Source organism: Pinus tabuliformis, chromosome 3_2, assembly GCF_031772625.1.
Source record: "Pinus tabuliformis cultivar Carrire ecotype Pingquan chromosome 3_2, CPIR1, whole genome shotgun sequence".
NCBI classification, from domain to species: domain Eukaryota; kingdom Viridiplantae; phylum Streptophyta; class Pinopsida; order Pinales; family Pinaceae; genus Pinus; species Pinus tabuliformis.
The window spans coordinates 1120754065-1120826153 of NC_142302.1; the positions used below are offsets into that span (position 1 = coordinate 1120754065).

A 72089-nucleotide genomic window follows, 5' to 3' on the forward strand; every position below is an offset into this window, starting at 1 on the left:
GGTGGATCACTACCAAGGGATCACTGGGGCTCATGTACCGTACCTTTATGACGCTTGAAATGGCTCGTATAGGTTTGGATTGGTGGAACAATCCATCGTGGACACGTATACCATGCCCAAGTGAAGTGCACCAGGGAGTGTGAGTTCCTCCTGCACGGATGAGAGTCTTGTGGATCGACGGTGGTTGTCTCTCTCCGATAACCCTAACGGCCAATTCCTCCTTGCCAGTTTCAATTTTATTCATCTTTTTCATGGATGGTCCGGCCATTTCGCTTGAAACCATGGCACAAGTTTCCCGAAGAATGGCAGTTGAGCCATGGTCTGAGCCATGGCAACCAAATCAATCCCACCACCGCCACGTATGTTCGTTCCCAGGTGGTTAGTAATGTTATGGTCAACCCTTATTTCACTAATGGAGCGTTAACTACCTTTCTCATTCTTTTAATTTTTGTTCTCATTCTGAAACTCAATTAAGGGTTTTTAATTTCTATGGTTCACTGCTAGAGTGCATCGTTGCAATTTTAAGGGTCTCTGGTGCACCCCTCTTTGTTCCTCTGGGTGCGCCATAATTGTTCCAACGACTACATCAGTTCACAAGTAGTATGATTGTTCCAGGTATGTTTTAGGGCAGTTCTAACGTAGTCGAATGTGACCCCTAGCAAATTCATGTTGTCTTTCTTTTGTTCCCGGTTCTAAAATTTTTTGCCTAATTGTCATATGTTTTCTGTTATAGTCCTAGGTTTTCATCACCATTCTCTATAAACTTAGGCCCATTTCGATGTACGAGGGATTTTGACATTCATATGCTAGGGTTTACAGTTATACTTCTCCCTTCAACACGTGAGGCTATGAAATTCTTCCAAATTAAATTTACTTTCCTTGTACATAATCTTTTATGCGTTTTTACCTGTATCAACATATCGTGGTTTGTTGACTTCCTAACACTTCCTCCTTGGTGTTCTAGTGTTCCAATGGTCAAGGAAGCCTACTTTCTTTTTTCTCAAATTGTCTCAAATACAAGTAAACTCTTCTTACCTTTAACATTGGGTTATTACAATTTGTCCAGTGTCTTCTCTTAGGTATCCTCCTTACCTAATATTTGTGGTTGACTTGTCCTATATGTATTTTCACTCTTTATTCCTGTGTACAAACATTTCTACTTCGCGTTCGCTACAGGAAGTCGGTTCCCTCTTTCCTAGTTGCCATATAATTTGCTGCCTACCACGGGATATGGGGTCTCGATACCAAGCCTAACTCACCAAATCGTTGTGTAGTGTGGTGACTCAAGAAATCTCCTTCTGAAAATGTAGAGTTTGAACATAACTTATTTTTCTCTGTGGATGAGTGATATCAATTCACCATTGACTTGTAGCATTGATTAAGGAGGATCTTGGAGGATTGATCCAGGTGGATCTTCAGAAAAGTACCAGTGGCATGGTAAAAGACTGAAAACTCAAAGTGGAAGAATCTGAATAAACTTAGCATTGGATCGAAGTCCCTATTACTCTGATTCCAATAGTGTGAACGACACTCAAATCCGAGTTCATATGAAGAAGTTAGATAAAGTCAAAGTTCAAGTTTGACTTGTCCAGGTGGCAGGAGGAGATGATGTGACAAAAGTCTCATGGAATGGGGGAGCGCCAATTGGCAGGCTGCCATTAGCCCCACATATCGCATATCGCAGCAAGGAGATGAAGCGGCCTAAGGGAAAATCAGCCCTAGGTAAATTGCGATGTGATAATTGCATATCGCACTCGCAAAAAAATAAAGTGGTTAAGAATCGGCCCCGATAGGATCCCGGTTGTGATTTCAACATCTCACATCACGGATCAGAGGAACAGGTGTTAAGGATCAGCGCTCGACAGAGCCTATTTGCGATGCGATATATCGCATATCGCAATCGCATAAGGGCAAGTGGATGCAAAGCAGCCTAGTCAGTGCTCGTCGATTGCGATAGGACTGCACAATGCGATGTTTTATACATTGAGATTTATAATCCCGACGGGTCCGTGTTATTGCAGAACGTAAGTTGGGTTGATATGTCGATGGTTTAAGCGCCGATTGCGATTACGATGGTGTCCCCGGATGCGATATGTTATATATTATGTTGTATAAGCTTGACGGGTCCGCTGTATCGCAGGTCGCGTGATATAACGGCTAGTCTGTACGCCGATGGAACGCCGATTGCGAAGAACCACTGATAGCATCAACCGCCGAGTTCAACATGCAATCAAAGAGGTTTCATGCCATATTTAAAAAGGGTTTCAACATACTTGTAAAGGTTTGTTGCATGTATCATTCAGGGCCGAGATCCCTGGTCTTAAGACAATCTCGCATGCCTAACTTGGCCTATGGTTAGAACTGTCCGGGAGGTTAGGAATTGCGTCATGTTTGTATAAAAGACCTTTTTGTGTCGGAAGAAGGCGAGGAGGACTGATCGATTAATTTAGAATCCATTGTACAACAGACCCTAACCCTCGCAGCAAGTCGGGACCTCGTCTTGAGTAGTAGGGAGGTTCCGAGAAGTTGCAAAAAGCCCGATTATCCAAATTAGGAGCTTGGATAGGTGTTTTTGCATGATTTTTCGCTAGGAGTTCAGTGGTACTGTCTGTTTATGAAGCTGGGCTCTCTATTATTTGTCCATCTTCCAGCTTGAAGGTATAAGGATTGCAAAGACTCTTTCTTGTACTTTTATCTCTTTTTTTATGTCACTTAATGAATGAAGGCCTCCCCACCATTGAGCAAGGCTCGGAGACGTAGTCCAAATTGGATGAACTTCGTAATCAAATCTTTGTGTCATGGTTTTCATGTTCTTCTAGTTATTTTTGCATTGTTTATGTGTTTTTAAGTTCTATGGTTAAGAAGCTTTGTTTTATGTAATTCTGATGCATCTGTAAGTACAAGTTCTTGGATCAAGTTTGGTATTAGAGTAGGTCTTTGTAGATGTGAATTGCAGGATTTTATGCTAACCTGAAACAATCTGTGAAAAGGAGAAGGAACACTTCAATCCTTTGATCCTGAAGCAGGATGTACATAACGAAGAAGAAACATGGCCAATGAAGAATCTCGTTGGGAAGAGGAGCAAAATTCCCACAAGGTATTCTACAATATGGCAGGAAAAGTGGACAAGCTATTCGCAGAGTATGAGGAGGCCAGTGCAATTATCGATGGTCTCTGTTAAACAAAGGAGATGATCGAGGCAAGGAAGCGAGATTATTTTCTAGGTTTAATTATCTACCTGGGCTAAGAAAAGGAGGAAGATTGCAGGAAGCCAACAATCTAACACAAGAAATGCTTGTTAATTGATGCCTAATCGATTTTGTTATGGCTCGATTACTAATGGATATTGTAAGCAAGAAAAAACATGTCGCCATCAACGTTACAAAATGATTTAGAATTTTGGGCCTTACTCTAGAATCCTTATTTATCATGGCAGAGCTTTTGGTATTTTGGATAAAACACCATTTGATGGAGTACCTCTTAGATCATTTCAAATTCAAGTCCACTTATTAGGAATAATCAGGGGTTGCAATACATTATGTCCAAGGAAATGACTCTATAAATATGAGAACAAGATCCTTCCCAATGTGATTTGCAAACGCTGGTTGAGGATGCTTAAATTGAAATGAAAACACTGCCATTAATGTTTGAACAAAGGTAGATGTTGGTAGTTCTTTCAGGATTTTTTGTGAACATTTTGAAGCTTGGGAAAAACCCTGAAGAGGCCACATGCTTTAACAACACTATGGGAAAAAAAAAAGACTGTAAAGGGGTCCAAATTCATATCTTTCTTTTAGTCAATTTATTTTGTTTTAATATCATATTTTTAGTCAATTTATTTTGTTTTAATATCATTCTTTGTTTGTAAATATGTATGACCGATGTGTGTTTCTTGCCTGTAGAAGGAAGGGAGTGAGAAATTTGACCATATGGAGGGAGCTAGGGTTTCTCGAAGAAGTTGCAAGATGGAAAGATGGTTCCATGCAAGTTTTAGGAACTAGTTAGCGATATCAAAGGAACAACATCAAAAGGTTGATGGATGCAATTAAAGCGCAATATCTCATGTAAAAACCCCATTGTGTGTGTAGGAACTAGTTAGCCATATCAAAGGAACAACATCGAAAGGTTGATGGATGCAAGTAAAGTGCAATATCTCCTCTAAGAGCCCCATCCTGTATGTAGGCGCGACTACCATCATGTTGGTTTTTACTCTTCATTTTCAAATGAGGAGATGTCATGTTGGTTTTCGCTCCTTGTTGTCAAACGAGGAGATGTCATGTTGGTTTTCACTCCTAGTTGTTAAATGAGGAGATGTTAAAGTCACGCTTACATATAGGATGGGGCTCTTATCCCTATCAATGTGAGCTCTAATTGGGACTTCACATCGGGGAGACCCCCTAATTGTTGGTGGCATCTAATGCCATCAACATAATGGTAATATTTTTATTCAATTTTATAGATTTAAAGATCAACTAAGATATATCTTCACCAAACAATTGAGAGTAATTATTTTATAGTTTCAAAAACAATGTTTAGACATTGTCAATACTAAAGAATATAAAATTTAAATAAAGTTATTAAACCATATAACCTGGGGTGTTAAAAAAAAATTAATTAATTAATTATTTTACTGTTAGTAAATAGTTAATATTAATATTAATAATTAACCTATCAAAAATTTGTTATTATCATTTATCTTTATTTAATACATAGCGAAAAAAATTAAACCCTAATATTAATAATTAACCTATCAAAAATTTGTTATTATTATTTATCTTTATTTAAGAGATGGAAAAAAAATTAAACCCTCATACAAAATTAAAAGAGCAAACTAAACCCACATTTAATTACCATTCTCTCTTTTAATTTATATAGTCAAACATTAAACTAGCTCAAATCCTTTTAATTTCCACCATCCAACATTAAACTCTCACAAACTCCGCCATCAAACATTAAACTCCCACACGCTGTATCGCTTGAAGAGTTGCGGATATTGCTTACAGAAAAAGGGAAACAAACAGGAACCTACGATTGCTTCCGAGTGCTTCATAAAGTTTGGTGGGTTTTGTTTATCATTGGGAATATCAAAAACTTTTAAATTACTCTAAATTTTATAATTTAATAATTATAATTTGAATTTTTAAATTAGAAATAAAATTAACATCATCAAAAATTTCTAAAACATTACAAATGGAATTATTTTTAGTGTGATTTTTTGGAAGCTTTTCAGGTGGATTTCCGGTATATTTTTCAAGTTTAATTTCTCTAAAATCTGGCTGGAATTCATTGAAATCACAAGATTGATGGGTAAACCCTGGACAATAGAAGTGTCCTAGCCGTTTTTAATGTTGTCTTTAGTGTGACTTTTTGGAATCTTTTCCGGTGGATTTTTGGTTTAATTGCTCTAAAATCCAACTGGAATTCATTGAAATCACGAGATTGATGGTTTAATTGCTCTAAAATCCAACTGGAATTCATTGAAATCAGGGGATTGATGGGTAAATCCTGCACAAGAGAAGTACCCTAGGGTTTTTAATGTCACTGAATCCATATACAGTGAAAAATTATTTTAAATAATACAAATCAAGATTTCACCTCAAATTTTTCCATCTAATTCCAACACCAAAAACTCTAAAAAAATCATTATAAACAACCCATTACAAATTCCATAACTTAATAACTATAACCTAATTTTTTTTCAAAATTCCACTAAAAACCAACATTTTCTCACCAAAATTATCCACTGTTAAATTATCCACTGTTAAATTACTGAATTTATTTTGATTACTAATTTCAAAAGTATCCCAGAAATTGATGGAGATACTTTCCCCACCGAAAATCCTACTTTGCTTTGGAAGGCATAACTTTGGAAACGTCTAAACGATGGAAGAACCATCTGATGGGGTAAGAGGACGCCCTTTCAACTCCGCCAAATCAAGCCGAGATTGCATATATTCTTCCCTCACTTGTCTATTGCCTTCGTTAACCAATTTCACGGTGTAAGGCGACGGGCGGTCAGTGAGATCCCGGGCTGTTGTCTTAGCGTAGACAGAATCAAGTGCAGTGCCATGGTAGCGGAATTTTTTTTTTTTTTATTTTTTTTAAGTCATGGTGAATTGGTAATTGTCAGTTTTAATTTGCTCTTTTATCTAACACCATAGCAGGTCAGTGTACTTAATGAGATTTAAATTTCGGTCTCTTGAGTTTAGACTTTGGTCCAAGTGTACTTATCATCAAACCACGCATCACTGTTCTTGAAATCTTTTATTATGAGCATTTAACAAGAAAATTTAAGATCAATTCTTGTTCCACGGGAATATTTAGAACCTTTGTTCCCGATTCCTGCGAATGGGTTAGAAACCCTGATCCCTTCTACCTCTCTTTTCAACACTCCAGATTCTCTTGAACCAGAGCATAATCTTTTCAACCCCATTTCTCCTCAGTGGGCATTGTTCTTTCTTGATATTTATCTTCAAAGTGATAGTAATCACATTGATATTTATATAAATGTAAATATTTACCATATGCATGATGAGTAAAAATAAAATATTATTGTTATAGTCATATAAATTAAATATTAGTAAATAGTTATATTAAAATACTTAATCTTTTGAAGCCCATTTCTCCTGGTGCATCAGTGGGCATTGTTTTTTCTTGATATTTATCTTTAAAGTTATAGTAAGTATATTGATATTTGTATAAATATAAATATTTACAATAATGTAGGATGAATAAAAATAAAATATAATTGTTATACTTATATAAATTAAATATTTAGTAAATAGTTATATTAAAATAATTACTACACGATATAAACATTAAAATATTTATTATATAATACATGTTATATTAGTAAAATTAGAAAAAAAAATTTAGAACAAATAACTAAATTATAATTTAATTTAAATTATTATTATTAAAAGGAATTATTATATAGTTAAAATTAAGGAACAATATTCTTAATTATTTTATTTTGTAAATAGATTTTATTAGAATATGGCTTATTAATACTACATGTCTAAACAACCATAATTTAATCTATCAATTTAATTAAAACAATGAATAACTATATAATTAAAATTATGGAGCAAGATTCTTAACCATTTTAGTGGAGATTTTTAATTTGTAAATAGATTTTATTAGAATATCATGACTTATTAATACCACACCTCTAAAAAAACCATAATTCAGTTTATCAATTTAATTAAAAAAAAAAAAAAAAAAAAGATACTTAACTACTTTGAAAATAAATGTCAACTTTTCATATAAATACTATTACTAAATTAAATATCTACAATCATAATTAAATTAAAATTCTGAAAAATTTATTTCATAATAAACATACCTATAAACATAAAAATAATAATCATATTATTAACCCCACAATAAAATAAAAAATTAATAAAAAAATTTACTAAAAAAATTTAATAAAATAATCATGGAAATCAATTTACCATTATCTAAGGAAAATATTTATTCTTCCAAAAACTACAATCAAATATGTTGAATCTCGTTACTTACCATCATCCATAAATATTATATATGTGATTTCAGAATTTTGTAAATTGTTTGTCTAGTATTTAAATTTAGTATTTAAATTTAATCATTTAAATATGGTGTTTTATGTATTTTATTAAATTTTTAATGGTAAATATAACGATATGGGTATATTTTTTATTAAATATGAAAGAAATTAATGATTAAAAATTTGGTTACAAATTCAATTTCAAAATAACAAAATAAATATAATTTTTCAAACTTTAAAATAATTTCATATTTATTCTTATCCTTCTTCTCTTTTTTCTATTATATCTCTTATTTTAATGGCCAATCCCAACAAATCCTACTCCATTCATATCTCACATGCCGGGAACGACAGAAAGATGCATTACCAATTCCAACAAAACCCTATAAATTCAAAGGTGTTTAAAAATTTAAACTCCATTTATCATCTCACATGCATCGCTGTCAGGCATCAAATCATTTATTGAAATTAGTGAAGGGATCAAATATCAAACAATGTCAGCGACCACAATTTTATTATCAATGCTCCATGTATCAAACTTCAATGAAGTTATTAAATATTTTCGTTTAAAAAATAATGGAAACTTTGACATTATTTTAATAAAGTAGAGTGGAAATTTTTGAGATTTGAATTACCATTATTAATTTTGAAGATTTCGTATTTCCTAAGTTTTTATCGTATTAATCTATTTCCATAGTTTAAAAATAAATAAATTATTCAAATATTTTTAATTTTTTATTCTAACTAAAATTCATTCAAATACTCATAAAATAAAATAAACTAAATTCCAACGAAAACCCAAATTAAAATATCAGACAATGTTAATGACAACATTTTTGAAGACATTCTGTACTTCACCATCATAAGTATACGAGTGTCATGAAGAAAACAACTAGGATCCGGCCGCATTTAAACTCCATTGATCATGTGATATGCTGTGATCAGCAAAATGTGAACATTTGTCAGTAAGGTGTTGTGTAAGAGTTTTTTAACAAGTTGTTTTTACTGTAAGTTTTTTTTTAATATTTTTAAAATTAGTTAGAAATTTATTGAAATCACTAGTTTGATAGTAGTCTCTCTACAATTGAAGTATTTTAGGGTTTTTCAGAGTACTGAATCTATACATAAAATCAAAAAATTAGTTTAAATAACACAAATCAAAATTTCACCTCAATTTTTTTTACACTAAAAAATCCGAAAAATCACACAAAAAATAACTTAGTTTTTAAAAATCATCCTATATAAAATATATTTTAATTATATCATAAAAGTCACCCGCATGAAACACCTAAAAGAATAACTGCTTAATAAAAATAAGAAAAATCTAAAAGAATAACAGCTTATAAAAATAATTTTTTATTATTAAAAATATACCCAAAAAAAACCGCAAAACGGAGGATAGTTAGAGTACTGCCAACCCTCCAATAACTCTTGAAGTTATAAATGCTCGACTTCAATGAGATAGGTGAGGGAATTAAATGTACATTTTTATTGCTACAACGAAAACCCACCGTAAGGAAAACCGATAGGATTCTCCTCTGTATGTGTTATAGCGGAGTTTCAACATGACAACGCTGGGCTCTGCACCGTTCTCGAATGAAGTAAAGTCCTTCACAAGGACCTCTTTTTCGCAATATGAAGGCTTGGGAGGGATAGAACCCGTGGAGCGTTATCGACGATATTTTCATAAGCTGAGAGGTGGAACGTTAATTATACTTGCAATTTGTTATGATTTCGTTTGTGGGCGATCAATACAATGGAATTGGAATTGTGGGTTCTCGTCTGGAGGTGGTAGAAATGGCAAAACAAGGGCCATAATGGTGTCGGCTCCCAAACGAGAAAATGATCCGAAGAAGCGGATCGTTATAACGGGAATGGGACTGTTGATGTATATGCACTTAGACTAGTTGTGTTTGTGTACATGCACCTAGATTAGCTCCAGTTAACTTATTGCTTGCATGTGGCACATATACACATTAACATAAGATAAAACACACTTAACTTTAGCTAGCTTTAGTTATTGCATGTACAACTAAGCTTAACTTAGTTGCTTTTATGTATTTATTCTAAAACTAATATTGAAGAATCAATTTTTATTCTTTTCTCAATTCTTGCTCGCTTCCTTCCTTCTCTTGCAAGCTTGTTTATTGTTTTGCAGATCTAGATCTGTGTATCTCAAAAATCTTACATGGTATCAGAGCACAGGGATTTGTAATCAGTGCACAAGCAATTTTATTTGCAGGTTCAGAAGATTGAAGCAACAACAAAGAATGGAGTCTAAATTGGAGTTTCCACAATCGGCAATTCTCACTCCATATAATTATTTCGAATGGAAGCCAAAGATTCAACTTCATCTCAGAAGTAGAGGCTTATTTCGAATAACCATGGAAACGGAAGTTGAACCAACATCGGCAATGGAGAAAACAAGATATTTCAATCGCATGGACGAGGCCTTCGGCATCCTATGTTTATCTATTTCTCCGGAACTGCTATTTCATGTTGAATCATGTTCAACTCCAAATGAAGTATGGAAAATTTTGGAAGGATTGTTTGGAAAACAGGATGAAATACAAGGTCACATTCTCGAAAATGAGTTAAACTCATTAGATCCGAGAAACTTTGAGAACATTCAAAATTTTTTCACAAGGTATAAAGCCTTGTTGGTTCAGCTGAAAGGATGCGGGATCGACAAATCCAAGCAAGAAAATCAGTTGATTCTTTCCATTTTATCAAAACTTGGTCCAGAGTATGCAGTATTCGTCTCTACATTCCACACAGTCAGATCTGCAACTGGTGCAGCTTGGAAGATGCCCTCACTGGATTCTTTTATTCAGTCTTTGATGCATGAGCAAGATAAGCTCATCAAAATGGGCACACTTAAAAATTCCAAAGCGCATGCACTTACTGTGCATGCAAAAGGAAAGGCAAATTCCAAAGACCATCAGAAAGGAAAAGGGAAGAAGGATCCTGATCCAAGAAAGAGAGGACATCCCAAACCCCCTGATGGATCATCTGGCTCAAAGGAAAGGAAAGGAACGAAAGGGCAATCAATGTGCAATTATTGCCACCGTGGTTTTCATCCTGAATCTGCATGCATGAAGAAGACTATAGATCTTATGGCGCAGACACTCCAGCAACACAATCTTGGAGACCACATTCCTGAGAATGCTAAGAAGAAGTCTGGAGAAAAAGCACCAGATCCAAGAGGTAACGAGCATGCTTTGATTGCTCTTCATTCTGCACCACAAGAATGGATCATCGATTCAGGAGCTTCACATCATATGGCTTCTTCAAAGGAATCCTTTTCTTCTCTACATGCATACTCAGGTCCTCCCATTCTCATGGGGGATAATTCTGCAGTTGCAGCAACTGGACAAAGAAGAGTGCAATTCGAAGATGGAAGTTTTGAAAATGTCTTGCATATTCCAAGGCTTTCTGTGAATCTTCTCTCAGTGTATCAGATGACACACACAGGCAGCGGAAGGAAAGTGGAATTTACCCCAGATTCCGTGAGCATTTATGACATGCAAACCAATTTGAAGATTGCATCTGGCAAGGTAAATGATCAATCTCGTCTGTATACATTTTCTGATTTTGTTCCTCAATCCGATTCTATTTTGCTACTTACGCATGCAAATGAAGAAAGTAGGATTTGGCACGAGAGATTTGGGCACTTGAATTTCAGATATATGCAACAGCTTAGTAAGCAAGGGATGGTCAAAGGATTGCCAACCATTGAATTTTCAGATGGTGTTTGTAATGGATGTGCTCTTGGAAAGCATCCACAAGAAAAATTTGAGAAGGGGCATGCATGGAGAGCCTCTTCACCTTTGGAACTTGTACACAGTGATCTCATGGGTCCATTTCCGGTGCTTTCAATGAGCAAAGCAAGATCTGTGTTGTCATTTATAGATGATTACACGAGATTCACTTGGGTCTACTTCTTGAAACTCAAGTCTGAAGTTTTTCAACATCTAAAGATTTTCAAAACGCATGCGGAAAATCAGTCTGGAAAATGCATCAAAATATTCCGCACAGATAATGGGACGGAATATGTCAACAAAGATATCAAGAATCTTTGTGATGAAGCACGCATACAATTGCAGCATACAGTTCCTTACACTCCACAACAAAATGGCGTGGCTGAAAGGAAAAATTGATCTTTGAAAGAGATGGCTAATTGCATGTTGCATGCAAGATCTCTTCCGTTGAAATTGTGGGCCGAAGCTATTAATTGTGCCTCATACATCCAGAACAGATCTCCTCATAAATCTGTTACTGGAAAAACACCTTTTGAGGCTTGGACTGGCATGCAACCTGAAGTTAGTCATTTCCGCATTTTTGGATCTCGAGCATGGGCCCGCATTCCTCCAGAGAATAGAAAGGCTTTCGAGCCTCAAAGCAAAGCATGCATGTTTGTTGGATATTCTGATGAATTCAAACTTGGGATTTGGTTCCGCTACCTTCAAATCGCAAACTTGTGAGATGCAAGTGGGTTTACCGGACCAAGAAAGCATCAAATGGCCAAGTTAGTCGATATAAGGCACGATTGGTAGCAAAAGGTTTTCAGAAAGTACATGGTGTTGACTATGATGAGACTTTTGCTCCAGTGGCAAAAATGGATTCCATTCGGCTAGCTCTCTCCATTGCAGCAGCAAGAGGATGGGAGGTGCATCATATGGATGTGAAGAATGCCTTTCTTCATGGTGATCTCGAGGAGGAAATCTACATGGAGCAGCCACCGGGATACATGCAGAATTCATCTCTGGTATGCAAACTAAAGAAGTCTCTTTATGGCCTCAAGCAGGCACCTAGAGCATGGTATGCAAAGATGGATTCTTATTTGTTATCTCAAAATTTTGTACGCTGCAAATCTGATTCCAATGTTTATTTTCTGAAGAAAATTGACTCCTTGTTGATCATAGTACTCTACGTAGATGATCTTTTGATAACGGGTAATTCAGCTTCTGTCATTACTAGCATCAAAACTGCATTGCATAAGCGGTTTTCTATGACAGACATGGGCTTGCTAAATTTCTTCCTTGGACTAGAGATCCATCAGCGTGATTCTAGCATTACCATTTCTCAACCAAAATATGCAGAGATCTTTTGGCACGATTTCACATGAGTGACTGCAAGCCAGCAGCCACACCTTTCTTATTAGGGATAAAGCTTGAGAATGGCAAAGACACACCATTGATTGATTGCACATTGTATTGCCAGCTTGTGGGAAGTCTTCTTTATCTCACTCACTCCCGTCCTGATCTCTCTTATGCTGTCGGAGCAGTTTCCAGATACATGCAGGAGCCACATGAGTTACACTGGAATGCTGCAAAGCGCATCCTTCGATATGTCCAGGGGACAATCACCTATGGGATTCATTATGCAGCCAATTGTTCTTTGAATCTCATCGGGTTCACAGATTCAGACTGGGCTGGCGACACCATTGATCGCAAGTCTACTTCCGGTTATGTACTTAGTTTGGGATCCGACCCAATTTGTTGGTCAAGTAAGAAGCAGGCTGCCATTGCTTTATCATCAGCCGAGGCCGAGTATAGAGGAGCAGTCAATGCCACTATTCAGGCAATTCGGCTACAACATTTCCTATCTGAGCTTGGGATTAATGTCCATCATCCAACTGTCATCTGGTGCGATAATCAAAGTACGCTAAAGTTTTGCAGAGATCCAATGCAGCGGCAGCGTACCAAACACATCGAGATCCACATGCACTTCATTAGAGAACTCATTCATGATGGGATCATCGATCTTCAGTACTGTCCTAGTTCCGAGCAGATTGCTGACATCTTCACCAAGACTTTCACTGAGCAGAAGTTTCGATTCCTGCGAGATCGTCTCGGGGTGAAGGACACGACTACCTAGCAGTTGTCTTTTCTCTACTTTTGCATTATATTTTGAGGGGGGGTTTTCTTCCCACTGGGTTTTCCCTCTTTCCTCATTTTTATGCATTGTATATGGGTACCTAAAATGGCCGTGTTGCCGGGACTCATTCATTTTGCATCACACTCACCTAAGTTATGCTTAAGGGGGGGTGTTGGTGTACATGCACTTAGACTAGCTGTGTTGGTGTACATGCACCTAGATTAGCTCCAGTTAACTTATTGCTTGCATGTGGCACATGTACACATTAACATAAGATAAAGCACACTTAGCTTTAGTTAGCTTTAGTTATTGCATGTACAACTAAGCTTAACTTAGTTGCTTTTATGTATTTATTCTAAAACTAATATTGAAGAATCAATTTTTATTCTTTTCTCAATTCTTGCTCGCTTCCTTTCTTCTCTTGCAAGCTTGTTTATTGTTTTGCAGATCTAGATCTGTGTATCTCAAAAATCTTACAGGGACTCGTCTCTGTTTTTGGAAGCGACGTCGATATGTTTTATGATAAGCTTTTGGAGGGAGAGAGCGGTATTGGGTTCATCGATCGATTCGATGCCTCGAGTTGTAATGTTAGATTTGCAGGCCAAATACGTGGGTTTTCTGCAAATGGGTACATTGATGGGAAGAACGACCGCCAGCTTGACGATTGCTGGAGATACAGTTTGGTCAGTGGGAAGATGGCTCTTGAAAACACTCATCTAGGTCCGCAACAGTTGGAGAAGGTATTTATTTATTTTTCACAAATCTTTACATCCTGAAAATTTCTTATTAATACTGAATAGTGATTTCTTCACTCTATTCACAATATTTATTCTCTTAATCCGAGTAAATTAAATCATAGATTTAGATTCCAAGAAAAATTCTCCCATAAACTCAACACTGATATTTCTCCACTGAATGTACTGATCTATATATATAAACTTAGTGTCATATTCTAAGTTTATCATAAATGTCAGAGCTATCAGGGATAGAGAGATCAACCATTTTGAAGTCATATTCTAGGTTTATCATAAATGTCAGAGCTATCAGGGATAGAGAGATCAACCGTTTTGAAGTCATATTCTAGGTTTATCATAAATGTCAGAGCTATGAGTCATAGAGAGATCAACCATTTTGAAGTTAATTTTGCTAGTGTAAAATTTAATGAAAGGTTTGTGTTTTTTTAGATGTTCAATTTTAAAATTTATTTGTTGGAATATTTTTTTTTTAAGAATTTTTTATTTTTTTAAGAGCTAGAGTGAGGCTGTCACTGTTAGCACTAGGCCAATTTATAAATATAACATTAGAAACTAGTACAATAATATTTAGATATTATAGTTTAATATGTTATTAACTGAGATTGAGATTAAAACTTGGATAACACCAATTCACAAGTATTTTTCAGGTATATAAATATTTTAAGTGAATTTAATTTATTTTTAAATTGATTAAATATTAGATATAATTTAAAAAGTATTATTTAAAAAATCATTGTAAAAATTATATAAATAAAAAAATGAATAATTATAAAGTAGTAATGTTTAATAATAAACAATATGGATGGTAATTAAAGTAATAATATGTATATTATAACTAATAAATAATTACACTAAGAAATTTTTAATTTGTTTTTTATTGATTTTCATTATAGTAGTACATGTTAATTTTTTCATTACAACATGCATTTATATATAATAAAGGATATTAGTGTCTAGATCTTAAAAAATTGAGAGTGGCCAGCATAACGAATGCATATATAAAAATTAAGGAAATTTCAGACAATAACAACTCTAGTAACCAATTCTTGTACATTTATATATAATAAAGGATATTAGTGTCTCACTCATAAAATCAATTGAGAGTGGCCAACATAAGGAATGCATATATAAAAATTAAGGAAATTTTAAACAATAACAACTCTAGTAACCAAAGCTTGGGATTCTGGGACATTGCCTTTGCCATTGGATTTTGACTTCATTAATTTAGAATTTCAACTTCACCTTTTGCTAAGGATTGTTATGCACCCAATCTGATGAAAGAAAAATGGGATTTATATGAATTTTTGGTTTGAATTCTTACCATCTAGCGTCGAAACTATCATGTGAAATTTCAATTTGATATTCCAATTCTATTAAACCATGATTTTGATCTCATATGATCCTTTATTTTTAATTTTTTTTTTATATAATTATGATTTTAGAAAATCTAATTCATTAGTTATTGGTTGTCTCAAAACTAAATTCGTTTACTATGTAATGACTTCTCGTAATTCTATTAGTCAATCATTTCAAAGTAATGAGAAAATATTTTTCATGTATCCTTTATCCTCAATTGTAAATCCTTTTTGGTGATTCACATTAATGTTGGTGAATGCTTTATTCATTGTTCAAATATTGAAATCAATGAAATATAGTAATAGCATCAATGCAATGTTCCCACAACAATTATGGATGGACCCAACACCATATCGTCCATAGCATATACATTTAGTATAATAGATATGCAACATAAGACACTAATTTTAACATCCCTAAATATCACATTCCTAGTATTTTTGGAATTATATTAATTACATTTCTATGATTGGGTGGATATATTATTTTTTATTTTTATTATTGGATGGATATATTATCTTTTAATATAGTTCAGTCTTATTGATATATAGTTTCCTTGTCCTCATTTGATAAATATGTAGATTTATATTCATCTTAATGTGTCATATTATCCATCATATTTTATTTCTTTTTATCTCCTCTAGCCAAAAGAAATTATAACAATCACCATGACATGTGACAATACAATCCACATGAGATCTCTTCTCTTCGATGCAAATATTCCATGTCATAAATGTTATGCACAATATAGAATAGTGAAATTTATCTATTGTACAATGGATAGTTGTAGTTATATGTTTGACAACTTCCACATAAGATAGAGAGTATAAATCTGCACAAAGAAAAGACCTTTGGCTTTGAAATGTCCATATTGTGCTTTAGAAAAATCATATGAGGTAGTTACATAAATATAACTATGTGCCATCAAGTATTGCAATGTTGGCTCCATGGTAAAATGGGAAAATTATAAAAATCTATGAAAATGAAATTTCTCTTCAATTGATAGAAGTTACAATTGATAAATATTGCGCATAGAATTCATTAAGGGTTTAATTTTTGGAGGCTGAATTGAAAATTGACAAATTTAGATCAACAATGGAGATCATCACTAGATTTGAGTTTGTCAAGGATTTGAAATTTTGGTGATGTTGTGAATCAACAAGGATTAATCATATGGGTGAGATCAACAATTGATACATTCACACATGATTCAAGTTCTATGTGGACTCACATTTTTGAAAATGTCATAAATGGTGGATTTTCTTTCACTAGATGAGATCAATAATCATGGTTTTACCATAAGTTTAGAGTTTATTGGGGATTTAAGAATTCGAAATGTCGTGAACAATTAAGATATTTTTGAATAGATCAATATACAATGGATATATTTTCAGGGGGTTTGTAAAGTGTTGGTTGATGGACATAAATTTGTTGGGAAATTCTCGATCATTTTAATGGTCCACATCTCATTATAGCGTTGGGAGACGTTAGAAAATGAATAAAATAAAATGGCACAAATAGATATCTAATTGGAGAGTTCCATGAACAACCTAAATCTCATCATGACTAATGGGAAAAATGTATATAGGAGATAAAATCAAGTGTTGTAAGTGGCCACGATTACAATAGGAAATGAGATCCATATTACAAAACATATCACAAAAAATGGGAAGAGCCATATATGCAAGAGAATGACATGGTAGAATCAATGGGTATGTTGATTCAACTCCATAATTCCAAAAAAGGCAATTAGTGGTTTTTGAAGAGAGGGTAATCACTGATAGGAGCTCAATCGGTTAAGAAATTTGAACAATGAAGAATAGAAGAAGACACAAAGAAGCCTAGTTGGATTTTTGGTTAGATTCCAAGGGGCTTGAAGTGCAAGTGGAAAAATATGTCAAATTCCATTATTCTAAGAGTGAATGGAGTATTAGATCACTAAGAAGAAGCTATTTGAGTGTTCATAATAAGAATTACTATCTGCAGTGATACAATTTTTTTCTTAGTTCTTGCTAAATTTTCTTTTATAGATGGAATAAGTAGCTCTTACAACTTAATTGCATTAGTGAGAAAAATGTGGAAAATGGCCAAAATGATAATTTTTTAGAGTTATAATTTTTAGCTTAGAGCTTGGAATTTATCATGTTTATAGTCATTAGATAAGTAATATATAGGAGAATGTAATAAAGGGTTACGATCTCCAAAACATGTTTCTAATTATTTCAAAAAGTTAGCAAAATAAAGCATTTGGGCTTGAGTGGACATTATAATTATAAATATGCATAATTTCCAAGGTACCCTAAATATTGAGAAACAGTTATATAGTGCTATAGTAGTGTCCTAGAGATGAAGTTGACTAAGAGATGGTTGCTTATAATTCATGATGGTGCTTTCACAATAGAGTGGAGGAACAACTAGATGATTAAAACATGGTAGAGGTGCATATTGCCAATTAGGGTGAATTATTAGGCCTATATAGTTGTATTTATGAATAACAATGCATCTCATGAAATTATTATGATCCATGTGTGTAATTTGAATTGCAAAGAAGAGCCATGGAAATTCTTGGTTATTGGAGTTGGTTATTGTTTTCCATAAAAATATTTAGTGAAGGCATGGAAGACAACAACATAATGTTGTGAGGTTTCAATTGTTGAAGCTAGTTATTATATATAGCCAAGAAAAAATTATAGGTATAGGGAATATGGAATAGACTAGCTAATGAGGATGACACCAATATGCATGAAAACAGAAATGAAATTATTATCCTAGTGGAGATATTGTAAACCATCAATGTGATGGAGGTTATAGTGCTTGCATGATAAAGGAGAATTTCCAAGGAAAGAGAATATGTGTATGAAGTAATGTATGAACTATGTAATATGTGGACCATCTCTATGGGAAGGATTTGTGAATGCCTAGAAGAGTTGCAAGATATGAACCAATGATCTATGTGTGATGAGAAGAAAAATGGTGAACTTCAAGTCATTGGAAGGATGTTGACAGTGGAATAAAGAACTCCATGTCTCGATTGGTATTGGTGGATGGACTTAGACCCCACAAATAATTGTTCAATTAAAATAGGAAATTTTAGAGCCTTACGAAGTCTAAAGATGACTCGATATTAGGGCATCAAATGTCATACAATGAATGTTAAGGTTGTTCAAAAACATTACAAAATCGAGGAAATGACCCCAATAGTAAATGCCAATTGGTGGATGAGATAAGGATGAGAAATGTTGAGTGCATCCTAAGTGTATAAAGGGTAGCAAATCAAAGCATGATATGGTAGTTTTAACTATAAAATTTCAGATGAGAAGGATAAGGATGCATATAGAGTATAAAACTGTATTTAAACTTGGATGGTTTGTGAAAGAAAATGGACTTTCAAAGGAGTACATATGAAGATGAAACAATGATTGCAACACTATGAAGTGTTATAAGGTCCATTTAACATTAAAGTTGGAGAAAGAAGTGTTAAATTACAATGCGATGGAACTACTCAAGAAAATTCAACAAGTCGTATAGAGGTGAATAGAATGAAGAGGAAACACTAAAGAGAATAACAAGATGATTTCTCTAATCAAATGGAACTTGAAGGCAACTTAGGACAAAAATGAAGCTACAACAATGTTAAGAAAGGCTACAAATTTCTAAGGAATTTGTTGTAATAGAAAAAGTAGAAAAAGACAACAACATAGGCTATGAGTTAAATCAATTATGCTTTGGGAACCCATGCAATATAGAGTAGAAAAGTATAATTCCTTGACACTTATATATTGTTTTTGTACCATTTAACAGCTAAGAATGAGAGTGAATAAGTATTTATACTCATATCCTATAATGAATACCATATGAGATAGCCATATGTTAGACCATAATTTTGTTGGTTATGGGCAATTTATAGCATGGTAAATGTGTCCAGTGGTCTTCATACTAGTGTTGGTGTCCTAGATAGTAACCTTTGTCCAAACATATAGACAACACTAAAGGGAAAGGTTTCTTGGGGCCACCGAGTCTCCACTTATTTGACCAATGTCATAACAATACTTTCACGGGATACTAAAGAATACTTCTACTCTCACTAGATATTGATAAAAGACTCCCAAAATATTTTTTTGAACCCCTCTCCGAATACATATTTTTAATAAAAATAATCGCTATATTTTTGTAGATACCCCTTGTTTTAACGAAATGCCCTTTTTTTATATCCGAAATTGTAAATACAAATAAAAATCTCCTACCCCAAGTTGCCCCCCACCAAATAATTACAATATATTGATTCTATTTTTCACAATTTTAAAACCCCATTTATAAATGAATGTGATAAGATATTGGTCAACAAGGTGAAACCCCTTGTGCTTGGGGTACTACTAGGAAAACAAAGAAAATACCTTCTAGTGTGCTTCAAGAGATTGTCTAACATAGAAAGGTTATATTCTTGGTGTTGTGTTGGGATAAAAATTAAAGTATTTGAATAAAATTGAGCAAAATTGAGGAAGAAGTTGGATAATATGTCAAGTTGTTTACTAGAGCTTTCAACTCATCATGGTGAGATGCATGATATGAAGCTATGATATTCTTGAATCAATGCAATGATGTGTTATGTGAATGAACACAATAATATTATGTAAATATGAAAGTTGTGGTTATCCACATGTTTTTCGATGCATTGTGTGAATGCATGCATGTTCTACTTTTCATTACAATTAATATGTTAATTATTGAAATGATGGAACTACTAGTAATTCGTAATTATGAAATCATTTCATAAGGTCTTTGTGGATGTAGTGGAAAGAATTATATGAAAAAACAATCATGTTTTGATCGAATACAAGAAAGATGATTGGGAAAACTGAGTCGGAGAAGGATATGACGGTAAAATTAAGCCATATAATGAAGTGAATGACTATCACCTACAAAATTGAAAACTAAGTATATGTGAAACTTCCTAAGTTCATATAAATCCAAATTTATTAATATTTTTTTCAAAATTGGTTCAAAGAGAGAGATAATTCGTAATATTTGTATATCAATGTTTATGATATAGGTGATTGGTGAATTTACCTCGTAAATGAAAATAATAACTAATGTAAGATAGAAAGCTCGAGAAGAAGGCCAATATGACAACACCAAAATCCTATGATTTTTGTAAGTTATTGATTTAGTAGAGGCTACTAGTGGGATTTCTAACAATGGCACATCACACGCTAACACTCTTCCTACACGAAAGCCTTGTTAAGATGAATCCCCCAAAGAATTATTGAGTAGAGAAGGGGATGTGTGAGCCTAACAGGCCGAGTGTGGAAGGAAAGAGACAACTTAAATGAATCTATGATGAAATAGTCATGTGGAATCTTTGCCAGGATCAAGGATGGGTGTGTTAGAAAACATGATAAGACGAACTTTTGCCCTTGACAAAATTGTGAAGTAGATAAATATACATTCATATAAGTATTAGATTAGTATTGCATATTTATTTTTATGTTATGAATATACGTGTATACATTATGTATTAAAAAATTGTTGTGACTGGGTTCATAGATACATAAAAATGGATATAGCATGCATATTTAAAATTGGAGTTATATTTCCCTAGGAGCAAGCCAATGAGAGAGGAAATAGGGATGAGTTCAATAAGTTTCTTTATTTGAATTGACAAGTGTTTAATTTGGTAACCCTTCCCTTTATTATGTATTATATGCCTATATGTTTTATTTCTCAAATTTATATATGAACATATGTCATATATTTTCCTTGCAAATTTAAAGTGCATGCAAGTCTTAGAGAGGGTATTTTTCTAGTCTTAATAAAAAGAAAAATATAATAAAGCAACACTAAATAATAAGAAAAATTGATTTTCATAATAAAACTCAAAAAAATGAAAACAAAAAATACATAACCACTTTTAAAAAATCTCATTCTTATATTCTTTACTACTGCTATAAATATTTAGTAAATTAAATTCCCACCTTCCACTTGATAATTAAAATAAAATTATAAAAATATTATTCCAACAAAACTATATATATATTAACACCACCCTATCCTATATTAAATTAACATGCAAATTAACATTTACTTAACAGCATCCATATTGTAGATAAATTATAAATCCTTTTGTCAAAACACTAAACCATTGATATGTGCTTATGGAGAGATCTCATTACGATGTATCATTTAAATTCAAATTATATACAATTTATAAATCATCTCTCAATGTTTATCCATCCTCACAATATTAATGTTGGTGGAAAGTGCGCATTTCAATGCATCATTTAATTTCTGGGAAAATTAAACGCACAAGATGAATCATTCATTGCGCACTTTGACCCAGATTGTAAAACCTGAGCTGGGATAAAACTAAATATCAACTTTCTGAATTAACCTGAGCACGCTTCCACTCTGCACAGGTAGACAAGAGCCGTGTAGGGGTGCTGTTGGGAAGCGGGATTGGGGGTGTTACAACCTACTCTGCTGGAATTGAAGCTGTTTTGCGGAAGGGCTACCAGAGGATCACGCCATTTTTCATTCCTTATATAATTCCAAACATGGGATCTGCATTGTTGGCAATTGATACGGGATTTATGGGTCCAACCTACTCAATTTCGACAGCGTGTGCAACGGGAAATTACTGCTTATATGCCGCTGCAAACCATATTCGCAGAGGTGAAGCAGACATCATGCTTGCAGGTGGCGCAGATGCTGGTATTGTGCCGGCAATAGTTGGTGGATTTATTTCCCTTAGGGCTCTTTCACAGAGGAATGATGACCCACAGACAGCATCAAGACCGTGGGACAAAGATCGTGATGGATTTGTCATGGGTGAAGGTGCTGGCGTGCTGGTGAGCTTAACCTGAATTTAACAGCTATGTATTTTTCTTCTATGCTACTGATTGCAAAAAAATATAACATAAACAATACTAATCACAGTGGAGCCTCAGATTTACAATGAACTGCTACCCTGATCATTGATCCCATTGACTAATCTGAATGATTTAGCCTGTTGGGTTAAAATTGTTAGCTTGATTTCAGTTTCAAGTGACTGTGTATCTGAATTGCATTGCCTATTTTATGAAATAACTTTTTCAAATATCATTTCTTGTGGCGAATTTGAGTTTGATTTAGATACAAATGATATTTAAAATATCGTTTCAGACTTTGAACAGTTTAGATAATAAGAACATTGGCTTTTCTCCAAAAGCAGGTTATGGAAAGTCTTGAACATGCAATAAAGCGAGGGGCTCCCATAGTAGCCGAGTACCTTGGTGGGGCTGTCACTTGTGATGCTTATCACATGACCGATCCACGCTCTGATGGGCTTGGAGTTTCAATGTGCATTCGGAAAGCTCTGGAAGATGCAGGAATTTCACCAGAGGAGGTAAGTGGTTTTGATTTTTTATTCAAGGTTTATCAATGGTGTAGAATTACTACAGTTTCAATATTGGCTTAAATACCAATTATACAGTTTCAATATTGGCTTAATTACCAATTATCGTATGCTCAATAACAATGCAGGTCAACTATATCAATGCTCATGCAACCTCAACTCGGGTAGGAGATCTGGCAGAGATTAATGCTATCAAGAAGGTTTTCAAGGATACTTCTAGCATCAAAATAAATGGAACAAAGGTGAAGAATTCATTGGAGATTAGATCCTTGGGTTCACTGTTATGTTTCGTTTGTCATCTGTACATATAATGTGTGCTGATTAGTGTTGATTAGTTATTAAGAATTAAAACATGTTACCTTGTTGGTGTACATGCACTTAGACTAGCTGTGTTGGTGTACATGCACCTAGATTAGCTCCAGTTGGTGTACATGCACTTAGACTAGCTGTGTTGGTGTACAGGCACCTAGATTAGCTCCAGTTAACTTATTGCTTGCATGTGGCACATGTACACATTAACATAAGATAAAGCACACTTAGCTTTAGTTAGCTTTAGTTATTGCATGTACAACTAAGCTTAACTTAGTTGCTTTTATGTATTTATTCTAAAACTAATATTGTAGAATCAATTTCATTCTTTTCTCAATTCTTGCTCGCTTCCTTCCTTCTCTTGCAAGCTTGTTATTGTTTTGCAGATCTAGATCTATCTGTGTATCTCAAAAATCTTACATGGTATCAGAGCACAGGGATTTGTAATCAGTGCACAAGCAATTTTATTTGCAGGTTCAGAAGATTGAAGCAACAACAAAGAATGGAGTCTAAATTGGAGTTTCCACAATCGGCAATTCTCACTCCATATAATTATTTCGAATGGAAGCCAAAGATTCAACTTCATCTCAGAAGTAGAGGCTTATTTCGAATAACCATGGAAACAGAAGTTGAACCAACATCGGCAATGGAGAAAACAAGATATTTCAATCGCATGGACGAGGCCTTCGGCATCCTATGTTTATCTATTTCTCCGGAACTGCTATTTCATGTTGAATCATGTTCAACTCCAAATGAAGTATGGAAAATTTTGGAAGAATTGTTTGGAAAACAGGATGAAATGCTTAGAATGATAGACGATTCGATCGCAACCTATAGAAATCGTCGTGAAAGCTTTAGCTTAGAACCGGCCGTGTACGACGACGACGAACCTCTGGATTCGATTTCGAACTTGCGAGAGATTGAAAGGCAAACAAGCTTACAACCCGATGATGACCAAGAGTTCGAATTCAAGGGTTTCGTCGTCGATCCTGAAAGAACAAGCGATCGAGCTGCCGCAAATGTACGGAAATTGAGAATAGCATTGCATCCCGAGGTCGAAGCCGTTGCGGCCACTGAAGCTTCGGAGAATTTTACAGTGCTGGTGCATGTTAAGGCTCCACCGGCCAGCGAAGCTTCCAAGAAACAGAATTACGAAAACTGCGAGAGAAATACGGTTATAGATCCAGGTTGCCGTGCGCCGATAGATCTTGTTACGGTGCTCGATGTTAGCGGAAGCATGACGGGAATGAAGCTGTCGCTCTTGAAACGGGCCATGGCTTTTGTGATATCAAATCTGAGCCCAATGGACCGGTTATCCGTCGTCGTATTCTCTTCGACGGCAAAGCGAGTTTTTCCCTTGAAGCGCATGTCTTCAGACGACCAGCTAGAAGCGAACCTCCTAGTCGAGAGACTGTTCTGCACGGGGGGTACGAATATCGCCGAGGGTTTGAAGAAAGGCGCGAAGGTGCTCGAAGATCGTCGCAAACGAAATCCTGTGGCGAGCATCATGTTGCTCTCGGATGGCCAGGACACTTACAGTCTCAGTTCTCGCGGGACTATTTTGTTTCCCGGCGATGAAAGGAGTGCAAGACAAAGCATACGTCATGGCCACGCTCAAATTCCTGTCCATGCCTTCGGCTTCGGAGTCGACCACGATGCAGCCACGATGCACAACATTTCTGAAGAGTCCGGGGGCACGTTTTCATTCATTCAGACCGAAAGTCTCGTGCAAGACGCCTTCGCTCAGTGTATTGGTGGCCTGCTCAACGTCGTTGTGCAGGACGTCAGGATAACAGTTTCGGCTTGCGAAGGAACGAAGCTGAAAAGCTTCCATGCCGGAAGCTACGAAACCTGTGTTGCTGAGGACGGAAGCCACGGGACGGTAGATCTCGGTGATCTCTACGCCGAAGAAGATAGATATATTCTAGTGGATCTCAAATTGCCCGGCGTAAAATCTGCATCAAACCTTGTGAATTTAATCTCGGTCTGTTGCTTCCATAAAGAACCTGTTTCTCAGCAAGTTTTCAATTCAAGAGAACAGTATCTTTCAATTTTGCGTCCGGAGAGCACAGATGGAGCTCCAGTTGCTCTAAATTTGCAAGTGGAGAAGCAAAGGATCCGTCTCAGAACGACTCAAGCCATAGCTGAAGCCAGAGCGCTTGCCGATCAGGGCGAAATGTCGTCTGCACAGAGGGTGCTCCAGAATGCCAAAATGGAATTGAAACAGATTCGAACCGGCCACCACTCGCTTTCCCTTGCACTGGAAGCGGAAATTACAAAAATTCTAGCGAGGATGATGAGCAGCACAACCAAGATGTCAATTCTCTGGGCCTCATCTCAGCCCGCAAATCAGCCGAGGCAATCGACATACTCAATCTCATGGTCTCCACGTATTTGCTCGCGCTCTGTCAGGCCACGGATTTGCGACCCCTGGAAGAAAACATGCTGAGCAGAAGTTTCACTTCCTGCGAGATCGTCCCGGGGTGAAGGACACGACTGCCTAGCCGTTGTCTTTTCTCTACTTTTGCATTATATTTTGAGGGGGGGTTTTCTTCCCACTGGGTTTTCCCTCTTTCCTCCTTTTTATGCATTGTATATGGGTACCTAAAATGGCCGTGTTGCCGGGACTCATTCATTTTGCATCACACTCACCTAAGTTATGCTTAAGGGGGGTGTTGGTGTACATGCACTTAGACTAGCTGTGTTGGTGTACATGCACCTAGATTAGCTCCAGTTGGTGTACATGCACTTAGACTAGCTGTGTTGGTGTACATGCACCTAGATTAGCTCCAATTAACTTATTGCTTGCATGTGGCACATGTACACATTAACATAAGGTAAAGCACACTTAGCTTTAGTTATTGCATGTACAACTAAGCTTAACTTAGTTGCTTTTATGTATTTATTCTAAAACTAATATTGTAGAATCAATTTCATTCTTTTGTCAATTCTTGCTCGCTTCCTTCCTTCTCTTGCAAGCTTGTTATTGTTTTGCAAATCTAGATCTATCTTTGTATCTCAAAAATCTTGCATACCTCCAACCAAGATTTTACGATGCTGTTCAATCTGCAAGTATCTTGAATTCACCAAAATGATTCTCAACCAGTGCTTTCTGATCTTAGCCGAATGCATTTAGCCTATAGTTCAATAATTTGCTGCGCTTCAGAATGTTCTTGTGCCATTCTTCGATTGCAAACACCATCTCTGTTTCTGACATTAAATATGACTTACTTTTCCAGTCTATGATTGGGCATACTTTTGCTGCTGCCGGTGCACTGGAAGCAATTGCCACCATAAAGGCTATCACTACCGGGTGGCTTCACCCCACAATAAATCAGTTTGTAAGTTGTTTACATGCATTGCAGTTGTTTTTGTTAATAACTAGATGGAAATGACCAACTCGTTGCCCTTTGATGTACAAATAACATTTTAGCTATCGTTTTATCAAAAAACAAATTACATGTGGAGACTCTTGGCAGGATACTGAGCCTGATGTTACTATCGACACAGTGCCAAATATAAAGAAGCAGCATGAAGTACACGTTGGTAAGTAAATTTGATTAAATTTAGGGTACAGCATCAATTCTCCTGAAGAATTTATTGAACAACGATCTTGGTTCCCTTGATAACATAGCTTGTGGTTAATCTCAGTGAATTCCTTGTCATAATCGAACACTGCAATGCTTATATGTGATATAAATGCTGGTTTCTCTTACCTAGTGTTTAACATGTGTTCACCTGTCGTTATTAAAGCCAGCGTTGTTATTTGGAATTTATTGTTCCCTCTTAGGCATTACATTACTATCTGACCATTTGCATAAATGTGGCACGATGTTGATCTATGAGGTGTATCTAGGACACCAAGCACTTTTCATTAATTGGCTATTGCTAGCATATCATTAATGATATCTAGATAATTTGGATAGCTTTTTGGATATATTATTTTTATGTTGTAAGATCCTAACATTATTTATGATGCAGGTTGAGAATGTAAAGTTTTATTGATCAAAGAAAGTTACAATTATCTGTCTTTTCCATTTATTTGCCATCACTGTTTTGGTAAATGTCTTTTCCATCTTCTTTGCCATCACTATGTGGGTACTGAGTTATATCATTTTATTAGGTTTGGTTTTGTAATATTTTCTTGTTTATTATATCATTTTATTAAGTTTGGTTTTGTAATATTTTTGTGTTTACACTATTTAGATTAAGTTTAGTCTATGCATTGAGTTTAAAGTGAGAAGGAAAACTATTAAAATACCAATACTTAATTTGTCTAACAATTATTCTTAAATTATTATTCATAAAATTTATTTATTTTTAATCTAAAATTTACGCAAAAAAATCTAAAATAAACTAAATAATAAAGATGCACCAAACTCATAACAGACTCTCAAATATTTTAATTAAGTGGTCATTATGAATCACGATGAATTAGGCTTTGCATCTTTAATTTCATAACAGGAGTATAAGGGACTAGGGACTAATTTAATTGGGTAGGAAATAGATTTCATTTAACTAGCCAAAAGTAGAAGGTTAATTTGATATTTAATTGATAATTTGTCTAAATCAAATTTTTATGTATTATAAAACTATGAAATTTTTTGAATATACTAAATATTAAAATTTATTAATAAATAAGAAATTAATTAATAAATTATTAAATTTTATATTAATAAATTTTAAATTTACAAATTATATTATTATTATTTTTTAAATCTAAAAATTATATTTATATGTATGTGAAATTATGTTTATTTATTTGTGAATTTGTAAATAAGTCCAATTAATTATATATTTAAGATTAACTTTTAGTTATTTATGAATTTTGTAAATTCATATTTATAATTAATATTTGAGATTTTAAATTTTTAATAATTAATAACACAAAATTATGTTGATAGATAGGTTTCTTCTGGAATAAGGATTTTAGAATTTTTATTTAATTATAAATAATTCTTAAATGAATGGTAGGGATTTAATCTTTAGAATATTTTCAAATAATTTTATTAGTAATTTTAATTTCAAATAAAATTTTGAGATTTATCTCAAAAGTAGTTATTCTCTTTTAGTTTTTATAATTAAATTGATTAATTAAAAAAAAATCGTGTATATGAGTTATGGTTTTTAGGCATGTGTTATTAGTAAGCCATGGTATTGCAACAAAACTTATTTATAAGTTAAGAATCTATTAAATTGATTAATTAAAAAAAGTCATGTGCATACTAGTTATGGTTTTTTGGCATGTGTTATTAGTAAGCCATGGTATTGCAACAAAACTTTTTTATAAGTTAAGAATCTTCATGGTAAAGTGAGAGTGAATCTTCACAATTGAGAATCTTGTTGCATGTTTTGTGATTTTTTAATCTTGGAAATGTGGGATGTGTTATGAGGAAACTCTTTGACGAATGGTTTTACATGTTTTATGATTTTTTTAATTATTGAAAATATGAGATATATTATGAAGTAAGTATTTTGAGACCTACATATGTTTACCACCATTTAATTTTATACAAATTTTATTTTATTTTAATTGTTTAACTTGTATTAACTTGTTTAACAAATCTTGTTACATGTTTTGTGATTTTTTTTTTTTTTTTTTAAATATAAAATATATTATGAAGTATTTTGAGAACTATATATATTTACCGCCATTTAATTTTATACAAATTTATTTTATTTTAATTACTTAACTTATATTAAGTCATGTCTATTGAAAACTACAAAAAAAAAAATTGAAACATTTGATAATAAAATAAGCACTTGGAAGTTTTCAGAATATGAAAAGAAAAATAAAACTAATTAAATTTGTAAAGAAAGTTTCCAACTCCTCTTCCCATGAAGTTTGATAACTTTGTGAAAAATAGATAATAGAGATTAGATAAATTTTATTTTTTAATTAAATAAAACATTTAATTAAAAAAAATATTAATAATTCATTAATCACAATTTTTACCATTTAAAATAAATTATTTTATTAAATAAATAATAATTAATCATGCATTAATTATAATATTTATAATTAAAATATTTTTTAATAAATAAAATAATATATTAGAGTAACTACAATATAATTATAATTAAGTTGTTAATTAACCACAATATTATAATATGAAATTTCCATTTTTCCTATTTAAAATATGAATTTTCCATTACTTATAGAAGATATTCTAAGTATCTTTAAGCTTAATCATGTGATAAACCTTATTGTTAAATAAATCTATCTCTAACACTCTAATTCCAAAAAAAAAAAAAAAAACCTTGTAAATATAAATAACTTTTGTGAATTCAATTTTGTAACTTTATTTTCCGGTTAATGAGTTTTATAAATTTGTAATTGTTAGATAATTTCAATTATGTTGATAGGAGTGTCTATTTTGAAATAAAGATTTTTTTTGTAAGTTTGGGAAGGCTACATCTTCAATATGTCCAATATATCATCCTCATGAGCTGGGAATTGAACGAGTGACTTCACATCAAGGAGTGCAAGGAGTGCACCATCTATCCAAGTCCTCGCAGACTTTGAAATAGGTCTTTTATTAAAGAGAAGCTAAACTTATTTTTGGCTTAGTGAGTTTTGAAAGGGAGTTATCTTTAGTGTGATTTTTTGGACTTTCTAGTTCTGGAATCCACCGGAAATATTTGAGGTGAAACCTTGATTTGTCTCACTTAAATTGGTTTTTTTTACTGTATCCATGGGAATTTTTTAGGCGAAACCTTGATTTGTGTCACTTAAACTGGTTTTTTGACTGTATGTATGGATGGATTCAACACCCTAAAAACCCCTAGGGCACTTCTATTATAGAGGGGTTACTCGTCAAGTTTGTGATTTCAATAAATTACTGTAGTATTTTAGAGAAATTAGTTCAGCACCCTGAAAAAACCCCTAGGATACTTTGATTGTGCAGGGGTTACCCCTCAAGCTTGTGCTTTCAATAAATTCCTTTCGTATTTTAGAGAAATTAGACCGGAAAAACCCACTCGAAAAGCTTCCAAAAAGTCTCACTAAAGACAACTAGGTTTTGAAAGTATGTAACTGAAAGCTTATCTATCTATTTTGAAATAAGGCTGGATTGAACCTGTATGAAATATTTTCATGAAATATTCTGGAATATTTTTAATAATATTCACAAATCAAAGGTTCATATTTATTTCAAAGTAATAATGTCATTTATATCTTTTGAATTAAATTGATTAATTAAGAGAGAAATGGCATATGGACAAGTCATGTATGAAATAAATGCATGTAACACTCATAAACTATAATATTGGTGTATAATATTTTAACAAAACTAATTCACGCATTAATTAAGTTGAGAGTATATATATGTTTTAATTAATATATTGATTTTTTATAATTAATAATAAGAATAATAATTTAAAATAAATTTATAATTTGTCCGCATGGGGTAGCTCAAGTGGCAATGGTCGTGGAAATGAAGTCTCACTGAACGGGAGATATTGGGTTCAATTCTCGTGTTACCCTCCCCGAAAGTGGGGTGAATAACGGACATGTAAAAACTCGAAAATGAGAAGGTCCTACCAAGCTTACAAAAAAAAATCATAATTTAAATTATATATATATATATATATATATATATATTTTAATTTTAATAATGTAAAATATCCCATAAATATTTAAATATTTATTAATATTTAATATAATTTATTACTCATTTACTTTATATAAATATAATAGTTATTATATAAATATAATAGTTATTAAATAGATAAATTCTAAAACTCCTGTACATACAATTATGACCTAAAAATATTAATTTTAACTCCATTATAAATTAATAATTTATAATGAGTGTAATCTAAATTATCATGCATAAAGATGTATATTATGTAAAAATTAAAACGTTTAGCTGAGTGATTTCTGTTTGGGAAGGACTGCTCGTGGTGTTGCAGTTCCGCACCACGTTCTGGCAACACAGGTAGGAAAGTTTCTGAAGGTTTTTGTTTATAATGACGATAGGAGACCGCAGGTTCAGACCCTTAGTAATTTGGATGTTATTTCATTTTATAAATCTGTAATATGGTATGCGTGTTTTCGAGATATTAAATTTTTATTTTATTTTATTTTATTAATTATTAATAAATATTTTAATAAAAAATTATTAGTATAGACCATTAAAAAAATGTAATTAGAGGATATGCATGCTTAGATTTATTTGTATTTTCTTTGATATCTAGTATATTTTAACTAAACCTTGCATAGGTTTGCAGTGCATTCAATGGTCAGAAAATACTTATCTTTCTCCATGTTTGATTTTATTGTTTTTTGATTTAACAAATAGTATGGACATAATAATTTTATTTGGTTTTGCTAGTCTTTGAACGATATATTTTTTCATTTATCTAATAAAATAATCTTATAAATATTTTGGTTAACAAAATAAAACCCATTAATAAACGAATTCAAATCCATTATCACTGTTCTTTAATTTCTATTATTCCATTTCATATTTCTTTTTATTGTCTTAAACTTTCACATGTTGAGTTTGGATTTTGTTACCCTATTATAAATATAAGCTATATTATTTTTGTAGGTATTTCAAAGTTCTGACTTGTTATCTTAAAGCTAAGCTTCACATATTGGCCACTGCCAGAGTTTGGTTGTGTTACTTTTCCAACTTATTCCATGAATTATACTTGATTTTTGTAATTATTTTCAGAGCTCTGATTCTATGGCCATTTGTCTACCATAAAAATCAAGATAAACACTTGTGACTATTGTGGTCTAGGATTAAATGTTCAAGTTCTAAAAGATCAAGCATTGGGGATGTATTTCTGTTGTAAAAGATAAGTGAAAATTCTTTTAAAGATTCTGATACTAAGTTTACACCGTCAATGGCAGGTATCTCAAACTCTTTTGGATTTGGTGGACACAACTCAGTGGTGGCTTTTGCTCCATTCAATCCTTAAGACAGGCTATCTATTTCATTATTTTAAATCATTGGTGTTTTTCATTGAGTTACCATGAATTGATGCATTGCAGAAAATTCTGATCATGTTAAATTTGGTTCAAAGAATAAGAACTGCTTTCAGCAGTGTCATTTTATCCAATATTAATCACTTGCAGAAGAAATGCTTTGAATCGGATTTTTGGTGACTTCTTTAGACATGAATTTCAAGACTATGGTAGCATTCCCTTTTCAGTGCAATGGGCAAAGGCATTTGAATGCCTGGACTTAACATCGGTGTCATAGGTTAGAAGTAGAATCAAACTTTCAATTTGCTTTTGAGTAGGGTATTTTCATGGAACTGATAAATTAGCCTTGATGTTCGAGAAGATATTGCTGTGTTTCTCCTCTCCTTATGTGATAAAGAACTTAAACACTTGTTTCTTGTGGTAGGGATTCTATCAAACAAATGCAAAGCCTAAGAATATTGAATTTCATTTCTTGTGGTAGGGATTCTATCAAACAAATGCAGAGCCTCAGAATATTGAATTTCACATATTTATTGATTATAGCACGTGCTTTTAAATACCTGAACTTTGATTTAATTATAAATTCATGAATCTCGATATTTTTGAAGAAATATAGTTTCCCGGTTTCTGATGATGGATCGTAGTAACAATCAGTTAAAACATCATAAACTTTTTGCATGACATTTACTATAGTAATGGAGGTAACCGCTGAGGCTTTTTGAACTCCAGTGCAGATAAGGTGTTATTTATTTCTCAGACAACTTGCCCCTATGAGCAACGTTCAAGATTTAAAGGCAGCTTAAAATCCGATGTGGCTTTCGAGCATTGGCTTCAGTGTGCTGTAGTGTAATGAGATTGTTTTTTCGGTTTCAAAGTTCAAAGTTATGGAAATTTTGGTCATATTTTGAAAAAATTTAATACTGATTTTTTGTAAAATAAAGCAAAAATTTTCAATTTTCATAATTTCAGGTGAACCATAAAATTTTGATGGTGCTAAATTTATTTCCAGCATTAAAAAATATGATTCAATTACTGTCTCTAATATTTTTTTTGAAAATTTTCAACCCAATTCTAACTACTTTTCACCGTCCAAACAATTCCTCGACTTCCATATACTACTCCGCTTTAGTGTAATAAAATTGGAAAATTTTCAACCTATGCCCCGACTAATGGTATACGATCTGACTTGTCTATACGGATAACTTTGAAAGTTAAGCATTTTGTTAAAGGTGCGCAATCCTTTGTATTGATTAAGTATGGATGATTAGTTAGTTAGTTTTGCTACTAATGATTAGAAAATAAATCCGTTAATTAGTCACATTGTCGTTAGAAATTTGAAAGTCTTCGTTCATGTTAACTATTTAATAACGAGAAGGATAAGCGAAAGTTTTAAATCTTTGTTCATGTTATTTATTTAGTAACGAGAAGGACGAACTAAGTTCCAATGTTTTTTTCCATATCTATTTTTTATGTAATTTAATATGGAATCACATAAGTTTCATAAGAATTTTCCTAGAATAGATGTTAAAGAGCTAAGGAGTACGATCAATGGGATATGAGTTGAAAATAATGGAGAAACTCTATTTCACGGTCTTTTATTTTAGACTTAGTTCTTATTTTTAAGGAGATAGTTTTGATATTCCTAAATTGAATGTGAACTTATATATTTTTGATTTGATGATTAATGGAGTAGAGTGGTACTCTTTGGGCAGTCTCCAGGTTTAGCTTGCTCCCCTTTGAGCTGCTAGTTTCAGTTTGTAAGTTTTATTCAAATTTGTCTTTCCATTTTTTTAACATGGTATAAGAGCACAAAGAAGAGCTCTTTGTGGGTTGGGTTTGTGGTGACTTAAGCCTTTGTGGCTCAGATCCCTGGTGGCTGAGATTGGAGAGCGAGTAAGCCTCCTTTGTTGGTGAGTGTGACGCTGTTGTTGGAGGCGATAGAGGATTGCAAGAGGATTGCACAGGGAGAGGTATGTTGGTACAATTTTTTTTTCGTGACAGAGCGTTGATCTTTCTGAATAAACCTAATCAACGTGACCCCAAAAAAGAGAGGTTGTGTTGATCAGCGCTGGCAGTTCATAGGGAAAGAATGTTGATCAACGCTGATGGTCAGTTCTACGCCCACACTGATGCTAAAAACTTATAGTAAATTTACTCAGCGTGACCTGCAGCAAGGTGGAATGGCGTTGATATTTTATTCATGTTAGAGGCGGCCTGAGACTAGATGTACCTGTATTGGTGGTCATGTCCAATGTTTTTTGTATATTGGAGGATCTGGAGTTCGATTCATAGATCGACTATTGGAGGATCTGGAGTTCGATCTCGAGATCGACTATTGGAGGATTTGGTGTTCGATCTGTAGATCGACTATTGGAGGATCTGGAGTTTGATCCCTAGATTGCTTGGTGGAGGATCTCGTGTTGCATTCGTAGATTAGTTGCTAGATTACTGGATCTATGGATTCGACCAGTGGATTTGTTCTTGGAGCTGTGCATCTATTTGATCAGACAAGTTACTGGTGGTGCTTGTGAATTAAACGCTAGGCACTGTTGAAATTGTTCTGTCACAATGAATAATCACATTGCAGAGACATACCTTAATGAGAGAAATAAGCTTGATGTGTCAAATTATGCCAACTGGAAGTTCAAGTTGCAAACATTTCTTGAGGGTTCCTATGCATGGAAAATTGCAAACGAAAATTAAGCAAAGCCGTCTACCGCTAGTGGTGCCACAATCGCATCAGTTCGAGATTGAGAAAAGAGGGAAAATAAAGCGAAGTTGTTGTTGAATATGTCGCTAAAAGACATCGTAATTCCTCATATCCAAGAATGAAAAATCACTAATGATATTTGGGTGACACTCGAGGATTTGTATGAAACGAAAAATACAAAATGTGTGTTGTTTTTTAAGAGTAAGATTATCTCCATTAGAATGGAAGAGAATGAATATGTTGATGCATTCATCTCACGGATTAAAGAACTAAGAGACAAGTTGGGTGACATAGGGGAGAAAGTGTCTAACACTGATCTCATCACGGTTACCTTATAGCATGACAAAGGATTATCAAATGTTCATTACAGGGTTTGCAGCAAGGGAGAAAGCTCCCACCTTTGAAGAGTTGACATGGATTTTGGTTTAGGAAGAAGAGAGACGTAAGGATCTGAAGCCACAGAATGCAGATCTGGCGTTGGTGGCAAAGAAAAAGTTATTTAAAGGGAAACCAGGAGGATGACATAAAAGTGGTAGTCCATCTCAGAAAAATCAATTTTAAGGTATGTCATTCGCGAAAACTGATTTAAGAATTAGGTGTTTTTATTGTGGCAGAACTGGTAATATTGCTAGAGACTATTATAAAAAGAAGAATGATGAAAACATGCATAGACACAAGAGGCATATAGGGCATTTTGTTGGCAAAGGTCTGAATCATGATCTTAAATTATTTGTGTCTGATGCTGCTCTTTTTGCTGAGGCCGATGAGGTCGGAACTTAGTTTGTGGATTCTGGAGCATCCACTCATATGACATGTAATAAACACTCGTATGAAAATTTCAAGGAAACAAACAATGGTGCGAACATCTAACTGGGAGATGACAGAGCATATCAGATTAAAGGGTATGGAGATATTCTTGTAATACTACCTAATGGTATTATTAGGCACATCTAAAATGTCATGTATGTGCCTGGTATTAAAAATAATTTGATCTTTGTCTCCATGATTACATATCATAATTTAAAGGTAGAATTTGTCAAAACTTACTGTGTTGTAAATGATTTTTTGGATCATCGAAAGATGGTTGCATCAAGAGTACGAGTTGGAGGCCTATATAAGTTGAATGTTACAAGCATGTCACATCAAGCTTTAACTTCAATGACTATGACAACAGATAACCTTTGGCATGAAAGGTTTGGTCACATCAACCTTCATGACTTATTGCTGCTACAGAAACAAGGTATAGTTGACGAACTTATTATTTTAAGAAATGAACATATTGATTGTGAAGGATGTGCACTTGGAAAATGCACAAGAATGAATTTCTCTCTAGCTTAAAGTGGAGAAAGAAAGATATACTTGAACTTGTGCATACTGATATTTACGAACCTATGCAGACAAGGTCCTTAGGTGGAGCTTACTATTTCTTGTTATTTATTGATGACTGCACAAGGTATACCCGGGTATACTTTCTTAGAAGGAAAAGTGATGCTTTCGAGTATTTTAAAGAATTTAGAAATATGGTGGAAAATAAAACAGGGAAAGTCATTAAAATTCTCTTCTCATATCAAGGGGGAGAATAAAGGCTTGGAAACTTCATCAAATATTGTAGAGATCATGGAATACTACCATTGTACCTCGCACTCCACAACATAATGGAGTTCCGAGAGAAAGAACAAAACTCTGGTGGAGTGTGCACGTATCATGATGAACGGTAAGAACCTATCCAAAGGTTTTTGGGAAGAAGCAATTAGTACTGCAGTTTATTTAAAAAATAGAAGTCCAACTATGTGTCTTGATCTCAAGACTTCATTTGAGGCTTTGTATGGTTTTAAACTTGTAGTCCATCACTTGAGAGTATTTGGTTCTAGAGCTTTTGGAAGTGGATGCTAAAGCCATAAAATGCATATTTGTAGTGTATTGTTCTCATTTCAAAGCATATAAGATGTTTAATCCATCTACTCACAAGGTATTTGCGAGTAGAGATGTTATCTTCCATGAACATGTTCATGAAGGGAATATTAAGGACAAAATTTATGAGGAGTGGCAGATGATTTTACTGATTGATGATAGCAATGATGAAGCCAAAGAGAGACATTTACAGCAACAACAACAAAAAAGAGGAATCTAGTGATGTGGATACATTCAGTAGTCGAAGTCCATTCAGAGGAGAGCAAGAAATCGCATAGGACAGAAATGCTACATCTCTTGAGTTCGTAAAAACCAATGGATCTTGAGCTCATACAAACAAATAACTGATATATCAAATACTGTAACTTTGGTATGCAACCTAAAGGTGCATATCAAATCCATGATTAGATGGCTTTAAGCTAGATTAGTTCCATGTCCTACTTTAGAATCTAGATTCCTGAAGTGGAACAGTAACTCCTTCACAAAGTTTTTTTTTTTTTTTTGAGCTGACTCAGCTCAGGGCTCAAACACAACTCATAGTTATTAAGCATCCACATTCTCACCATAGCTTGAGAGGTCCACATCTACAGTTTAATAAGAGATCTTAAAAAAGGCATTAAAGTATAGATCTCAAATTAATCAACAAATACAAAGGTGCAATCTTTAAAACTCCAATTCAGTTTTCTGGGGTTTAAATTGAACATGAGTTGTTTAAAAAACTGGCCCACAATTTCTGATCAAACAAACTCCATATTTTGAAAGCCTGGATGTGAGGGAATGCAAATCTCTTTTAAAGATTCAAAAACCAAAAGTTTTGGAAGAAAACCAATTGAATGAAATAAACGTTGTTAAATCCGCAAGAATATTCACCTTTCAACGATTGAAGGGTGAAATTTAAATCCATATTAAAGATTAAAAATACCAAAATTAATAAACATGTTGGAGGAACACAACTTCCATGCAATCTAGATTCTCTACTATTAAATTCATAAGCACATTCACCATTCATGGATTCAAGGGTGAAATTCAAATCCATATTAAGGATTAAAAAGCCCAAAATGAATAAACATATTGGAAGAAAACAAATGACATGCAAGAAATGTTGTTAAAGTCACAATCATATTCACCCTTCAGCATGAGAAAGTACAATAAAATAGTAGAATAGGAGAGGAACAAAAACATGTCACTAAAAAAAACCCTGATTTGGATCCTTTTCATTAGATGCACTAAAGAGAAATATACAATGCACTTGTACAAAAATGAATCATCCCAATAGATGAACATTGAATACAATATAGATATATTTACATATTGGTTGAAGCAACCATGGACCTTTAGTTGCAATGCTAATGATAAATTTATTTTTTACAAGAAGGAAAGTTGCCTCTTCTTTTGGAGGAAGAATAAGGGAGTTTGTGGTTGAGATAGAAAAGATCATCTATCATGAGACTTAACATATTCCAACATCTCAGTTGGAGCACTGGTAAGGTTCAATTCCAACAATTGTCTGGGCTCTGAACATAGGAGTAGGTGTAGGATTCGAACTGTCCCACTGAAGCGGACACTTGAAATCAACCTTCCTGTAAACATAGTACATGATATTGTCCATGGATGTTAGCTTGAACATAATCCATCTAGTGCCCTCCATGACTCTTGCAGGAACAAATCCCATCATTGAAAACATGGAAGCGATGAGTATCCCTCACAATTAGCTCCCTCCCAACAATCTTCGAAATGAACTTGATGCTACTATGGGAATGATCACAAACACAAAGGTTCATTTTTATTCGGATGGTTGCTCTAAGAGGTGAGGTAATAAGCCCAAAATCAAGGGCCAACTTTTCACTATGGTGTTGGAGGATGCACTCCTTCTACTCCTCCTCAACATCTTATAGCACACGGTTAGTGTCACATGAATACCATGCATCCTTCATTTGTTGAGTTAATGTTTACAACATTGCATAGATCCATTCTAACTCTGGGTGCAATGAGTCACCAACAACAAATGCTTGGACTGTATTCCTTACCTCAATCCAACTGACTATAGTCTCCTTTTTCTTTCCACTATCTTTCATCAATTTCCACACCCTTGCCACATCATCCCACCTACTAGCTTCAACATAAATGTTCGAGAGAATGACATGAGTTCCACCACATTGTGGTTCCAACTTAAGAAGGTTTTAGCTGCTCTTTTTCCTAGTTCCATGTCACCATGGACTTCGCAGGCACCCAGCAATGCCCCCCCAGACAGAAGCGCTAGGCTTAACAGGCATCTTGTTAATGAATTCTTCAGCTTCCTTGATTCTCCCACGACCAAGAAGGTCCACCATGTAGGCATAGTGCTCAGACGTGGGCATTATGCCATGATCACAAAACATAACATCGAAGTAATGATGACCTCCATCTTCTTAGTCAACATGGCTACAAGTAGACAATACAAAAAAAAGGTAATTTTATTTGGCTTTACTCCTCCCTGTTGCATTTTTTCAAAAACTTGAAGGGCTCCACTGCCATCCCCATATTGTGCATACCCTGCAACTATGGCAGCCCATGAGACCACATCCTTTGCTGGCATCAAATCATGTATTTGTTGGGCATCCTTCAGGAATCCACTCTTCGAATACATTTTGATAAGAGAATCCCTTGCACATTTCTGTGATTCAAATCCAATTTTCACAATGTGGGCATGTATCTGCATTCCCTGTTCCAAGGCTGAAAGACTGGCACATGCACTGAGAATGTCGGGGTACACAAACTCATCAGGTTTCATGCCATGAAATGGTAGTTGGCAATAAATCTTCAGAGCCTCCTTGTATGGCGCCAAGAAAGCACCATGAGCCTGGTATGAGAAGTTGATTGGGCATCTTCTGAAACTCAATCTCAAACATTATGATCTTGATGATGCAACTTCGTTAAGTTGGAAAAATAGTTGTGTACCTTTTGGTGTATGTAGATGATCTTTTGATGATAGGGAACAATAAGAACGATATTGCATCGATAAACAAAGAACCGAGGAAAGGTTTTCAAATGACAAATTTGAGCTATGTTCACTACTATCTTGGTAATGAAGTAAACCAACATTCAAAGTTTATATTCATACCTCAGAAGAAGTAAATTGGAGATCTGTTGAACATGTTTGGCATGGTTGAGTGCAATCCTTTAACTACTCAATGGAACAAGATGTAAAAGCTCAAATCCATTGAAGGAAAAGAATTTGAGGTTGCGACAAAGTATAGGCAGATCGTAGGAAGTCTCAACTACCTAACTACTACCAGACCATGCATTTAATTTGCTATTGGAATCCTCTCTAGGTTTATGCAAAAGCCTTGTGAGGGTCATTAGTCCGCTGTAAAAGGAGTTCCAAAGTAATTGAAGGGAACTCAAGACTTTTGACTCAAGTAGAGACAGGTGGGTGACTTCAAATTGATTGGATACTCTTATTCAGGCTTTGATAAAGATAAAGAAATCGAAGTATCTACTTTAGGTTATGTTATGAGTCTTGGATCAGGATTTGTCTCCTGGATGTCGCATAAACAATCAATTCTAGCAGATTCCAAAACTGAGGTACAATATGTGGCAACAGTTGAAGCAACCAAAGAAATTGTGTGGCTAAGGAAAATTCTGGAGTATTTGTACGAGAAACTAGTACATTCAACTCCTCTTTTGATTGACAATAGTTCTACAATAAAGTTGGCCAAGAACCCAAGGTTCCATGATCAAACGAAGCACATCTATACAAAATACCATCTTATTCGACATCATGTTGAGGCTAAAACAATCCACCTACGACATTGTTCCGCAAATGAGCAAATTGTAGACATCTTCACCAAAGCCCTTAGAAGGGAAAATTTTGAAAGATTTAGAATGATTCTTGGACACACCAACATCCCTTCAGATAAGGAGGGGAATGTTGAAACCTATTCTTTAGGATTAGGGAAACTTATGTAAATAACAAAAAATAAAGGAAGTTAGAAGACAAAGAGACATTGGGAGATGAAACCCAATAATGACCCTCTCTTTGTATATATTCATATTATCTCTTAATATAAAACACAATTTGATTCAGATTTACAAACTTGGCCTGACAGGAAAGACACTTAGAATAATCATATTAGGTAAATGAAAGTAGTAAGCACATGATGAAATGACAACAAGCACAATACTTAGACATTTGTTTTCCTGTTTATGGCATGTGAAGCATCAAGAGGCTCTAGTTTCTACTTATGGATCGATGGATGCAAACTTCGATTTGTGGGATACTCACAATAGCCAAGGCTCTTAGTGGAAGTAGCTCATGACCTTCTTAACTCCTTTAGTTATTTGAAACCTTGCTAAACCTTGCTCTGATACCACTTGTTATTTAGAGGCAAAGATAAACATGCAAACATAAGACAAATAAGTACACAAGCTTATGCTTGAATAAAGAAGTTCTATTCATTAATTATTCTCTCATATACATCCACTGAGTTGTTGTTATTATCTCTTCTTACTTCCCATTCCAATGATCCACCCATGAGTATATAAGCACTAAAATTTCTAAATATGGAATCATGCAAACTCTAGATTTCTTTTCCTCATGCAAACTATGGCTTGACACTTTAACTAAACTTTTCTAACTTCACTTAAACATAAATCAACATTTTTCTTTTCCTTTGCTTTTCTTGACAAGGCATTAACTTTTTAACCCTAACCCTGACTCACTTGGCTTCTAATATTAGACTTAACTTGCTTTCCTTCACTTAACTTAACTCTTCATACATTGCATGCATACGAGAGTACTTACTATTTCTATCAAGTGAAATGCTTTTGATCTATGACAAAGTTGCGATCAACGACAGTAAATCAAATAGGAAATTTAGGGATAGGTTTGTATGAATTGTATGCTCTTATAATTTTTAAATTACTATAGGAGACTAGAGTTCACTTAGTTGTAACATATTTGAATATTTGACAACTTTTAGGCCAGTTGGGTTGTTGATTCTATAAGATTACTTTCATTCATATCATTTTTATATTGGTTATGATAAGGCATAATTGTATGGAATGATTATCTACATACTTCAATAAGTGTTAAACTTATGAATTTTAATAATCGTGAAATATAAAAAGTGAGATGTAGTATGGAATCACGTAGTTTGAGATTGATAAAATCGATGAGATAAAATGAGTCAAGATGCACCACAAACCTATAGTGATGGACCATGTAGGTGCACTAAGTGAGTCTCCGATGTGGATGACTATATAGGGGCATGAAAATGACTTTTTAGGTTAAATTAAAGTTAATGCTAGAGGTACTCTTTCAACCTCATTAATAATTTATTTCATCGGTTTCAAATGATATCAATTACTAATATTACTTATTTAGAGGAAGTCCTTCAATTCTTCGAGGAGGAGTTAGTTTCTAGTTTCTTGCAAATTTATATCAAAGTTTCAGTTGAAGTAATTAAAAAAATTTCATATATTAAAAAAAAAAATAGCTAAGTGTAACTCAATTGACAATCACCTTGTTATGAAGTATTATGTAAAAGCATGAGATTCAAAGTTCAAATCCTCCTGAGTTAGGTCAACCAAAAAATAATAATTTTTATCTATTTATTTATTATATTTTTAGAATGTGCTATGTATATTGTAATTGTTTTGAAATCAAAATATCTTTAATTTATTATTTTTATATAACTTTCAAATAAATATACATTAAATTAAATACTTAAAAATATTCTAGCTTTTCAAAATGTTATATTTTAATTTTATAATTAACTAAAAAAATAATATAATTAACCTATTCTAATTTTGTATTTAATTTAAAAGGATTAATGAAAAAAGAAAAATATAATATAAAATAAAGAAAATGATATGATTAAATTTCATGTGGTTTGAATATCTATTTTCAAAAATAAAAAATATAATTATCTTCTATTCACTCATGGAATTTCTGTGGAAACTTTCTAGATGCAATGAGAGAGAAGTTGTCTCTAATCGTATTAGCAAATATCAAAGGGACATAAGAGGAATTGATGTCCTAGAAATCTTGTCAGAAAAAGTTGTCACGTTCTTTAGAGACAGCTATCCCCACAAAACAAAGACCCCGAAAAATTGTTGTCTTTATATAAGATAACATGAATGGTAAGTGAAATAGCAGCTTCAATATAGCAGTCTGAAGCTTTCAGACTTAGGGTAGACTATCAGAGTCATAATATTGTGTTAAATTGACATGGTTTCGTTTTAATTGTTAACTGTCTTAAATGAGCTTCATCTTAATAATTGATGTGGTTTGTCTTAATTATTTACTGTCTTAAATGAGTTTAGTCTTAATTGGCATCGTCTTAAGTGACCATTGTCTTAAATATAAAAATTTTCCTCAAATATTTTTGTCTTGATTGACATCATCTTAAATATCAAACAATTTTAAACACAACGATTTTGAAAATATTTTGTACTAAAACCAACCACAAGTTTCCAATGTCAAGAAGAATACCACTCAGATCATGTCACATCTAAACTCCATTGATCATGTCACACGCTGTGAATCAGGAAAATGTGCACAATATGTAAGGGCGGGCGTTGTCGAAAATCTGCACAATATGTAAAGATCCAATGTCAAGAAGAATACCACTCAGATCATGTCACATCTAAACTCCATTGATCATGTCACACGCTGTGAATCAGGAAAATGTGCACAATATGTAAGGGCGGGCGTTGTCGAAAATCTGCACAATATGTAAAGAAGGGCGTGGTCAAACCATTCCAGGCTTGAGTTTTTTAAGGCCATGTTACCATAAATGGCATAAATAAATTCAGCCATATGAAAAATCTAAAAAACATAAATATATATATAAACTGAAATAACCCAGTTGTTATAGCGGAGTTTCAACATGTCAACCCTGTGCGCTGCTCCCTTCTCGAATGAAGTAAACTCCTTCGCAAGAAGTCTATTTGGCAATAAATTTTAACAAAATATTTACGAAATTTCAAACAAACTTATATATACCCAAACAAAATGCAGAATAAACTTAAATATACCAGAACAAACAAAATGCAGAATAGTTAGAATGCGGTGTATCAAACTTAAATATACCAAAACAAAATGCAGAATAAACTAAGTATCCCAAAACAAATAGAATGCAGAATGGTTAGAATTGAGAGTATCTGGCAATAATTCCAACCCTCCACACACTGACTGAAGTATTAAATGCCGAAACTGGTGAGGGGGTTAAATGTCAAACAGTTTTAATGCTACAACTAAAGCCCCACCGTAAGGACAATCGATAATATTGTCCTCTGCAGAAGTCAGATGCAATTTGTTCGAAAATAGGTCAAACTAGGTTGTTAGGGCGAGTCTCAATATGTCACTCCTGCCCTCTGCTCCGTACTCGAATGAAGTAAACTCCTTCACAAGGACCTCTTTTAGGCCATACGAAGGCTTGCCTCGAATCGATCCAGCCGAATTCTCGACGATTTTTTCATAAACTGAGAGCTGGAACGTTACTTATACTTTGCAATTTGTATGATTTGGTTTGTGGGTGATCAATACAGTGGAATTGAAATTTTGGGTCTTGTCTGCAGGTGCGTCAACTCACAAACGAGAAACGGATCTGGAGAAGCGGATCGTTGTAACTGGAATGGGACTCATCTCTGTATTCGGGAACGACGTCGATACGTTTTATGATAAACTTTTGGAGGGAGAGAACGGTATTGGGTTCATAGATCGATTTGATGCCTCGAGCTATAGTGTTAGATTTGCAGGGCAAATACGTGGGTTTTCTGCAAATGGGTACATTGATGGGAAGAACGATCGCCGGTTTGACGATTGCTAGAGATATGGTTTGGTCAGTGGGAAGATGGCTCTTGAAAACGGTCATCTCTGCCGGAAACAGCTGGAGAAGGTATTTATTTGTTTTTCATAAAACTTCTTATTAATTCTGAACAGGTTTTTGTCTTTTCTTAACGATTACATTTTTCTTCATATTTTCAATAATAAAAAGTAGTTACATTTTCTGGAATCTCGGATTCTTGTGCTCACATCTATAATCTTCATATATAGTTCTTCAGCAAAGGAAGAAGCTAAAGACATCAAAGAAACTCTGTTTTCAAACAAAAACTTTTCATCTTTCTGTATTCTATTACATATATTTATATATTTATATATATTATATATATATATATATATATATATATATTAAATGTTTTTGTTTTTTTTTTAATCTAAAAGATTTGTACAAGCAAGTGATTGATAAAAATGGAAGAGAACAAAATGTTGAGAGGATTTGCTTTGCTTATTATTACAAATCACTTAAATAAGATTACATTGGAAACATTAGTAATAAATGACTGAAGTTAAACTCAGACTTAAACTCAAACTAAACTGTGACACTTGGAGGGACAGTTTTGACACCTAACAGGTGGCTGGAATTATATTCTCCAACACTCCCCCTCAATTACAATCACATAAAAATTCAATTAAGATACTTGCTGGTCTATGTCTCAGCTAGGTTTACAATTTAAAAATTGATTTCAACTTTTCTTCTTTTCTTTTTCCAAATCCTATAGCCTCTAAATTGTTTTAGCTTTTTCTCTTTGTTCTATCCTTCAAACCTCAGTGTCTTCAATTGCTGGTGCAGGTCTTCCATTTTTCCAGGTTGCCTAAGCATACCATGGGCTTCTTCAAAAACTAACTTGTATGTGGGTTGCTGCCACATATTATCTTTTGTAGTGCGCTTTTCATCTTCAATCTGCTGCAACATTAGACTATAATATAATTTCATCTCTTCACGACTCCAATACCTGAAAATTTCATTAATTTGTTCATCATGTATGTTGTCTTCAAGGTTCATTTCTGAACCTTCTATGTAGACTTCATCAAGGCATGGTGTTGCACATTTCAAATCAATGGGTAAGTTTAAAAACATCTACATAACCACACTGGCTCTAATTTTTCTTCTCTGCAATGAGAGCGTTTTCCTGTTGTACTTCTAGTTGTTGCGCTTCCCGTTGTGCTTCTGCATCTGTCTTTGTTTTCTCTTTCTCGGCTTCCTCCTTTGCTTTTGCCTCTATCTCTGTGTCTGTCTGTTTGACTTCTGTACTAACCTGTGGTCATCTTCAACTGTCTCACCAAATAACATCGTGTCAATATGATGTTTTTGTTGCATCACTTGCAACCATTCATCATTAGCCAAATTCTCTTCATCAAATTTTACATCAGCAATATTAATTGCTTGATTCACCTTAGCTAGACTGCTCCAATGGCACATATTGGGAGGACAAATAAGAAGTATTTTGCTACTTTGTTGACTTCAAAAAAGCATTTGACACAGTTCCTAGGGATAAGTTGTGGCATAGAATGGAAGAACTTGAAATTCATGTGCATTATAGAGCCACTGTCCATGGACTTTATGAAGAAGTGAAAGTTAAAATTAGAACCTCAGCAAGTATTTCAGAAAGCTTTAGAAGTGACATTGGAGTCAAGTAAGGTTTTCATCTATCCTCTGCTATTTTTGGTCTATATATTGATAAATTGGAAGAGTGCCTAATCTGCGAAGTGGAGATGGTGTTTGGTTGGAGGAGTTTGTGATAAAGTTTTTTTATATGCTGATGATATTGTATTGATTTCTAAATCGGCCCATGGATTGCAAATGCACTTATATGCCCTTGAGCATTTTTGTAGCGCAGTGGGGATGCAAGTCAATACTAGCAAGACCATAATAATAATTTTTTCTAATAAAAGGAAGCAGAGATAGCATACTTTTTTCTTTGAAGACAACATTCTTGAAGAAGTAAATGAGTAAAAGTACCTTGGTATTGATTTCAACAACAAACTCAATTGGGAGGACTGCAGAAAGAAGAGAATTTTAGGAGGGTGGAAAGCATTATATGCTCTTCAAAACAGATGTAGAGAGGTAGAGTTATGGGATTGGAAAATGATTAAAGTGCTTTTTGGACTCCCAGTTTGTCCAGTGATGCTATATGGGTGTGAATTGTGGGCTATCAGCAATCCCATCTCAAAATGGAAACAAATTGAGAAAATCCAAAACCGCTTAATCATGAGCAAGTTCAAAATAAAAATTTCAGTACCTTATGAGATAATGTTGAGTGAAACAGGAGCAATTTCCATTGAAGCAATTGCTATGGTGCAGCTCATAGGATATCTAAAAAGAATTGAAAAAATGAGAGTAGATAGATGGCCTAATGTTATCTTCAATGAAGGCATGAGTGAAAGAAAGAAAACATGGATGAAACAAAACTACACATGGATGCAAAAATGGAATATCTACCTCAATGGTTGTCCCACAAATAGCAAGGAGCTAAAGGATTTTGTTATGGATAAGTTTCATAAAATGGTATGGGGAAAAGAGTTGGGTAGAAAGAAGAAATACTACATTGAGGAATTAAACCCTATGTGTGATTTACAACAAAAAGAGTTCATTGGAGCTAGCATTTCGTGGAGGGCAAAGGTTCTTATTGCTCAATTAAGGACCAACTCACATCAACTTCGGTGTGAAACATGACAGTGGAAAAGGCCTAAAGAAGCTTGGGAAGAACGAGTGTGTACATTTTTCACATGTGGGGCTGTGAAATCAGAAAAACATTTCATTGTGGAATGTGATGCATTCAAAGACATCAGAGAAAGTTATGAGAACATATTAGCATCAATTTCTTGGCATTGTCTTTTTAGCAAGGGTATTGTTGGAAGGTTTGGTCACCTCATCATCAATTTGAATCAGAAAATGATTGAAGCAAAAAATGAAAAACAAGGAACTAATGTTCACATAGACTATTTTTAGTCTCATGGACCTTAAAATATCATTTCATTTCATATATTCAACAATGTTAGTTGATGATTCTCTAAGACAAATTTTATGTGTATACCATATGCATATAAAACTCAAAGATTTAAACATTAATTACAACCATATTTAAAGTAAGCAATAGATTTTATAAAGGAGTGTCAAATGTTCCAAAATTAATTTAAAAAAGAAAAAAGAAAAAAAAGACCACTGTATGTTACAATAATCTAGTATGAGGGTGATGTGTTATTTCATCATGGAGTTGGCACTTCTTGCTCAAAAAAAACAAAAGAATCTCTGAATAGAAAAATAATATCCTCTATAATAAGAAACAAAAAATGAATATACATGTCTAGTTACTTTTAATTAAAAGCATTATAAAAGATCAATAATTCCAAGGTCACTATGGTCGCTTGACTTGTGTGAGTAAGAGGTTTAAAACTTATACTTTTCAAGAATATTGAATATTTTAACATATGATTTAAATAAACTATTTGAAAATCTATGCTAGCTAATTTATAATATTTTAACATAGGATTTAAATAAACTATTTTAAAAGCTCTGTTATTAATTTATGTAGATATCAACTCCATCTATGTCTTATATAAAAAGAAAATGTTAAAAATAAAATATTTTAATATTGTATATAATAAAACATTCAATGTCCAAAGCAAAAAAGTAATTGAAAATTCAATATACATTCAAAAATACAATTTAAACAATGAAAATTAGACATCGTACATATTTGGAGAAAAAGCTAACCCTTACAAATTCATTGAAATCTACAAAAGATAAAAAATTTATAATGATTTTTTAAAAATTTTACATTTTAAAAGAGATTTACAACTTAAAATAGATTTGATGCATACCCATCCATAATAGAACTGTGCTTAAAATGGATTTATAATCATTTATTTTCAATATAAAATAAATTAAAATAGGAGAGAATTAAAAAAATATTTTAAAAGTGACAAAGAAAATCGAGGAATCTTTTTTTTCACATTACAATGAGCTAGGAATAATAAGATAAAAAGAAGCGAAAAAATCCTAAACTCCAAATCATTGAATTGTACTTTTTACACTTATCTTATCTTAGTATGAAAATGCTTCCATTTAAGTTTATTTCCATTTAAATTTATTTTGCAGGAATCTTTTCGAGGCTTTCTCACTGTTCACTTAAACAGGCGTGTACAAATTTAATATTTTTTTATAATTACGTTTTCAAATTAATCCATGTTTAATGTTTTTGATAATGCAAGTTTGAGATTTTTTTTTTTAACTATAATTATAATATTTTTTAATTAAAATATATTGAAATTTCAAAGTGAAATACAGAAGGAAATATTGTAATTTAAAATAATATTTCATAATGACGCCATAAAGTGTTCCCCTTTGAAATCTATTCCTCTTTTTGCCTATCTGTCATCTTTGGACGCCATATGATTAGATGATAGACGATTACAAAAACTTCAACCATCCGATCAAAACAGTTACAAATTCATTGGAAATAGTTACAAATTGGTTACGGAGTGGTATGCATTGGTTGCTTGTAACGATTAGCGAACTTGTTTTTTAAACTAAATGCTTTGCGTCTTCCATTTAGCATCGTGGTTGGTCCTCTCATCTTCAATACGAATTCATTCAATTCTTTTACTTGTTATATATGGCTTACATGCGCGCTGTGTCTAGTATTTTCTTTAGGCTAACATGTAACTGATTATTTATATGATTGCAGAAGGAAGACAAAAGCGGGGTTTTGAAATGGTTTCCTGTCCATGTCAATATTTCTTATCATGTTATAATCTCGTTTATCAAGCTGGCCGACAATTGCAGTCTAGATTTTGTGAAGAAATATGTAGCTAATTTGGCGACAGCCCCTCCCCTGGTTCCCTCCAGGCCGCTCTAGCAGATTCATTTTCTGCCTATTAGATCGGAGGATGCAGAGTCCAACGCCTTCTTTAGAATACATCATTCTTTAGGGGACGGAATGTCTCTCATGTCACTTTTCTTGGCCTGTACCAAAAAGGCCGCTGATCCTCAATCCCTTCCCACAATCCCACGCAAAACTCCAAAATCTAACACAAGGCCGATTAACGGCGAACGCCAGAGAATATTGAATGTGTGGCCTTTGATCATGATCGTCTACAATCTTTTCCTTGTAATCTGGTACACTATTGTGGACATGATGTACTTTTTAGCGACAATTATCTCTATTAAGGACAACGATACACAAATAAAGGGATATCCGGGCGTAGAAACGAGCCCTAAGCAGATTGAATACGCGACCCTGAGTCTAGGAGATTTCAAGATTATCTAGACTGCTGTAAACGGGATAAGTATGGCGCCTCGTTGTCTCTCTATCCTAGACTTTATTTGTGCTAACTAGCATTTATATTGTCTAAGGTGAAATCTTTATCAGAATCTACGGTTAAATAACATTTATAGTTGACTTTGTAAATAATGAGAAATCTCCTGACAAAAGTTACAGCTACTAACCATTTAAAAATAGAACCAGAGGATTATTTAGAGATAGAAAATATTGATTTCATAATAATGATAATAAAAGAAACCGTAATGATGGAAAAACAAGTCGATAGAAGGAAATTATCATATAGAAGAATGGAAGAAAAACACTGTCAGTAATATATAGCAAACCCTTGAAATTTTTCTCATTGCGCAAATAGTTTTGCTACTCAAGAAAAGAGGAACAATACTCAGATTCAAATAGAACTATGTTTGCATGTAAGCGTTGCAGCAAGAAAAGCTTTAGTAGACAATTTCAACCCCGGTTCAGCTGTGGTCCTTTGGAATTTAGAACCCCGAAGGAATTCGAATTGGTTCCTGGAGATGACCTCTAACCTATAATTTCCCCGACAAACTAGAACTTACAAAGGGTAACAATCCCTCGCTTATTTCTTCTGGAGGGCTTGAGCCGAGAACAAATACTTTTCAAAAACATGGTAATAGAGGGAAACCCCTTTCAGAGGAAATCTTAAACCCCGCACCTTGTCGGAAATTACTTTAACAGTTTGGAAATGTCGACCATGCAGACATGCGTGGAAGAAAGAGAAGCCAAGGGATTTCTCCCTGAACCTAAATAAAAACATCCGTAGAGGGGAAAGCGTGGACACCACTGAATGCACGGATTATTGAATCACACAAGAAACATAATTGCTTAATGCTAGAGAAGCAAAAAAACATAGGAATAGTCCAACACGAGACAAGTTTTCAGTAACAACACAGTTGAATATATTTATAAACTTTGTAATCCAAAAAAAGAGAACCTGGGTGAGTATGCATTGCCAAGATCGCGCCAGATTGAGTTTGATTTACAGTCAAATTAAATACTTATGCAAACTCTGCTATTAAATATTACAATTGTGAACTCTGCCAATAAATATTACATGAGGTATTAAACTTAACAACCGTTAGATGGACCGGAGGTTCCACCACTTCTGGAGTATGCAGTAAAGAAAAAGAAAGATATGGAGCTAAAACCCAAAACCCTGGGCTGCCAAGAATGTGGGAAGCTTTCAAAATAAGCAACCACGAGAGTCTGGCAAGTTTTAGGCCTGAACCAAGAACCTCAATTGTGAGGCAATCATCGCTTTAGAACAAGAGCTTACCCGGATAAGGCCGAGGCTGCATCCCTCTCCCGAAGTAACCAGCAGCTAGCAAAACAGCGTGCGAAGGTATGAAACCAAGAAGAGAAATAGTTTAAGCATTGTTCTGTCAGAAATGGGAAAAAACATGAGCAAATTATAGTCTCTAAATAGAGCATTAACATGACGCTGGGAACCTGAAAACTGTAGGAAGAGCCGAACCAGAGCGAGCTCTGTGGAAGAGATGTCCAAGCGAAATGAGGTCAAACCCTTTGCCAAACAATGAAGAGGTAAACCCTGAACCGAGCCCCACCGTTAGATTGTGGGATGATCTCCACACCATCAATCTGGGCGGGAACTCCAAGCATCGGACAGCCTGTTCAGGCCACGTACCGATCGAGACCACCAGTGTAAGCAGACTCTGCAACCGGCATGGTGTGCCACGTGAAGATGGCAACTAGGGTCGCAGATGGAAGCCCAAATTCAAGCCGTGTGGGCCTCCAACTCGAAGAAAACAAACCCATATCTTAAAGGCGAAATGAATACCAAGGATACACCGTATAAGGAGAATGAAAGCTGCATGTTTCCCAAAGAAAACGAGAACAACGCATTAATGTTTAATGTATGCTAAGGTCACATTGTATGTTTATGACAATTGATTTTGATATGAATAAATCGGTTAGCAGTGTCGAACTATGGTAATAATAATGTCTTAGGATTATAATATTCTATTTGTATGTACGCTAATCGGACTATGGTAAAACAGGGTAAAAGTATTGTATTTTTTTTTATTTTTTATTTTTTTTACTTCCTCGTTCAAACTTTTTAGAAATATTCAAAATAATATTTAAAAAATATTAAATTAAATCAAATATGACATTAATATCAATAAAAAATAATTTGAGTTAATTTTTTTAAATACAGAACTATAAAAATATACTAAAATCTGATAATTCTCAAATTTTATAAATATGGAAATTTTAAGGGTTAATATTTGTATGAAATTTTATATATGGTTGACTACCCATCTAATTTGCACTTCAATTCCCCATATTAGAGCATAGTTTAGCAATGTCTTCACTTGTGAAATGTTCATTATTTTAGTTTATTAAATAATGGCATTTAATTTCTATGTACATTACAAAGAAATTCTATATATGGTTGACTACCCATTTAATTTGCCTTTCAATTCACCATATTATAGCATAGTGGGAAAAAATGAATTATTACTTGAAGTTAAAATATAAATTAGAAATTTTTAAATATTACTTTGCATAAAAATATCAATTTTTACCGACCCACATCATTATTTCTTTTTTATATGCTCGGTCTTGACTTGTGAAAGGAACCCACAACATTATTTCTTTTATATGCTCGATTGACTTGTGAAAGGAACCCACATCATTAATTTTATTTTATATGCTCGATTTTTGGACGTTAAAACCAATTGTGGGGCTTTCTACACATTTGAAAAGATTGAGCTATAGTTGCTTTTCAATATGAACCATAAAAAATTTAACAACCCCTTAAAAAAACACCAATTAACAATGAAAACACTTACAATGTGATCCATATGAGCATGGGAGCTGAAGAGGATGTCTTGGTGTTGAAGAGGATGTTGGAATCTCCGTGAAACATAACATATGATAAAAAGGAAACACCAGTGAAGAAACAAAATTGCATAACTTCTTTCTTCTATGCTTTTGTTTTTTATTCCATTGTAATCTCCGTGAAACATAACATATGATAAAAAGGAAACCCCAGTAAAGAAACAAAATTGCATAAAATTTTGACTTCTTTCTTCTATGCTATTATTTCTTATGCCATTGCCTTACGGGATTTCCTTTGCAACATGTGGTGCAAATGCTAGTTTTATTTAAATTTAATTAATAAGTATACAAAAACTTAAAACTTATAATAAATTTACAATATAATAAGATTTTTAACTATATATATTCAATCTTATTTTAACATGGATAATATTAACTTGTCAATAGGCTTTATTTAAATTTAATTAATAAGAACATAAAAACTTAATACTTACAGTATAACAAAAAATTTCGCCATGGATATACATCCCCACTATATCATACATATTATTAACTTGATATAAGCTTTGTTGTAATTCCATAGGCCAATATCATAGGCCAATACCATGGTTTATGAATACTAGATGCCAAAAAAACCATAAATTTTTTCACAATCAAAATAATTTAATTTTACAACATTTTTTTAGTTAAATCTAAAAGAAAAAAAAATAGTTATAATTACTTTTAAGATATATTTAAACTCTCTATTCTCACCATTACTAAAAATGTTTCATAGATATGAGAGAGAGAAGGGAGGCAGAGAGAGGGGACGAAGATGGAGTTGAAGGGGGAGAGAGGGAAAAAAGAACAAAGAGAGAGAAAGATGGATGGATACAACTAAGTTGTCAAAATCACTCAGGGTCGCACCCGGGTCGCACCCGGCCTGTGCCACACTAGCTCTTAGCATGACTGATTTTTTTCTCACAGAGTTTTCACATCCCTGAGTGACTTAGTAGTACACCCCATTACCGTTTATTTTACGCCCAACATCTATTTTTTTCTCACAGAGTTTTCACATCCCTGAGTGACTTAGTAGTACACCCCATTACCCTTTATTTTGCGCCCAACATCTATTTTAGACCCCGTGAATAGGTACTCTCATTATTTTATTATAATTATAATAATTTTTTAATTTTTAATAACTTATTAATTTAATTTATACGTTTATCTTTTATCATTTAATTATTCTATAGATAATATTTTTAATAATAAGAATTATATAATTTCAAATTATATTTTATAATATTTTTTCATTAGTTTAATAAAAAATGTAATTAAATTAAGTGGAATAGCCATAATTATTTTCACTTTTTTATTAGGATTGTTTTTCATTTTTATTTATTATTTTTTTAATGTAATTTATTAAATGTTTGATATTTATCTTATTATTAGTAATTATAAGTGGGAGAAATAGCTCAAAGGCCATAGAAGAGATAGTGACCGTGTGTTTTGTTAGGGTAATTTATGGTGAAAAGATCATTGGGTGCAAATCCAACCATGAGTACAAGTTGGTGTGGTCTAAGAGTCATCTCTCGATGATTTTGACGACTTAAATGACAAAAAACTTTACTTACTAATTTGTAGATAAACTAACCAAAAAAATAAAAATATGATACTAACAATATATTTTCACATCGTATTGTTTTGTTAAGTGGTCCTTGAATAACCATGTAACAAATTTTATATGGTTAAAATAACTTGAAAATAGAAAATACAGAGTTTAACGGACTGGAACACTTTTTATTTATTCAGGCCTAAGCCTGTGTACACTTTCTCACTAAAAATACATCAAAATGTGTCCCATTATATCACTATGGGATCACTAGTCTCATGGACATAACAACATGGAAGATACACACTTTGACTCAACTACAACTCACTTACATTGGAAACAATTACTTCTACAACAACACTTCGTAACCCATAATGATCTAAGAAGACAACTCAACAAACCTATCACATTATTAACACTTCCATTTCTACATTATTCTAACATTCCCCCTTAATGGAGAAATGTATTTGCTATAACATAAATAACAATGATTGCAGGTCAAGTGTTAGATAAGCTTACAAATATCACTCAAACATTTCATTTTGACTTTCTTTGCTTCAACATATTGATGACATTTCTTTATGGACTTGCTGCTCCAAACTCTCACGCTTTCACCCTATTTATTCTTCTTCCTACCCCAGATCATGAACTCTAGATATTTCTTCTTATTGCAACTAGGATGATGCCAGTCTATTTCAACTCCTCCTCCAACAAGTTCATTTTCATCATTAATAATTTATTGTTCATTGGAAATATCCCACATAAATCCATAATACTATTTAATCTCTCCGGGACTCCAATACATGGAAATTTCATTAACATCTTGATCCAAAATGGATCCTAAAAACCCTCTAAGTCTTCAAAAACCAAAAACTATTATAGAGGATGAACCTTTAAAAATGGTGGAAAACACTATCGAGAGTGAAAAACGTGAAGAAACAACGAAAAACAGAGCTATTGGAGGCTTGAACAATGATGCACAGGAGCCGTCGGATCTGGCCGATCAACGGTCCAGATCTGATCGACATATCGCAATCGGGGATGGCAAGCAGAGGCTATCGGAGGCTACCATATGGAAGTTCCGACCGCGATCAGCGCGAGTCGACGAGGATCGTCGATCAAGCACGCAGATCGACAGCCCAGGTTAACCCGCAATATCGAATCGACAAAATACAAGGGGGCGCTTACCAAAGGCCAGAGGACTATGCGATTGCGATATCGCAATATCGCATTGGAGTGATACAAAAGAGCGGGGCCGATATACATGCAACTTGCGATAAAGCCGGACCCGATGGTGTTATGGATGAAATTTAATATGTTTTGAGTTCCACAAAAAGGAGTTTTCCTATGTAAATTCACATTTTCGTTACATAAATGAAAATCAAAGGAAATGTGAATTAGGCGATAAAACGGACCCGAAAGGGTTTATACATGCCGCGACATATATTTTGAGTTGAGTAGTGAGTGGGATTTTGGGCGGGCCTTAGGCGGTAAGTGGTATTGGTCGGGCTCCACCCGAGCCCATACACTGGCCGACACATGGCTAGGCGCTAGAGAGAGAAAACCACCTTTTCGGGTGGGTAATCTCCATGCGCATAAGCCACCCAAAATAAATAATAATCGTTGGATGAATGATCACTTGCGATAGCGCCCAAAGACGGATCCAAAGGGATTATAGGGCAGAATGGATAATGTTTCAAGTCCGATAGACGCGTTTGGGCAGATTTTCCCATGTTTTTGTGTATTTCTCTATGTAAACAGACAACTACTATTTTGGGGATTTCAAAGGTGCCGATGGTCCCTTCTGTTTCATAATAGGTGGCCACCATACCTGAAGACATTATACCACGATTGGTTAACGCTCAGAGGTGATTTGAAAGGACAGATGACGGGAACCAGAGAGCCCAGAAGAGGAAACGAACAGACAACACTGATTGGCTTAAAAGCCACAGAATGACAGAGACAGAGGCAAGAAATGCTGAGACAGAGAGCGAGAGGGAGAGTCTGTGTACTCAAAGAGACTTGAGGGATTCAAGTACACGCCTGTTGTTTTGTATCTGTTGTGTTGAGACTCAAATTGAGCTCACTTCTATAAAACTCTGCTCTTGAAGACATAATAGAGAGGTCACCACTTAAGGCTGGACCAGGAGACGTAGCCCAGGATTTTTGGGTGAACTCTTTGATTATCTTGCTGTGTTATGTGTGTGTGTCTGTTATCTTTCTTTAACTACTTCATTTTCTATATTATTCGCAATCTTTTCGATCTGTTGCACTAAGTGATATAGGCAAATCCATGCACATAAGTCTGTAATAACTTAATATTAGTCAAAGATCTCATTTTCAGATCACATCTTCATATGTATCCACCACCGTTTCCATTTCTATATCATCTAAATCATTCATTGATTTACCATTTTTCTCATTTTCAAGAGCCTTCACCATTACAACTGTTGCTTTGAGACCTCCATCAATTTGTTCAAAAGACTTCTTAAACCATTCTTCAATAAGCTTTATCTCTGCGTCATAATCAAGCTTGACATCTATTGTTATGATTTCCTCATCATGTTCTTACGCTTTTGCTATTTTAATAAATTTCTCATCAACCACTTGATCATAAAAAACAAACAACAATTTATGAATCAACTTCTTTTTAGAGCTAACCTGCATTTCATTTTCATAACACAAATATCCATTATAAAATTTAATTGCAAATTCTTTCTTCAATTCATCAGTTGTTGCTGAGTCATCCACAACTTTTTCCTTTGCAATTTCTGCACCTAGCTGTAGATCTGATACTAAATGTTCACCTTCACCTTCATCTATTTTCTCACTGTACTTTGCTTCAAGAATTTCCCAAAATAATTTTTCATTGTTTACTTCACCATATTCATAGAAAATACTAGACAAGATGTTTTCATCCACTGTTGATATAATAAGAAACAATGCTACTGCACCTCTACTCTTATCATCAAAATTTATAGAAGTTTCTTGAACAAATTCCCATAAATCTACTGAACCAAGCAGTCCCTCCAATTTTAATGCCCAATGTTTAAAGTTTTTACCTGAGAAAGATGGCAAGACAGACATTAATCATTTCAACAATTGCATAAGTTTCTTAAAATTCTTTATTGATCTAGCCTAGTTCTGATTTCCTCATGTATAGGTTCTTCTTCTGGAAACATTGCAAATTTTCCTGTAAATTCTACCCTTTGATTCTTTCACCTCAAGTGTTTTACTTCTATCCAGAACTACTTAATTTTCCATTGTTAGCTGATATGCATGCACTTTTTCTTTTTTTTTACAATTTCTTTGCCCATAATCATGTACCAATTCATGGGCAACTCACAAATCAATTCTTTCCAACACAATTTCTTAAGGAGTCTTTTAGCCAAAAAAATTTTACATTTTTCTAGAAAAAATATATTCAATCTTTAAAAGATATTGAAAACAAATCTTTAAAAAAATTCTGTATCTCCCACACAAACTCCTTTTTACAACTTACCCTTCATAAAAAAATATATTTTTTTCACCATAAATTTTTTAACTTGTTATGTCTCCATTAACCCATTCGTAATTTTCTCTCAAAAGAAAAATAAAACAAATTTAAAAAAATTGATACTAAATTTAGGTCTTTGACCTTGCCACTTATTTCTCCAATTTACTTCTCCATAGGAAATTAAATTTGAACATATGGTTTGGCTTAAAAATCAAAATCATACCTATCAACTCATGCAACACCATGGAGATAAAAGTGGTGAATAAAATATTCACATTCACCTGAATTGTAATGCACCCCATCCAACGAGATGACTTACAGACTACAATGGTTCATTTGGTTTAAATCCTTTGTACGAAATCCACCTCCGCTGTGCACGGTGGTTTTTAACAATGACATGACAATGGGTTCCACTCCTAGCCACAGTCTTCACTACCCACGACGAATGTGGCTGCAGATGACCACGCGCAAACTACTCAAATGGAGATGGTTACAGTGGCTTCAACGTACAATCCATACTTCACCCTTTACACACACTCCACACTTCTCTTCCAAATTTACAACACCCACATGCAGATCCACGCACAAATTTCAGTTAACAAAAAACCGCAACAAGACGAAATAATCCAGACCGCACCCACCGTGACTTCGATCTCTCCTTCACAACGTTTGGGGATGAAAACACCAAAATTTAATATAAAAATTTTAAAATGTAAAACTTATAACTTGAAGACCTTTCAAACCTCCATGACAAGTATTCAATTTCATATGTGGATTGACATTCCACTTAACACAACCACTACAATTCTATCAATCAACCACACAACAACATGCCTTCACATTAATACCCTAATTGCAGTGACTCCTTCACCTCATGACAGCTACAAATCATCTAGAGGCTCTCCTCGGTTGATGCACCAATTCAAACCACTCCAGCCACATTAAAACAAACAACTTTGACAATTTCACCTTCTATAAAATTTATACCTGGAAGAGGTCTCTTAGATCTCAACCTTCTTACTTTCTAGATCTCTGATGCAGGCAGAGCCTGCAATACCCAGGATCTCCATTACTCGTGCGTGTAAAAAAAAAAATGCGCCTCAAACATTTCCCCAATTCAATTTCCATACACGGCAATCTCACAACTACCCCATTTTCCATGCGGAAGTTTATCTTTCATGTGGTTCAAAACATTCACCATTTGTTTCAGGCTTTCATTAACGCCATCATATATGGAATAATCTCAAATGCAATATTCATCAGCATGCAAATTCAAAACCTTGGAAGCCTTCCATTTAAAACCCAATTCATAACTCAATAAAAGATGCGCCATACCGTCATTTCAATCCACATAAAACCTTCCATATCAATAAACAATCTCATATATATATTTTCTGGATTGCGCCCTTACCTTTAATCTCTGCGACAGTCATAGACCGAATTCTGCAGCGGACTAAGCTCGTATATCTATCTATCAAAACAAAACGTTATTCAATCGACGGCCTTACACAATATATATATGCTCAGTTACACATACCCACAACATCCTCTTTGGTGTGAAGGCTTAAAAGCAGTGTCCATTTGGCGGATTAAAAGCGATATCTTTCCTTTAATGTGGATTACATAAACGCCATATACATCCACGCAATACATAATGGAATCATCATAAACAAAGACTCCCTTATCCAGGACTTCTAATTGTATATACCTTCATGTTATAATTACCACGCAACATATAGGTATACGCTAAGGCATACAGCGTTACTCCTTCCTGTGCAACCATGGCTATTTATACATGACAGTCATAGTCATTAAGTCGCACAACCAGTTTTATAAAACCTTGTTTATGACATTCAACCTTCCACCGCAAGCAAACATACAGCACCAAAGAATATTCCAAAGGATTTTTAAACATATAATACACAGAGAATAACTATTCACTTACGCCACGCGCTGGATGTTCTTTCCTCCCCTCTAATATCGTCGCTTGGCTCTTACTTAACCCAAAGGCTCATACATATATATAACCACGGAAAGTTCTTTATCTCCTCTTGCATCGGCGATGGTGATGACTGCTCCTTACCACAGATAACAGCTCCTATGTGATGGACCGACGACTATGTATGCTTCAGCATTTTACAGTGTTTCGGATCATTATATTTACAAGTCGCCATGTATCTTTGCTCCCTCCATCAGGTTCGATATACATATATATCACAAATAAACACACGTTTAACTGGTTTGTAGAACCTTCTTCCCCAATGTCGCCTCCTCGGTAATTAACCACACAGCAGGTGTCTAATTAATGAATATTCAAAGGTTATACAATACGCAGACCATAGAGATATCCACTCTCGTCTTTACTTGGAGATAGACCATATAAAAATAATATATATGTGAAGGTTTAATACGCTACAGCGACACCTTCCCCATACTGATACGCTTTTGCTACGCCACTCCGATCGGCGTTCGTTGCTCCAGAAATTAACACCACAATTTCATTTAGCACAGAACATTGGCATGTCAATGAGCTTGTAAGGAGACCATTCGGAACTGCAATCATGTTCTACGCAGTTATGATTGTGTAGACAGGCCATCGCTTGACTGCTCACTTTCCTGAAACTACAAACACTATCGATGCACATGACACCATTCACCGCGGCGCTTTAAGTCATTATACATCAAACGACAGGCAACTATTCCACAGCATGTGCACATAAGAAAACAAATAGGAGCCATTAAACATAGATTTCTGCCATCATGGATAGAACCAAATCTCAGAATTCATTAAGCAATCAGGCTCATACAGAACATGCTCATAATTACATAAAAACAAACATTCATACAGAACTTTACATTCATGGACAGATATGCAAATCCATGGCCCTTTTACAAACTGCCAGAAAGCTTCCAAGGAGAAACCTTGCTCCTTCTCACACTCACTCCTCACTCTCACTTTTTTCTTCAACTTCCTCCTGTTTACACAGTTTAAAAATATCATTAAATTAAATGCTCAATCCCTTCAATTCCTCAACAAACCCCTAAATCTCTCAACATCCCTAAAGGATAGCTCTTTATCCCTAAAATCCTTCCACTAATTAAATTCCCTCATATCCTTTTATTAAATAAAAAGATATTTACAATAGATCCTCACATTTTCCTATTTTACTCAAATTAATTTAATAAAATATCAAAAATCAACACACCCCCTTTTAACATATTTACAAAATAAAAAAACGCCCTTGATGCTCCTGCATCAATCTCACTCTCTAGTTGTTTGTACCATGGATTGCAATGAACCTTCATGTGGATTTAGAGGCCCAAACAAAGAGCGAGGCACATTGCACATAACAATTTCACATGACAAAAGCTTCAGTAATATTTTCAGTAGGGTATGCAAATCCTCAAGATGTGATAGTAGATCTAGTCACCAATGTACCACACAAAGACAAATAAATCTAGATCGCACTTTCTGTAATAACATTGATCTCTCCTTCACGGATTCTGGGTGAATGTTCTGGAATATGCAAACAACGACAAAATTTACCGATAACAAGCACAACTTATGAACAACAAACACCAAACAAACTCACATGTACCAAACAACCTTACAATAGTCACAAATCTTGGCCTCTTGGCTCCTAGATTTGAATCTCTCTAGATCTTCCCCTTTGGCTCTGATACCAAAATAGAAAATACAGAGTTTAACACAACAAAATTCTTTTTATTTATTCAGGCCTAAGCCTTCTTACACTTTCTCACTGCAAATACATCACAATGTGTCTCATTATATCACTATGGGATCACTAGACTCAATGGACATAACAACATTGAAGATACTCACTTTGACTTAGCTACAACTCACTTACATTGAAAAAAAAATATTTCTAGAACAACAACTTGTAACTCATATAGATCTAAGAAGACAACTCAACAAACCTATCACATTACTAACACTTCCATTTCTACATTATTTTAACACTTGATACATGTCATAGGTTATATACGTCATATATAATTGATGTCTAAATGATCAATTTAATCGCACCACTTTGGGGACCCTTAGTTTTGTAGCTATTTTATGACAATCTTATGTGTGGATGTCTTGGGCTTGAAAATAAAGAATCATACTCAATGATTTTAAGGATTGTCATTCAATTCCAGAAAGGGAAAATTAGTAAATTTAGGTCCTAGGACATTAGGCGTACCAAGTTACAAATGCTTTTAACAATGATACTCTTGGACAAGATAAGATACTTGTGGAGATTTTACAAATACCATCTCATGAAGGACTATAAAAATACATTTATCAAGCATGGTAGATTTGAGGATTTATGTTTATTGAAATGATGTTGAACTTGTTGATGGTGCTGGATGTCCCCGATAGTAGGGGTCTTCTCGTTATGAAGTATCAGTTAAACCTTATGTTGTTTGGAGTAGGATACCTATTTGGATAATAGGCCTAACCACCATTATTCTTAGAGATATGCCTTAGCTGCAATTATCAACATAGGAGATTATGCACAAACTTTGAGATAAGAAAGTAAGTTAAACTTGTGAAGCATACAATTGCAATGTATATAAGGTTCTTTCACGAATGAAGTAGAAAGAGTGAACCTTTAAGAGAAAAGTAATAGTACTATACTAATAAAGACACACATGAACATAGAAAGAATTGTTAGTTAACTTGCAAAATAGTTCACAAGATAACAATGATCGTAAAAGAAAGTAACAGTTCCCATTCAACAAGATATATACTAAAGGCAATGAAATAGGTCATTTTTTCTAGTATGTATGAATACAAACATATACCACAAACATTAAAGTTGAAATTAAGTTACTTGTTTAGATATTAATGGTTATATATATTTTGTTAACAATGGATTACATTGGTTAGTTTATTTTGAAATAAGAAGTTTAGAATTCACTTTAATTATATGGTAGCATTTAATCTCCCAGAAATATTCTAAAGTATTATTGGTTGTACTCAAGATCAAACAATGATTGTAAGGAATCAGTCGACGTTTCGAACCAACTAATGTGGTTCATCCTCAAGACAAGGTGAGAAATCAATCAATATAAGAGAATAAATAGCATGGATGCATCGTTGTTCAATGTTAGCCGTTGGTGAGATAAAATTAATTAGCTAGAAACTAGTCGTTATGTAATAATTAACTATTTAATAGCTAGAGAATCAGTGAGCATGCAACTAACATTAGACATAATCGCTCCCGCACATCAACCCTTGCAAAAAATGCTAAGAAATCAAAACACCATGTCTGCATTAAAGAATCTAAGATCATTGCTGAAATTGGTCATTTCCACCACAGGAAGCTCATGGAAGTGATTGAGATTGAGAGGCATGCCAAAAACCTTAATAGGGATGATGGTTGGAAATTAAGTAAAAGGTGGATTCCAGTGCTCGCTTCTAACTCTTCCGGCCTCTCTCCCCCCTTATTTTTTTGGCTTCAATTGTTTTCTTCCTTAAATTTATTTGCTCTCCTCATGTTGATGGTTACTCTTTTCTTTGCTTTCCTCCTTTCAATGAGGTGAGCTATCCTCCACCTTATAATCCTTAATGAGGTTTTGATAAAAAATTTAATTTTTTTTAAATATATGGTTATAAATATATCAAAATCAAATGAAGTTTTAACCAAATATTCTTAATTTTTTTTAAATAATTAGTTTAGGTCATAGTATTATAAAAAATGATAATTCATTTATTACATTTCAACTTTCTTCTACCTAATATTAGTATATAGATTAATAATATTAGTAACCAATTTATATCATAACCATGAGTTCAATAAGCCAACCGCAACTAATAATATTATAAATTATTCTTGGATATTATTATTTGAATTGATGGTTATATTAATTATTTGTAATATTATCACCAACTAATTTATTTTATAACAACTAACTTTTAATCAAATATTATTACTATATAAACTAATTATTATTATAACGTCTAGTTTTCTACCTAATAGGTCAACCCTTACCAATAATATTACATAAATAAACTAATATTATTAATATTATTCTTTATTATATCATGATAACCACTAGTCTTCTTCTTAATTCCTATTTCACATTGACTAGGTCAACCCTTTCTTATAATATTTATTATATTATATTATTATTTAATTAATACATTGAGACAATTTCAATAATAAATAAATAATTATTACATAACAGCTAGTTTCTAACTAAATAATTTTATTTCACCAATGGCTAATTTTGAACGGCTATCCATGCTATGTATTCTCTCAAATCGATTGATTTCTCACCTTGTCCTAAGGATGAACCACATTACTTGGTTTGAAACGTAGACCTAATCCTTACAATTTGATTAATCCAATTGATTTCTCACCTTGTCCTGAGGATGAACCACATTACTTGGTTTGAAACATAGACCTAATCCTTACAATGTGATTAATCCGATTGTTTTCTAAATTATGGATCACAAAAGTCTTAGATCTAACATCAAATGATGATATTTAGTTATGCATTTTTAAATGAGTTATGGTTTTTGGGGCACTTAATATTGATATGTCATGGTATTGGCCCATGGTATTGTAACAAAACATATTTCAAGATTAAAAATTGACAAACCATGGTATTGTAACAAAACATATTTAAAAATTAAAAATATCTATGGTAAAGTGAGAGTGAATCTCCATGGTTGCTTATACATTAATTCTTCTATAATTAATAATAATAATAATTTAGAATACAATTATAATTACCCCAATAAGAGTGTCTATTTTATCAATAATTATTAGATAGATGGTAGTGTTTAACCATAAGGTTGAGATTTAGCTCAAAATAGTTATGCTCCTTTTGCTTTTCAATTTAATTAAAAAATCTTATAAAATAAGATAAACTTATATTTACAAGTTAAGATTATCAATAGTAAAATGTGGGTGAATCTTTATAGTTAAAAATAGTGTAAAGGTTTTTTTTTTTAAATGCATATATGTTTAATTCATATATTAACGTAGGTGCTATGGAAGAATGTGGAAGACCATTTCGGATTCATGTTGGTTTCCTTTCTCTCTCTTAAAGAAGCTTTTGAATGGTGGAACAATCTGAAATCGGTTTGGAGGCCTATTCCTCTATTAACCCTTTGGGCAATCTGGAAATGGAGGAACAAGGCCCTTTTTCAAAATAGCAAGGAAAATTTTAACTCAGTTTTTGGAATCATTCTCTCCCAGTACTATTTCGGTCATTCCTCCATTTCCCTACAGAGATTTGAAAAGTTGAAGGCAAAAAATCTTGATCTGACGGACATACCTAGAGCTTATTTTGATGGGGCGGCTCAAAATGGTATATGTGCTTGTGGAGTCTTTATTATTACAATGGAGAACCAACATATTGACATTTTTTGGAACGGTAGGAAAGGAACAAACAACAAAGCAGAGGCAATGGCGTTGGCTGGTCTCCTTATGTTTAGTGACTATTTAAACATTCAGGTTTTGCAAATTTATGGTGATTCCAAGGTCATTATTGACCATGTAAAGTCAATACACTCCATTAAAAACCACAATCTCACGGGTGGCTGAATAGAATTGACTCTATCAGGAAAACTCGAAAGGACTATACTATCAGCGATATTGACAGAGCAAAAAACAAAGAAGCCGATTCTCTGTCAAAAAAAGGACTTTCTTCGCAATACAAAAATTGGAAGATGAGTATAACGGTGGTGGATGAATTGCACCAAATTCAGGATTTTATACTGTGAGGTACTTAATCCTCTTTGATCCCTCTTCAACTCTGGTATGTATCAAGTATTCCGTTTTTCTCTTCCGGTTGCTCTTGAATTTTCTGACCTTGCATACTTTCATTGATACTTTCTCTCTCTCCATATTTTTCCTACATATTTTGATGAGGTTTTGAGTTTATGGCATCGATATTGTATCTTTTTCCTACATATTTTGATGAGGTTTTGAGTTTATGGCATCGATATTGTATCTCACTCCATTGGCTTGGTTGCCTATTTAGGCTGTACGTATATGTTATCACTATCCACCAGATGATGTACTGTTATCTCTTTTTGAAATAAATAGTAATCTAGCTTTTTTCGTACTGAAAAAAATTAATAACAACAACAATAATTTAAAATAAAATGATAATTTGTTTATTTTTATAACCTTTGACAATGTTAGATGTATCATGAAGTAAGTGTTTTGATGTCTATCATACATTGATCTCTATGGACTCTCACCTGCTATTTAATTTATATGAGTCTTGCTTTAATATAATTATTTTTTATGATTTTTTAAAATCTTAGATTTTGAATTAAATGATTAAATATTTTGATATTTATCATTATATGGCTACAAATTTAATTAATTCAATTAGTTTAACTCTTATATTAACAATATAAGATGTTTGCCCACGGGGCTTTGGATTGACGGCGCACTGTTAAGCCACTCCTTTTGATAAGTCACTGGTTCAAATTCCCATGAGTGCTTACCCACCAAAAAAACAATATAAAATGTTTAATGAATTAAGGTGATCAAATCTTTTAATACTTATAATTTAGCATTTTATTAATAATTATAAAATTATATTAATGATAATTAAAAAATTAAAAGTTTGACACAAATGCATTTTCAATTCCTTTATTCCAGGTACATAGCGTTCCACAATATCCACTCTTCTAAATTTTAGAATTTAAATCCACAACGCCAAATTAAATTCCATTGTCCCGAACATATATGCATGTCTACTCAGCAGCTGACAGAGTCTTAAAAGAGACCTCGGACCGGTACAAATATTCATATAATGAATTATTCAAAACAGCAACCCAGCAGTACTGTCAACATAGTTATCGATGCTCCATGTGCCGAACTTCAATGGAGTTAGAGAAGGCATTAAATATCAGACGATTTCAGGTACGACAATTTTGAAGGCATTAAACCCACACAAGTATACCAGTGTCAACAGGGGTTAAATTTGACGCCCGTCTGCCCGTTTTTAGGTTTTTTACACGTAAAATACGTTCTAATTTCAAATATCCATGTCAGCGGTAACGTGCTATTAATTTTTAATACCGTCAATATGACGGGCATGTTTGAAAATGAAAAGTTTTAAGTTTTTTTTTTAATAATTTTTTGATATATATATATATATATATTTAACATCCAAGTCGGGATCGGTAATAACTTGGTTGGCATTTGTCTTTGGTAGATGCCCTGGTCAAATATGGTGTAATTCTTTTATTCTGGCGGGAAAACAGAGCAGAGTTCCCGCCATTTCAGTCTACAAACACACATCCACACTCACTCGCAACCCATCTTTCTTCTCTCGGAACGAATTACGTTTCTCTCGAGCTCTGTCACAAGGGAAAGAGTCCTCTTCTCTCAGAGTTTGTTTTCACTGTAACGATGTTGGAACTAAGGCTTGTGCAGGGGAGTCTTCTGAAGAAGGTGCTGGAGTCCATCAAGGACCTCGTCACCGATGCTAACTTCGATTGCTCGGCCACGGGCTTCTCCCTGCAGGCCATGGACTCGAGCCACGTTGCCCTCGTTTCCCTGTTGCTCAGATCTGAGGGCTTCGAGCACTATCACTGCGACCGCAACATGTCCATGGGGATGAACCTCAATAACATGGCCAAGATGCTCAAGTGCGCCGGCAACGATGACATCATCACCATCAAGGCCGACGATGGAGGCGACACCGTTACCTTCATGTTCGAAAGCCCCAGTAAGTTGAAACGACCTCAATATACCTAGTGTGTCATTTTTTTTTTCCAATCATTCAATCTTTCGTTTTCCTTTTAGGTTTTATAATTGATGGGTTTTGTTTTTCTGTGGGTTCAGACCAGGACAAGATTTCCGACTTCGAAATGAAGTTAATGGACATTGACAGCGAGCATTTGGGCATTCCAGAGTCAGAGTACCATGCCATTGTGAGAATGCCATCTCAAGAATTTGCTCGCATCTGCAAGGATCTCAGCTCCATTGGGGACACTGGTGAGTGACAATCATGCTACTGAGTTTTTGAACATAAAGCTCTCGTTTTGTTTGGCCTGGTATTTGAACCTAGGCCAGTTAATGTCGGTTGGAGTGAATCCACTGGTTCTGCTGAGCCATAACCTAACCAAGGTAATGCCAGGTCTTGAGAAAATGGGATGGGCTTGGCATATCCATGCTACTATAAGGATAAAATCCATGTAAAGTGGGATCAGGTGCATATCATACTTGAGTAACATGAACCAATCTAGGCCCAGGCCATATGCATATTAACCTGGGGCCTATATGGGTATCTCATGTCAAATGCATCAATGTGCTATTACACATGCACAGTTTGGCTGATTCCAGTCCCAACCTGACTATAGGCACCTAGATATTTCTTAATGTGGTTGATTTCATCTTAGTACTCTGTTAGTGTAATGGTTGTCAATGCAGTTATGTGCTTTATTCAATAATGTTCCCCTTGCATATTGTGTTGCTTGCAGTTGTGATCTCTGTGAGCAAGGAAGGAGTGAAGTTCTCAACCAGGGGAGATATTGGTAGTGCTAACATTGTGTGTAGGCAAAACCCTTCTGTTGATAAGGTAAGCTTCACGTGTTATTTCATAATTTTCAATGCTTTATGAAGTTAGCACAAACCCATAGCTTTGATATTCAGTTCCAGTTGGAAGTTGTCAACCTTAAGGTTTCCTTTATGTTTGAATTCTAATATTTGATAGCTGGCCAGTTGATGTATGCATCTTAAAATCTCAAGACACATTACAGACCCTGGTTGTTTAGATGGATCCGGGATAAACTCTAGGTTAGGTAAGTCGTTTTTTAAAATGGGCCTGTGCTAAGTACTGGATAGTGCCTGTAGTTTTCGATGGGTTTGTGCTAAACACTTGATTGTACAGGCCCCTGATTTTTTAGATGGGGCCCTGCTAAATCCTGAATTACAGTCCCAATTTAGTTAACATGGGTCTATCCTAAATCCAGGTTTGGTAGGTTGCTATATTTTTTACAGGTCAGTCCCCAATTTTTTTAGATGGGTTAGATATCTCCCCATTTTTTCATACGAGCCTGTGCTAAACATGGACTACATAGGTTCCTGTACCTATAATGGTTAGAGCGGCCTCTATGTTTTTAGATGGATTAGATGGGTCCCTATCTTTTTTAGATGGGTTTGCTTAACCTTGGATTAGTGTGCCTGACTTGATCAGATGTGATGTTCTTAGCCTAGGTCCTCATTTTTAAATGAAAAATTTGAACAATTATGAGTACAATTTGAAATTAGATAAAACTTGTACAAATAAATTTTAAAAGTCATATGATGGGCAATTTAAAAATAAAAACGTCATAAAAAAATTCCTTGACGGGTAAGGTCACCTGTCAAATTTAACCCCTGAGTGTCAAGAAGAAGAAAGCCGGCTTAGAGCAGCTCTCAGACCTACATTTCACGTACAACAATTTTGTGTACTAAAACCCACACAAGTATACCAAAGTCAAGAAGAAGAAAACCAGCTTAGAGCAGCTCCCACACCTACATAGGCTTGCGATGAAGTTAACGCCTCCATCATTCTAACTAGTGAAGTTGTTTAAGTCACACAAATGGTTCTTCATTATCTCTGATTGGGATTACAAGGTTTTAGAGAAGCGATCTTTCAAAAAAAACTTTAAACCCTAACCCTTAATCCTTAAATGAACTATGTTGTCAAGTGTAGGGTTTATTGGTCAACAGTTTGATTTTTTTTCATGAAAATCATGGAGAAAGAAGGACTTGGGTGTGTAAAGGATAATGAGGCCAATGAGTAATTGATGCTCATAGTTTATCAAGTGCATGTAGAAAAAAATTCCATTATCTTAGAAGTATTACATGAGGTTGTGAGTATGGTTGTTGAAAATGTTGATTGTAGAGAAGTTTCCATGGTTGAAGACATCTAGTCTCCATTAGAAGTGCCATTAGATTTGAAGGTTGATTCCCAACTCCCAACGAATGAAGAAAGATGCAATATTGGTAATCTTTTAGCTTCACTTGATAGTATTAATATAGAGGAGGCCAATTTTAATTTGGATTTGGGGAATAAGTTACATCGGCCCTCTTGGTTAGAAGATCCTATAAAGTCTAGGAAGAGGATGAAGAGTAGTAACATCTTCAAATGGTTCCTCAATAGGTTATTTATCTAAAGAGGAATTTCATCATGCATAGTTTGGATAGGGCATGGACATAGGTTCAAAGGGATCTAGTCAGTATTATTTTAAGCCAAAGAAATTAGTTAAGGAAGGAGAGGTTAAGGAAGATATAAGAGGGATTGATTTAGACCTTATTAAGGACACTGATATATATTTTGTTACGAGGAAAATCTTATTTCATATTGAATAACATAAAGTTCTAATTGAGATTCAAGAAGGAAAGAAAACATTTATTAATGGGGTACTTATAATAGGATAAATCCTCTCAAATATAATATCCTATATGAGTAGTTATATGGTAAGTCGGGTAAGTATATTACCCTTTGATTATATTTGAGTTAAATTATAGTATAAACTAATAAATAAGTGCACTTGGGGTTATACCTCCCCATGAGCACCATGAGGGTAATAAACCAACCTTAGGGAAATAGGGGTGACTCCAATAAATATTTATTCTATTTGAGTTGAGAAGTGTATAGTTCTCAAAGCCTTCTTTTTATCTTTTCATATATGCCCATGTGTTTTATTTCAAAAGTTTATGAGTGTGCATGTATTCTTCATGCAAGATTAAAGTGCATGGAGACCTTGGGAGGGGTGTTCACTCAATATTTGGGGAAAACTATTGATTTATTTTACCATTCACATATGTGGTAGATCTAATGATGGTTGTGTGGAATGTTAAAACTAGATTTTACATGTTTCCATGAAAGATACATCGTTTCCATAATTTTTTTGCCTAGAGAGGCCATGGTTGAGTTACAGGTAAAAGTTATAGTTGAGATTATTTTGTCTCAAATAATTGAGATTTCTTGCTAGATCTTGTTGCAACAAGAGAGGGAAGTGGGATACCCTGAGGAACTATTTAGTAGTGAAGGATAGCCATTCCTTTTGTTGAGCAAGGCCAAGGGGAAAGAAATACTAGTGAGTGGGATGGTTGTTTTAAAATAAATGAGTGAAAATGTTATTTCCCTAGATGAGATGTATAGTTGAGGGATTGAGTGAGGTAAAAAGAGCGATGGCCAGTATATTTTCCCGTGTTTCACTATCTAGAATCAGGGTGGCACTTGCTAGAGTTAGTGCCCACCGTTGGGAGGAAAAACAATCCCCAAAAGTTTTTTCCTCGAGTGCAACTCATAATAGGTAAGATTTAGGGCTTATTGATTATATTTTGATGGCTAATGATTGTAGTTATTGGTGTAAATGAGTAATAGGTTCTTATTTGGTAAGGGTACATGGCTAGAAATCAATATTTTATTAGGAATATAATTTTGGGTTGTTTGACATTTATTTATATGATGATTGTCAATGTTTTTATAGCCATATTTGTAATGTAGAGGGAATAGTTATGCTTCTACTTTGTAAATCAATCTTCAATTATATACAATATATATAATGGATTTTGTATGTATCTCATAATAGGCCAAAAATCATGAAATATATGTAATTGTTATAGAAGGAAATTAATTGTACATAGCTGTTGTCATAATGTCTCATTTATCAACTATAGTAATTCATTTATAATAAAAAAAATGTTTCAAGAGTTGAAATCATTGAATGTCACATTCATGGGAAATTAAATAATTTGACATGTGGAAGGTTAATTCTGCTACCGTGTTTTTAATTGCAAATTGATTCCATGTAATAATATTAATTACGAATTAATCAAGTGGCTTGATATGTTACAAATAGGTATCAAAGCTACATGTTACATTAATAATGTTGCATGGGCTAAAATTAATATCTACTTGAAAAAAAATCGTTTGTATACAAAGTATTTCATAAAAACCCTCAATGAAAATTGAGTAAAACCATATGCTAGTTAAATGGGATCAATGTTTTGGATAAATATACCTCAAATTAATACAGATGGGCATATTTTGCAAGGTTTCTTGCTTAACATTTTGGTCATATATGTGGGAATTTAATTATACAAGGATAGTTGCAATTGCAAGTTATATGTTTGAGAATAGCTAAGGAAGATAGATAGTATAAATCCCCACAAAGGAAATATTTTTGGCTTTGAAATACTTAGATTGTGCTTTAGAAAACATATGAGCTATTTATGGAAACATTATTATGTGTAGTTAGGGATTGAAAATTTGGCTCAATGGTAAAATGGGAAAACTATAAAAATATATGAAATT

The 72089-nt window shown here is 34.0% G+C and overlaps 3 protein-coding genes across 3 annotated transcripts; all 3 read left to right on the forward strand.

Moving 5' to 3' along the window:
* The first annotated feature begins 9090 nt into the window (after positions 1–9090).
* Positions 9091–32482, forward strand: LOC149184608 (3-oxoacyl-[acyl-carrier-protein] synthase I, chloroplastic-like). Its single transcript, XM_089418951.1, has 9 exons — positions 9091–9223; positions 9314–9401; positions 13884–14145; positions 21930–22361; positions 22724–22897; positions 23035–23148; positions 26455–26556; positions 26695–26761; positions 32079–32482. Exons 1-9 carry the CDS (start codon positions 9091–9093, stop codon positions 32144–32146), a joined length of 1440 nt encoding a protein of 479 aa, XP_089275077.1. The 3' UTR covers positions 32147–32482.
* LOC149184609 (E3 ubiquitin-protein ligase WAV3-like) lies at positions 23398–25664 on the forward strand. The gene has a single exon (XM_089417988.1). It carries the CDS (start codon positions 23718–23720, stop codon positions 25662–25664), a length of 1947 nt encoding a protein of 648 aa, XP_089274114.1. The 5' UTR covers positions 23398–23717.
* Positions 32483–67079: 34597 nt separating the features above from the next.
* LOC149184610 (DNA sliding clamp PCNA-like) lies at positions 67080–68558 on the forward strand. The gene is made up of 3 exons (XM_089418952.1): positions 67080–67505; positions 67622–67774; positions 68260–68558. Exons 1-3 carry the CDS (start codon positions 67187–67189, stop codon positions 68397–68399), a joined length of 612 nt encoding a protein of 203 aa, XP_089275078.1. The 5' UTR covers positions 67080–67186; the 3' UTR covers positions 68400–68558.
* The last annotated feature ends 3531 nt before the right edge of the window (positions 68559–72089 follow it).

Coding starts and splice junctions, on each gene's coding strand:
- LOC149184609 (XM_089417988.1), top strand. CDS start 23,718: ATGGAGTCTAAATTGGAGTTTCCACAATCGGCAATTCTCACTCCATAT.
- LOC149184610 (XM_089418952.1), top strand. CDS start 67,187: ATGTTGGAACTAAGGCTTGTGCAGGGGAGTCTTCTGAAGAAGGTGCTG. Junction 67,506..67,621: donor CTTCATGTTCGAAAGCCCCA/GTAAGTTGAAAC, acceptor CTGTGGGTTCAG/ACCAGGACAAGATTTCCGAC. Junction 67,775..68,259: donor CAGCTCCATTGGGGACACTG/GTGAGTGACAAT, acceptor TGTTGCTTGCAG/TTGTGATCTCTGTGAGCAAG.
- LOC149184608 (XM_089418951.1), top strand. CDS start 9,091: ATGACAACGCTGGGCTCTGCACCGTTCTCGAATGAAGTAAAGTCCTTC. Junction 22,898..23,034: donor CAGGAATTTCACCAGAGGAG/GTAAGTGGTTTT, acceptor ATAACAATGCAG/GTCAACTATATCAATGCTCA. Junction 23,149..26,454: donor TCAAAATAAATGGAACAAAG/GTGAAGAATTCA, acceptor TTACTTTTCCAG/TCTATGATTGGGCATACTTT.